At 39.6% G+C, this 72,089-nt stretch overlaps 2 protein-coding genes across 2 annotated transcripts in view; one reads left to right on the top strand and one right to left on the bottom strand.

Moving 5' to 3' along the window:
• SPTSSB (serine palmitoyltransferase small subunit B) overlaps window positions 1–10,158 on the bottom strand; it is a 12,596-nt gene extending 2,438 nt beyond the window's left edge. The window contains exon 1 of the mRNA XM_081956007.1: window positions 9,814–10,158. The gene's annotated coding sequence lies outside the window, so the exon portion shown is untranslated. The remainder of the gene's footprint in view (window positions 1–9,813) is intronic.
• Window positions 10,159–36,431: 26,273 nt separating this feature from the next.
• OTOL1 (otolin 1) lies at window positions 36,432–66,935 on the top strand (the record flags this gene model as incomplete). Its single annotated transcript, XM_081955296.1, is given in 6 exon segments — window positions 36,432–36,481; window positions 60,946–60,949; window positions 60,951–61,314; window positions 63,752–63,841; window positions 64,716–64,787; window positions 66,037–66,935. Coding segments are annotated over 6 exon segments (1,479 nt in total).
• Between the last annotated feature and the right edge of the window lie 5,154 nt (window positions 66,936–72,089).

The following is a 72,089-nucleotide window of genomic DNA, read 5'->3' as shown; positions in this document are numbered from 1 at the left end:
AATTCCACAGCCAGGCATGCTCAGTTCCAATTTAAAGCGACAGCATTTGTTTTTCTCCTTTGCTCCTTCTTTCTTTTTCTTTTTCTTCTCCTCCCCCTCCTTCCTCCCTCTCTCCCTTCCTCCCCCTCTCTCAAACACACACACACACACACACACACACACAAGTTGGATTGGACTATCTCTCCTACCCCTTCCCTCTCTCACTCACTCTCAAACAAACCCCCCCACACACAAAAGTTGGATTGGATATCTTTTCCAGTGGCTTGAAAGCAGCTCCTCTGCCATCCCCCCACCCCATTCCCCTGCTGCCTTTCCCAAACACCTCCACCATTGCAAATGCAGCCTGCTGTCTGGGTGGGAAATGCCTGGAACACAATAAAGCCCACCCACCACCTCCTGCTGGCAGGCTGGGGTGAGAGGAGAGGCAGAGAAGCCGGAGGGGAGCCGAGCCGAGCCTTCCAAAAGAAAGAGGCTGGGGGGAAGTGTGTGTACTACAGCAAGGCTCTTTGCCTGGCTTCCTGCCTCCTCCTGTGGTCTCCTCAGTGCTCGCTTGTGCTCTCCCTCCCCAAGTGTAGTTTGATTGCAGGTGGAGCCACGTTGCCTTTTCAAACTTGTAATCAGTGAAGCTGGGCTAGATTTTTATATAGTTTTATCCAGCTGTGTGTGTGTGAGAGAGAAATGAATGGGGGCCTGGGGAGGAAGTCACTACACTTGGGGAGGGAGAGCACCAGTGAGGTTAAGCAGAGTCATCCACGGTGAGGCAGCAACTAGCTCAGCTTTTTCCTTTTACTTTTTTTTTTCATGATGAGAGTGGTGAGGCTGTGCCTCACTTGCCTCACCTGACTGCACGTCACTGGTTCTCTCCTTGATTAGTTTTCATCCATTGCTTCTTGAACCTGCCATCAGTTGCTTTGGAGAATAGGTTGACTCCCTTTTGTTTGTGGCAACCCCTTAGATATTGGAACAAGACTATCATGTCAACCTTAGTCCCTTTTTTCATTAAACTAGCCATAATCAGTTCTTTCAACTGTTCCTCATATATTTTAGCCTTCAGTCCCCTGATCATCTTTGTTGCTCTTCTCTGCACTCTTTCTAGAGTCTCAACATTTTTTTTATCATGGTGACAAAATCTAGATGCATTATTTCAAGTGTGGTCTTACCAAGGCATTATAAAGTGGTACTAACACTTCACGTGATCTTAATTCTATCCCTCTGTCAATGCATTTCATTCTGTATTCGCTGAACTATGCTGTTAATAGTGAACAGTATTCACTATTCCATTCAGTATTCACTTTCATCTCAACTATTTCTGAATCAATCTTACTTCTATCATACACGTAAACTGGCAGGTTAGAAGAAAGAAGGCTGGGTTAGTTTTCCATGGGAATTCCATGGACCAAATTAAATATGGCTTCCCAATGTAGTATATGTTCTCAGAAGATGTGAATTACCTAACCTCTTGCATCAGACACATAACTGAATAATGGAGTAATTCTTCCATACAGTGATACCACCACAAGGGAATATTGTCAGGTACAAGAAACCAGAAATGATACAAGGAGCTAATCAGGATAGTATTTTATTTTATTCTTAGACCAGCAACCAGAACAAATAAAAGCACCCAGTATATATACACTTAAAACTTCTAGTATAAGATAAAATATAGCTACCAAAATTTATAATAAAATCCAGTGTCAATTATACATTGTCTGACTATAAGATAGTTGCAATCCCTAAACTGTGTGGCCCATTGTAGGTTCAATGCTAAAAGGGAAGTGACTAAGCAATGTAGGGTTTGCCAAAATTGTTACTGGCCACCTGTGCTGTAGTTATGGACTGTTCATCCTTAAGCAGCCACTGGAGATAGGTAGTGTCAGAATGGCCAGGATACCTATCAGTTATTGGCAGAATATGCCTTTTCCTAATCTCAGTATAAAGGGAACATCTAAGGAACATGTGATCCACAGTATGAACCTCTCCTGAGCCACAGGGACAGAGTCTTTCCGTGAATGGTGCCCTTTTATACTTGCCATACAGGACGGCCGATGGAAGTGCATGGCGCCGTATAAATGCAAATGCTTTCTGGTGGTTTGCTGACTCCAACTTGGCAGGGGCAACAGCACATCTAATGGCATCTGGAGCCAGAAAGCTTTCCCTAAGTCCTCCTGCCTCTCAATGTCCTCCAGATCAGGGTAGTATGTTTATTGTTACTTGCCTGTAGGCAAGAATCTTGCCAGACTAAAGTAATCACTATACAACTCCTAGATAAGCAGATTTTAGGAGGATTTCCTTCAGCCTCTTTCTTCCCATCAGTGATTCAAGGCTAGCCACTCTTCCCCTGAGCGCCAGACCACCACAAATGCCAAAGACCCACCTGATATTTATGCTATGAATATTATTTATTATCAGGCAAAAACACTTGTACTTACCCAATTATTTTAAACTATTGTGAAACAGAAAGAGCAATACAATCCCTCACCCCATTTCACTACCCCACTTCTAACATTTCTCAAAAATATTTTTCTTGGAGCAACACATAAGGGAAAACCTGAAAAACAGCTTCACCTTCTTCCATCAAAGACTGGTTTTTCTAGCTCATTTGATAGTTAGCATATCTAAGATTGGTTCATTCTGTAGAGATAAAGTCAGAGGACCTGTTCCCAATGAGGAAATAACTGTTATTTACAGAAAAGCAATATCTTAAATGTAGAAAACCTAGTTTATTTGCAGATGTTCTCTTTTTTTTAGCATCCCCAGCTATATCTCTGAAATATTCCTGCTAGTCAGTAGGAAACATATTGTTACATGGAACAATTATCGGCGGTATATGTGCATTTTTCTATTTATCCTTTTTCAATATTAAGAATATCCAAAGAGCAGACGGTTAAAAGAAAGACTTTGTTAGAAGTCAATATTCGATAGGGTTCAAAATGAATGTCAAATTAGATAACCTTGGGTAAAAGTGTAGATGTAACTCAAAGAAACGATTCTAATACTCTCAAGCAGCATGTGTGTTTAAAATCCAAACCAACATTATTTGTTTCTTATGGATGGAACAATGTAATAGTAAAACTATCATCTAATTAACATTATCTTAAGCTGTTCCCTACATACATTATCTGGTTGTAAGATCAATACAACCAGACAATGTACAGACAGAATTATGTCCAACATAATTCTTTCGGAATAGATATTATTGAATTTCTATACTGCCTTTCTTCCAAAAAGAAAGTGGACAGTTCTTTTTCCATCCTGTGTCTTTACTTGCTTAATACTCGTCCAGTCAATATTCTGAGTTGTTCTCTTAGAATTATTCATTAATCCATTTGCAGAGCAAACATATGCTCCAGTTGGAGCACTCCAACATACCTCGGATCTTGTTAGATGCAGCCTGGCAGGTCAAACAAACCTTTGCCTTCATGTTTTTCCAGCTTCTTTCTAAACATTTATTTCCATGCCTTCTATGTAACAAGTGGACAAGTCAAGATTTCACAACCCCATGAATGCCTTGGAGCAAGTAGAAAAGCAGGGACTGAACATTGCTAACCCAGAGGCCAAAATGGTTTAAATAAAAAAAAAAAGAGTCAACAATCTTGTATTGAGTGATACTCATATGTAACAGAGAGCAGGCACCACTGTAGATGCATTTTTACATATTTAACGCCTGCCTGCCTCTATCCATCTATCCATAAATACACCTGCTACCCACTGATAGAATAGAATGGAATAGAATAGAATTCTTTACTGGCCAGGTGTGATTGGACACACAAGGAATTTGTCTTTGGTGCATATGCTCTCATGTACATAAAAAGACAAGGTACATTAGTCAAGAATCATAAGGTACAACACTTAGTGATAGTCATAGGGTACAAATAAGCAATCAGGAAACAATCGATATCAATATAAATCGTAAGGATACAAGCAACAAAGTTACAGTCCTGCAGTCATAAGTGGGAAGAGATGGGTGATAGGAACGGTGAGAAGAGTAATAGTAATGCAGCCTTAGTGAATAGTTTGACAGTGGTGAGGGAATTATTTGTTTAACAGAGTGATGGCGTTTGTAAAAAAAACTGTTTTTGTGTCTAGTTGTCTTAGTGTGCAGTGCTCTATAATGTCTTTTGAGGATAGGAGTTGAAACAATTTATGTCCAGGATGCGAGGGGTGTGTAAATATTTTCACGGCCCTCTTTTTGACTCGTGCAATGTACAGGTTCTCAATGGAAGGCAGGTTGGTAGTAATGGTTTTTTCTGCAGTTCTAATTATCTCTGAAGTCTGTGTCTATCCCGTTGGGTTGCAGAACCAAAGCAGACAGTTATGGAGGTGCAGATGACAGACTCAATAATTCCTCTGTAGAACTGTATCAGCAGCTCCTTGGGCAGTTTGAACTTGCTGAGTTGGTGCAGAAAGAATATTCTTTGTTGTGCTTTTCGATGATGTTTTTGATGTTAAGTGTCCATTTTATGTCTTGAGATATGATAGAACCTAGAAATTTGAATATCTCTACTGTTGATACTGTGCTGTCTAGTATTGTAAGAGGTGGTAGTATGGGAGGGTTTCGCCTAACATCTACCACCATTTCTACGGTTTTGATTGTGTTCAGTTCCAGATTATTCCGGTCGCATCATGAGGTTAGTTGTTCAATCTCCTATGTATGCAGTTTCATCGTTGTCTCAAATGAGACCAATTTTTGTTTTGTACCAATTGATTGTATATTCTATCCCAATAATCTATAAATCAATAAAGTTCAACAAATGACCTCCATCCAATAGTTGATAAAAACATTTTAAACTGAATGTAGCAACCTTGAACAACGTATTAAAAAGTAATGATGAAAGTTTAAGTTAAAGAAACTTCTTTACAAGCTAAAGGTTTTGTTCAGTCTGCCATCTGCAAAATACTACAAGAATACAATATAAAGAGTTTATGCCTCTTCATACATATAAAATGCACGTTGAGATTACCAAAGTTGGGGATTGGAATTTCCATTGTTAAGTAGTGATTGTAAATCAAGTAATGTGGGACCAAATTATAGTCACATGATCGCAATGATGAGGCAATGGTCATAAGTGTGAATAACAGGTTGCAAGTCACTTTTAGCAAGACAATCATAACTTTGAACCGTCTTTAAGTGAATGGCCGTAAGATGAGGATGACTTGTAAAGGCACAACAGATCATTTGCCAGTTCAGAACAAACAATGCAATATAAATGTTTTTTTAAAGACTGTTTTCCAATAATTGAAATAACCATTCCATTCATGTCATAAACTGATCCAGTAGTTTGAACTCTGAATAAGAAGTTGACATCCAATATAAAGAGAAAAATGTAAGAAAAACTAAGGAAATAAAAATGACAAACCCAGAGAGCAAATGGAATAATTTCTTTTTCATGGACTCACAAAAGAGCTAAAATTGTTAAAGATATTCATAATAAGAATCAACAATCATCCAAACAGATTATAGAGTAACATTGTTCTGTACAAAAAAGGAACACAAAGTCAGTTTATTTGACCAGGATTAAAGTGGGATAGATTGTTACTTTGGGTGTTTCTCTTTGGATTCACTAATATGTCAAGTGATAAATATGGTATACTGAATTTGTTTACATTGATATAGTGTTTAAGTCCACTCCCCATTGTTATTTTATGTCATTTAATTTTATAAGATTTAAACTGGCTCTGTATCTAATTGATTTTGTTTTAATTAAAAGTTAAGCATGTTTGGTGAATTTGTCTTTTTAAAGGAGAATCTTTGTTAAAATAAAATAAGCAAGAAAATTATAAGAGAACAACTGAGTTCTGAAAAAGCTGGCAGATATTATCTCAGAACCATTGTACCATATCTTTAAAAAATCCTGGAGAACCAAAATTTCTCAGGAACTACCAGAGGATTGGAAAAGAGCTAATGTGGTTCCCATCTTCAAAAATGGGGAGGGGGGAGGATAGATCCAGAAAACTACAGACCAATCAGCCTAATATCAATACTTGGTAAGATACTGGAAAAAATAATTAAAAATCCAGATCTGTGAAGATCTAGAAACAAAGTTATAACTAGTAGACAGCACGGGTGTTAAAAACAAATCATGCCAAACCAATCTTATTTCATTCTTTGACAGAGTGATTAACTTAGTAGATCAGAGAAATGCTGTGAACATAGTGTATTTTGACTTCAGCAAGGCATTTAATGAAGAACACAACCTACTTCTTTGTAAACTAGAAAAATGTGGGATAGACAACATCACCATCAGATGGATTTATAATTGGCTGACAAACCGTACTTAATGAGTAGTTTTTAATGATACTACATCTACATAGAGGGAAGTAAGCACAATGGGAGACATGATAACATTGTTCCAATATCTCAGAGGTTGCCACAAAGAAGAGGCAGTCAAACTATTCTCCAAAGCACCTGAGGGTAGAACAAGAAGCAATGGGTGGAAACTAATCAAGGAGAGAAGCAACTTAGAACTGAGGAGAAACTTCCTGACAGTGAGAACAATTAATCAGTGGAACAGCTTGCCTCCAGAAGTTGTGAATGCCCCAACACTGGAAGTCTTTAAGAAGATGTTGGATAGCTATTTGTCTGAAACGGTATAGGGTTTCCTGCCTAGGCAGGGGGTTGGACTAGAAGACCTCCAAGGTCCCTTCCAACTCTACTATTGTATTGTATTAATGTACCACAATGTTCTGCCTTAGGCTCAGTAATCTTTAATATTTTCATAAATGACTTAGATGAGGGAATAGAAGGAGAACTCGGGGAGGAAGGGAATGTTGTGGGTCCCATCCCCTACAAAGATACACATGGTGGAATCCAGAAGAAGGGCCTTCTCTGTCACCACAGAGAATATCATCCCCACAGATATTAGACTCTAGCCCCGACTCTAGCACTCTTCCGGAAGGGGTTGAAAATCTAGTTCTGCCAGCGGGCCTGAGGAACCCAGAGTGGGATAGAACCCATTAAATGGCTCATGTGAGGTGCTGTCGCCGGGGCGGGGGGTGATTTTACTATATTAATTTATTACATAACTTTTATTAGATTTATTGTTTTTATGTGGGGTTTTGTATTCTGTAAACCACCTTAAGTCTCCATATGTGAATAGTGGCAAAATAATTTCCCTAAATATATAAATAAAATAAACTCATCAAATTTGCAGATGACACTGAACTTGCAGGAATAACCAACACTCCAGAAGACAAGCTCAGGATCCAAAAATATCTTGACAGACTTGAACAATGGGCTTTATCCGACATGGAATTTAATGTGGAGAAAAGCAAGGCTTCGCACCTAGGCAGGAAAAACCAAGGGTACAAGTACAGATTAGGCGAAACCTGGCTCAAAAACAGTAGCTAGGAGAGGGATCTTGGAGTCCTAGTAGACAATTACTTGAACATGACCCAGCAGTATATGGGAGCAGCCAAAAAAGCTAATACAATCCTTGGTTGTATAAACAGTGGCATATAATCAAAAATACGTGAAGTATTAGTACTGTCTGATAAAGCCTTAGTAAGATCGCACCTGGAATACTGCTTCCAGTCCCTTTGCAAAAAAGATGTTCAGGCTTTGGAAAAAGTGCAAAGAAAAGCAACTAAGACATGGATGTCAAACTTAATAGCATCATATAACACATTGTGACATTGTTTTGCCTTTGCGGAGCTGGGATGGGTGTGGTCTGCGTGTGAAACATTTAGCCCACAGATAACCAGTTTGACACCCCTGAACTAAGATGATTAGGTACCTGGAGACAAAAACATGAACAGTTGCAGGAATTGGGTATGGCCAGTCTAGAGAAAAGAAGGACTAGAGGTGACAAGATAGCAGTGTTTGAGAGGCTGCCATAAAGAGGAAGGGGTCAGTTTATTTTCCAAAGCGCCAGAAGGCACTATTCTGATTATTTTATATTCTAGTCTTAATAGCATCAAATAACATATTGTGACATTGTTTTGCCTAAAATGCTGGAATTACTTTATATTTGCAACATGTGGATTTGTTTATAGTTTACAGTTGAGATATGGAATGTTTATTTAAATGGGATGTGTTACTATTTGATGTGGGAGTTTTGGGAATTGTTGGTACTCTGTTTCCCGGAAAATAAGACCTCCCCTGATTAAGCCCAATTGGGCTTTTGAGTACATGTGCTAAAATAAGCCCTCCACCAAAAATAAGCCCCCCCCAATATTGCAACACAGCAGCAGCTATGAGGTAACCAAGCTTGCTGCCTCCTGCACCTCAAAAATAATAAGACCTCCCCGAAAATAAGGCCAAGTGCTTATTTCGGGGGTCAAAAGAAAATAAGACCCTGTCTTATTTCAGAGAAACACAGAGTTTGGAATGGGATAAAAGTTATGTTGGAGTTTGTCTTTTTTTTGAAAGTGAACTAAGTTTAGTTTGTTTACACTAGGATCGGACCATCTTATACCCTCTAAATCGAATTTTGCTTACAGCTAAAAGTTGAGATGTGAATGCTGAGTTTTATATTTGTTAATTAATCAATATTGTCAATATTTTAGAGCTCTTTAGACTTTTTGTCAATAATTGTATAAGGAAGAGGTGTTAGTTGATCGTCCTAGTATTAATAAATGCATTATTAGGTGAAGAATTTTATATTTGTTAATTAAAAGGAGGTGAAGAGATTATGAAGTTGCTTATGGTTGTGATGAAAATGTAATGCAAAGTCATTTTCTTAATGGGGAGGTCTTTTTAACAAGTAGTCTTTGAATTACAGGTTAATGACCATCTGAAGTTATGATGGATCACCCCCCCCCCCAAATATTTATGAGCCAGTTCCAAAGTTCTGGTGTTTGTGCCCCACCCCAATGGTCACGTGACTACATTTTGTGCATTGGTAACCAGCCCACATTTAAAGTTCTTTGTAGCACGCCTTGGTCACATGACCATGATTTACAACGTTTTTTCCTAGAAATTGGTGTTTATTTCTGGTTTCCAGAAAAAAAATCCCATTCCACAGCAAACACTGGATTTGCTTAACAACCATGGTGTTTACTTAATGTTTACTTTTTTGTTTTCTTTCACATTTTTCTATTACTTTCTTTTTTCCTTCGTATTTTATTTTATTGTTGTTTGCTAAGCTTTTAATTTTATTATTATTAAAAAAAGAACAAAGTTATTCCAATGAGAAAGTTTTTGCACTCAAAGTGTCTCCTTTTCTAATTTGGCATAGCTGTTTTGAAAACTTTTTAGGTCGTTTGAACAAAAGAGCGGTGAAGACAACTAAGCTGAAATTGCCTCCATCTTGCTCCTGAAAAGGCTCAATTTAATCTTACTACTGGTAGAATAAATCACAAGTATCGATATCTACCTGAAAAAGTTTCTGTAGGAATATTAGATCCTGCCTCTGTAGAACTGACCTTCTTTCCAGACTTTTTCTCAGTGGGATAAGTACCTCTTCACTATTTTAATTAGAATTCTAAGAAATAGAAATTACCTATTACCTATTACGGACCTACCTATCAGTCATCAAAAAGTTATCCTACTAACACCAATTAAATAGGCAAGAAGACGCCAACAAGCTTTTGAGTTCCACAAGGCTCTTTTATCTGGAGGTTGGAAAGAGGGGGGGGGGGGGAAGCTGACTTATTATTGCCGGGCAAAATTGGGCCTCGCATATATTCATACTTTAAAAAAAACCCTTTGTCTTTATTGATACAATTGATTTGATGTGACTTGGAAGAATTTGTATTGCAGACAACTTCACACACAGATATGCATCAGCAAGATTTTTAGGTCCAAGCAGCACCCGGAGGATCAGAGCCAAACATAAAAATTTCAAAGAGGTCCTGCATGAAAGAAGTACTCACCTTAAGTGTTTCCAAAGGGAAATAGATGGTGCTGGAAACTCCTTTGCTATCTGGCCTGGCTATTAAGAATGAGCGATTTGAGAACATCGCAGGGTTTCTCCATAGCAGGGTAGCTCCACCCTGCTATAGTAAACTTCCTTCTGCAGCCAGCCCAGTTCCATAGATTTGCTCATTGAGAGGGACGAAAATTCCCATGGCTCTGCTGCCTCCTTTTTTTTTTTTACAGGATCAAGAGCAAATACAAGTCTCAACTTGTATGTATCTAGATCTCAAGTCTGCTGGGTGCCCATCACCATCACCAATAGAAGCGCTGCTCAGGTGCGCTGCTGCTTAAACCCAGCCCGCGGGAAGACACCACTGTCACTTCTGCAGTGCCGCAGTGCCAGGGATGTTTTAAAGAAGGTCAGCCCGCCGGGGTGGGTTGGTGGGAGAGGAGGAGGATTATTCCCTCTCCCCCCCCTTTCCTATTTAGCGATTTCTTCCTCCTCAGACGTTCAGGTATATTGATCGCTTTTCCATTTGGGAAGCTGCGGAAAATATCTTCGCCGCCGTCAGCCCGCCCTCAACCTTCCAAACGATGCGGAGAAGCAGCCCCTCCACCTCCCGTCCGAAGAGGCTCACGCATTTATAAAAGCCGGGCTCGCCGTTAAGTTAAGCGAGGGAGATTCGTCTCCCGGCGCAAAACACTCGGGCGTTTTTACGCGCCTCTGAGCCTCGCCGGCATTTTTTTGGGGGGGCCTGTTCTTTTTTTAAGCCGAGCGAGGCGTGTAAAGGCGTGGGGGAGCAGAGCTGCATCGCTACGCAGGACCTGCAGCTGTTTTGTCATTCCTTGCCGGGCAGGCGAAGGAAAAAAAAGAGAAAGAGAGAAAAGAAACAACAAAGCAGGAAACAACCCACACCAGGATCTGCAGCCTGAAGGAAGGAAGCTTTCTCCCTTCTCAGGAATCGCCCGGGAGCCCGCTTAGCTTTCGATGCATTATTTAATAACCAAAAGAAGAAGAAGAAAGAGAGAGAGAGAGAAAGAGAGGCGGGGACGAGGGACGGTTGGAAGCAGCGGAGAGACGAAAGGCGCCGAGGCAACGCGCGCAGAAATCGGATGGAGAAATCGCCGACGCAGCGAAGACGCTGCGTGCGGCAGGAGGGGCGGGAAAGCCAGCCTTTCCCTTCCTCGCCAAGGATGCCCCACGCGGCCGCAAACCCTTGATTTACCGCTAGGAGTTTCCGCCCCACCCAGAGAGACGAATTTCTCGCCGTTCCCACCTTCCTCCCCTTCCCTCCCAGCCCTCGGGAACTTCTCGTTCGCGCTTTTTGAAGGAACGAATACATGAATGAAACTAACCGGGGACGCGCGCGCGCTCTCTCGTTGCAGCGCGTGGACCGCCGCTCAGTTTCTCCTGTCCCCCCGCCCTATCCCTCCCCCGTCAGATCCGCAGTGGGGTAGACTTGGGCAAGTTGTGCAAGGAGACGAGGGCGAGCTGTCGCTCAGCTTTTGGGGAAAAAATGAAATATTATCAACCCGCGAGGAATAAGTGAAATAAGCCTCGGTGAAAGGCTTCTGTTCGTGCCCTGATGAAACCGCGTGTGAGATTCTTCGCAGTACAACGAGGAATAGAATTCTTTATTGGCCAGGTGTGATTGGACACATAAGGAATTTGTCTTTGGTGCATATGCTCTCAGTGTACATAAAAATACAAGGTACATTCGTCAAGAATCATAGGTACAACACTTAATGATAGTCATAGAGTACAAATAAGCAATCAGGAAACAATGTCACTATAAATTGTAAGGATGCAAGCAACAAAGTTACAGTCTACAGCCGTAAGTGGGAGGAGATGGGTGATAGGAACGATGAGAAGACTAATAGTAATGCAGACTTAGTGAATAGTTTTACAGTGGTGAATTATTATTTGTTTGAATCGCGGGGAGGGGGAGGGGGCCTGTTTGCAGGGGGGTGGACACACAAAGGTCAATCCGCAGCCCCTCTTCTCCTTGGATGCAACCTATCATGCAAAACACGGACATCTCTTATAAATCTTTCCATTCCCCACTGTCCTGCCAGAGCTGAGGAAGCTTTTTCTTGGATGAGAAGCTAAATATCTTCAAGGGGAAAAATACCAAGAAAGTCCAGTTGCCTCCTGAAAAAGCACCTTTGGAAGAACACCTCTTCTAAGAGCAATTAAAATAGCTTAGATTGTGGATTGCTGGTCCCTTGATGTTGGAAGTCTGGCTTCCTTTATTACTGACCTACTTTACCAAAGGTGTTGATTGGGGCTTCTTTCCAATTGTGAAGCAGTTTACACTCACAACTCAACAAAACTATAAAAACAGCGGGCTGGAACAAAATCTTGCATCTGTTTATAAATTTTGCCTCTTAGACCTTGCATGAAATAGATTGGGACTCTGTCCACTGTTTCCCAAGGTTTGACTCTTCCCACCTGAATTTCACCTAGCCTAGAGAAAATATAAACTGTTAGCTGTTTCATGGTCATTAAATGGTACATGAGTGAATTCAGCTTTTCCAAATTTGTTTTACTCCAATATATAACAGTTTTAGCTGGCACACTTGTATTTTAACATTTAATTTGTATATTATATTTACATCCTACCTTTTGTCAAAGAGAGCAGAGACATGTTGCATCCATTTCCAAATTAATCCAATAACAATCCTGTGAAAAAATAAAATATTTGTATCTCATGGATGAACTGTTGGATCCTTGTTTCCTCTCTGAGGTTGGTTTTTAATTAAAAATTAATTTTTTAAAAATTAAATAAACATTAAAACATTGGGCATAGAGCAACTGTTCTAGCTTTGTCATTTCCATACATATGTTAACATAGCAACAAATACAGTTTCTACTTATCCTACATAGCTACTTCAATCTTATAAACATAGCCCTTGTCCTCCTTTGTATATTTATCTGTCTTATCCAGTTCCAATTTTACAAATCCTCAGTATATTCTGTTCCAATTCCTTTTCCTCATTTCCAATCATTGCTACACTTGTTCCAAATTTCATAATATTCTATCTCGTCTTTTTTTTTTATTTCTAGTGTTAGTCTGTCTATTTCTGCACAGACCAAAATTTTCTTTATTACCTCTTCTTCGGTGGGGGCATCTCTATTTTTCCAATTTTGTGCATACACCAATCTTGCTGTGGTTATAACATGCAGTATTAGATATATCAATCCTTTATTATGTTTTTTTTTGTAATTCCTAATAGGAATAGTTCTATTTTTAGGTCTATCTTTTGATCTATCATCTGTTCCAACTATGTCTTTATCTGACGCCAAAATTCCTTGGCTTTTGTACATAACCACCACATATAATTTAAAAAATCCTAATGCCAACTTTCATTTCCAACACTGTGGAAGTTGATTCTTATTCATTTTTGCTAACCTTGTAGAAGGGAGGTGCCACCTATAAAACATTTTGTATAAGTTTTTTTAATACTACGTGGTTAGTGTTAATTTCCTATTTCTCTCCCATAGATCTTGCCATTTATCCAGTTCAATGTTGTAACCAAAGTTCTTGGCCACGTTACCATAGTTCACTTGCTCTTCCACTATTCTATATTCCAATAGATATTGGTAAATTTTATTTATCACCTATTAGATTACATTATCAGCACTAAAAGGGAGTGAGATTTGCTCTTATTTTTATATGCTAGTGACTTGCCCTGTCAGTGCTAGCTGGCATGGCCTTGGTGGTTCTTTGATTAGGCTGTTGTTTACTGCTAGCTTACCAATGTGGACAACAAAAGCTAACAATAAGCAAAAGTCTAATCAAGGAATCACCAAGAACATTACACCAATATTGAAGGGCCAGCAAACCCCACACCATTCTAGTACTGCTGATGCTACCTCATTTGGTAATGAAATGTCTGCAAGAAAACCACTGAGCTCAGACGGCACCAACACCCCCAAAACAATCTTGTAAGGCAGTTTGGACTAAAAGAGTGTCAACCACTGAAGGTCAACCACTGAAGGAGTACTTGAAGCCAGATATTCCTAATCCTATATCTAGCAGTATAACAACACATATTGGCTCTCTCTTAACTTCCATCCTTGTTGTATATCGAACAACAGAAGAGGGAGAAAGTCTTCACTTTGCCAGCATGTACTGATTGGAAGGGCATGAGAAGTATTCCCAGGTCCCAATGGATAGCAGCCAATTTCTTTAATTTGATTGTATGCATGCGCTGAACTATTTAAGCACAATAGCAATAGCACTTCTAGCACTTAGACTTATAAACTGCTTCACAGTGCTCTCTAAGCAGTTTACAGAGTCAGCATATTGCCCCCTTTTCTTCCTCCAACAAGTACAAACTAAACAAATAAAGGAACTCACCTTCTGAAGAACAGATTTATCCGGCAAATTGCAAACCGTTTTTTACATTCCATGCTTAAGTGCAAATTTAAAGAATATTTTTTTTGCTGTTTAGGACGAGATACAAGACATCAGGTAATTTGTACCTGTATGATATGCTACTGCCCAGCTGTCAATTATTGTAGATGGTAATTCCAAGGTCTAGCTCTTTTTCTTTTGGTCCTTTATCCTTAGTTCTTATTTGAAGTGCATATCCTTTCAGAAAACTGTTCATTGCAATGTAGCAAATACGGTACTGTTGCACCTCTTGATAGATTTCTGGTCTTACATTTTTTTTTGGTCATAGGTTATTGTGAAATGTCAGGTGTGCAATACATTCAAAAGTCAATAAGCAGAAAAAGTGTCTGTACAGTATTTCTATAGTCCTAAAAAGTGGTTGAGCTTACTTCACATCCAATCCTGGAATCACTTGTACTGTTGTACTTATATGTAGGTTGCCTGGTTTTTTCTTATCAAACTACAATTATTTTCTTTTTTTTTAGAATATTTTTTATTTTTAAACAAACAAACATAAACAAACCCAGAACATAAAAACTATCCTCCAGTCACATACAGTATGTCGATTGGTCACAAAACTCCCGTGCCTCCTCCCCGTAGTATTCACTTACAATTTATATAGAATCTCATATTATCAATCTAATATATATGTATATAATTATTATAATTATTAAACATTTATTTGACTATAAATATTACTTCCTTTTATGTGAAATATTCTAAATTTAGAATAAATTTATATTATGGCATTTCATTACATCATCCTAAAACCATCCAGTAATATTACAATCTTTATATTGTATTCTATATGAAATTGTTTATCTTTGGTTACAAAAGTTTTGTGCATCCAAAAGGGGCATGCATAGCCTTTATGAGGTTTATAGAGTGCTCCTGGGGACTGCTCAAAATTGAGCAAAAAACGGCCCATTTTTCGTTCCGCTCTTCCCAGCCCCCAGGAGCACTCTGGAAGCTTCCTAAAGGCTTTGCACAGCCATTTTGGTGAAGGGTGGGGTTTTGGGAGGCCAAAAATGCTGTATTCAGTATATAAGATGCACCCAGATTTTCAGACTCTTTTTTGAGGGAAAAAGTGCGTCTTATACTCTGAAAAATATGGTATATACATATATAAATAATTTGTGTGTGTGTGTGTGTGTTGCATTTGTGCTGATAAATAAATAAAGGTAGACTAGTATAGATCTATTTCAAGCTATTTAGCTCTCATCAGCTAGACATACCCTTTACTGGGATTTTAACCTGGGCTGATTTTGCATGCTAGGCAGTTGTATTAGCCACTAAGCCACAAGCTCTCCTCCCTTATCAGCTGAGCCATGGAAATAAGTAAGTGTTATGTCAAAGCATCTGGTATGCGCAAATATGGGAGGGAGCATATTATTTATTTATCAGCACAAATGCAACACAAAAATGGAAGGCTCCCTGGGTGGAGCTGAAAGTCAAAAGGGAAGCAGTATCCTCCGTCCCATATTTGTGCATACCAGGTGCTTTGACATAACACACACACACACACACACACACACACACACACACACAAAATAGGTGTATATATAATAATATATACCTAGAGTTTCCTCATTACCTGCATCTTATTTTTATATTATTAGATGATAAAGCATTCCTTTCTCTTTTAATTTTAAGCTAGCTCAATGCGTTTTTCTTCTGTCTTAAGTGATTAAGTGATTTAAATATGTTTTACTGTATGTAGACAGCCCAAAATAAAATTAGGATTTTTTAAAGTTACAGCTTTTTAAGATATAATGTAATTTAATATAATTTAAGCTAGAAATGCAAAGAATAAGGCCAAGTGGAGATATGGATGGAAGAGTATTATTTTGTTTTCATTTTGAGGGTCTTGAAAATGATTAAGAAGCAAACATGATTACTTTGGACCTTTCAACATACAAATGAAAGCCCTCCATTATTATCTCAATATAAGTGGATAGTGGTGGACAAGGAAATAATTATTATAAATTCAGGACATGTGTCAAGGAGATTTCAACATGGGAAAATGACAACTTGGTGTTTTTTAAAATCGCAAGTCAGCTTTTTTTGATAGGAAATATATATATGCAATGATCTAACATTCTATCATATAAGTCAGTAACACGTATTAATAACTTTTACACGCTGGTACCTGTCCTGCAGGCTTCATCTTACAATATCATATCTAGCCATTTTTATTTTTAGAAATTACTCTTCTCTGTTCATTGGGTGTGGAATTATTATTTCACAAAAATATTGACTTAAGCTTTATTGTAGGAATAGAATTGTCAATGAACAGGTAAAATGGTTACACATTTGTTAAATCGGTTTGTTTATTTTACCCCACCTTCTTTTTTTAAATGTTACAGTTTTGTAAAAAAAAATCATTACAGTACAACACACACACACAAGTTTGATAAACTGATAAAAGATTAATATGGTCCCAAGCTGTTCCACCCACGAAAAGATAATGTATCAATTGAACCTTTTGAATGGCTAGAATTAGGAGAACAAGTTTTCAAATATTTACATGCGAAAGAATCTGAAATAACACAGAAGAAAAGGGAGTGGTAATAGTTATAGGCATACAAGAATGTGGAAATGTACCCTGTGTAAGATGAACAAACTGTATCAACATTCCCTGGGGGTTTTCATGGAAGGTTAAGAGTTCCCAGATTTTTTTTTCTTTATAACTGTGGGTCCCTTCACCCTTAACCTTTATTATCTAGCTGGCTAATACTCTTCTCACTGACAATAGTCTTGCATTCCTTTATGAGTGTTCAACCATTTGGCCTGCGCTGAGTGAAGAGGAATTGTCTCAGACCCCATATAAAATATGTAATATAGTTTTATAATATAAAACCACATAATGAAGTTTATGATCTTCTGGGACCATATTACTTTTATTTATTTATTAATTAGATTTCTAGACCGCCCCCTCTCCCCGGGGACGCATTGTGACCTGTCTGGGGACGCATTGTGACCTTCGGAGCACTGGTTGGCCATAGGGAGGTTGCTTTACCAACCTGCCTTCCATCGAGGACCTGTATACTGCAGGAATCAAAAAGAAGGCTGTGAAAATATTTACAGACCCCTCACATCCTGTACATAAATTGTTTCAGCTTCTACCCTCAAAACGACGCTATAGGGCACTGCACTCCAGAACAACTAGGCACAAGGACAGTTTTTTTCCTGAATGCCATCGCTCTGCTAAACAACTAATCCACACAACACTGTCAAATTTTCTACTAAGATCATATTACTATTATTCTCCTCTTCCTTCCTAGTACCTATCTCTTTCCTAGTACTTATCTCTTTCCACTTATGACTATAAACATGTTGCTTGTATCTTTAAAATTTATATTGTTTTATTTCTTTCCTAGTATAATTGATTGCTTATCAGTAACCTATGACTATCACTAAGTGTCGTATCTTATGATTCTTGATGAATGTATTCTATTTTATTTTTCTTTATGTACACTGAGAGCATTTGCACCAAAGACAAATTCCTTGTGTGTCCAATCACACTTGGCCAATAAAGAATTCTATTCTACTCTATTAACACAGCTTCATCTCGCAGGCTCATCTTTCATAGGGCTTCTGATTTCCCTTCAGCTACTTACAACCTTCTGTATCTCCTCTCCTGGCAATAGGGTAATTAATCCAATAGCATGTATGGCCATGGTAAATGGTAAAAGAGGGTACCTATCATTGAGGAAATAGCATTTAAAGGCCTTTGAAAGTGGGATAGATAAGGGAATATAAATTGAAACATAAAATAGTTCATAAAACACTCATTGGAGGAAGAAGCATTGAAGGGGAAAGGAGCATTCATTGGGGAAATAGCATTTAAGGAGTAGTAGTGACAGAGTAGTAGTGAACAATTCCTGGTAGCTAACAAAGAAACAGCAGACAAAATGTAGCTTTTAGTGGGGAAAAACCAGGCCCAATGCATATCTATATAAACTTGTGCAATAGAGAAGTGGAAAGAGAAAGAGGGAATAAACACTTTAATATTAGCGAGCAGGAGCGCCTTATGGTAGTTCCCCAAAAACGAGGGTGAAAGAAAAAGGAGGCCAAGAAGCTCAGCAAGCTTCTTGGCTTCCAGAACCAGAGGTGGTATTCAGCCGGTTCTCTCTGGTTTGGGCAAACCAGTAGCAGTAGCTACTGGAGGCTCCGCCCACCCTTCCCCGATGTAATGCGTAAGCACGCTCCCATTTGCGAACCGGTAGGGAAGTTAAGTGAATTCCTCTGCTCTCCAGAACTCATGGTGACTCATAATATGGGCTAATTATCTGATTTGGATCCAAATGCTGAGTGGAAGCCCTTCCACCCTGTGAAATCCCAAGTCATCAGGGTTGCTCCAGGGAAAGAAACGACTGGAGGGAAACTTAGCAATGGGCTGTAACTGGACTTAAATCTCAGAAGGCTCTGATTGCTTCATGGTCATTCTGGTTAGGTCCAAGTCCTAGGGATTTGAAAAGCTTCCCTGCAACAAACAAAGGGCTACATTTAAGAAACCAGAGCTAGTTCCACAGCTTCTGTTTTGAGTGTCTTTAGTTAGAGACGGACATCACATTATGAATTTTCTCCTCAGAAGATATAAACAGTTGTTGGGATGGACAATTCAAAGTTAGATGCCCAGTAAATGATGTCAGCTTCAAATGGAAGCAAAATAAAATAAAGACTTTTTCTTCTCTGACTCAATGATGCCAACAGCAGGATTTTACGATGTGTCTGATTAATGTGAGTAATTTATTTATCAATGGAATGCATAGCTGTGCCCTCCATCTCTTCAAATGGCAAAACTCAGCTAAGGGAACAATGTTTGGAACAATAACTACACATAAACCTTGCCCTGTAGTAACCCTGCATCTGCTTCCAAATTTGCTATGCTGTGAAGGTTCTTCTTCTACATCTACCTAAAATAATGCAACCATGTAACTCCATAAGAAAAATTTTTTTTCAGGAGTTGCTGAAGAAGAGACTCTTGATGATTATCAGAATAATGATGATGGATATTCATCCATGGTCCACCCTTGCTTTAGGAGGAAATTATCCTGATTCTGGTCTGAGGTTCTGCCAAACACACACACACACACACACACACACACACACTGGCCTAGAGGTGGAGTTCCAGCCTCACAATCAGGTGGCTGCGAGTTTGATCCTAGGTGGAGGCAGATTTTTCTCTCTCTGGGGACAATGATAACTATATCTGCTGAAAAAACCTTAGCATTGGCGACAGGAAGGACCAGTAAAGACTGTGCTCCATTCAGTTGTCCAGACTCCATCCCGCAAGGGATTATGGGTTCATTAAAAGAAGATCATGACACACAAACACACAGCGACAAAAGAAAAAAAAATTGATTTTTCTAGCTTGGCTGACCTCTTTGGCATGTCCTCAGCCATTTAATAGAAATCCAGCTAGAGGAAAAGAACCAAGTTTGGATTTGCCCTAAATTCATCTAGATTCCCATGTTTGCATAAGCTACCTGCTACATTAACCAATCTTGTGGGTTTGTGTAATGTCCTCGACTTATGACCGGCTGCAAGCCCTCGACATACGACTGATAGCCCGGCAACTAAAGGCTCGCGCCTATTGGCTAAGACGTGCCTGGCTGGAAGCGGGCTTTTTACTGTGTTACCATTGGCTGCTCTGCTTGACAGCTGTCACGCAGAGCAAGGTGCTGAACTGTTCTGTAGTTGCCTTGAGCATTGTTCTGTTGAAATAAAAGTTGTTCCGTTTACCTCAGCAAGATTGACGCCTCGTTTGTGGTTTCAGGCTTCAATAGTTTGCACAAAAGAATGAGCTATACATTAAGTAAATGGACTAGATTTGTACACATTGTACACCATGCACACATATACAAATATACAACACAAATCAAGATTCACACTAACCAATCTTGACAGATTGAGCAAATGCATATTTTGTATCTCTGACCTCACTAGGTGCACCATGGGAACGCAGCAGTTGTGAGTCAGGGTGTGTGTGTATGTGCATGTGTTTGCGTGGTGAAAATGTTCTGGGAACTCTCAGGAGTTGCTGAAGAAGAGACTGTTTTGATGATTATCAGAATAATGATGATGGATATGCATCATTCAAAGCAAATGTTAGAGTAACAATCACTTCAAAATCAGCTGCTGAAAGAGTTGCCCAATATGTTTTAAAAAAATATTTTGATATTAATATTTTGATGTTATTACTTTGATATTTTAATGGTGCACGGGAATGTTGCATAGATATAATTTTGAAAACATCGAACTGCAAAGTAGTTGCCATGTGTTTTCAAATATTTGCATACGCTGACGAAGTCAAGGGAAAAAAAAGGACATTTAATCACCTTTAATAGGATTACGAGCCTATATAAGGCTTTTCTGCCTGCATATGTTATTCATATTTTCTATTTCTTACAAGCACACAGTAGAGTTGCTGGTTTTTCATTGTGAAATAATATCTGCCAGTCTCATCTCCTACCTACAAATCACTTTTATGTTCAAAATTTACTACAGCATGGTAAACCGCAGCATTAAGCTGCAGGCAATAATTACCTTCTGTCAACACTGGTATTTGTGTGGGCTTAAAAATGATTAATTTGAGTTGCGAAACTCCTGTTTTTCTTGCTTTAAACAAGAATGAGAAGGAAGATTTTTGAAATGAGTCAGAAAATAAACTTCAAATGCATCAGATAAAGAATATAAAAATAATTAAAATAATTATAGTAAATGCAGGGATATATGTAATGGAATTTAGTATCTAGTTTGGTTAATGGCTTTTCTTCTGTGTATGAGTGAAAGGTAGAAAATGTGGATATTTATTTATTTAACCATTTAATTAAATTCAATAAGATGTCACCAGATATACACAATGCAAATATCCAATTCCTAAATCTGCTTTTAATTGAATTTGGAAAAAAAATGCTACTGAAACTCACTGGCCATGAATTTTAAAAAGACAAACAGCAGGTAAATAATAATAAAACAAATATTAAATTCTAAAATATTATTTTATTATCCATTAAATTAATAAAACATGCTGGTTTGAAAAGCTGCCACCAAACTCCTTTTGATTTTTGTCTACACAGACTAACATGGCTCTTCTACACAATCCATGCAAATAGGGTGGTTAAAAGGATGCTCAACCAGTTGTAGATTAGAAAGGTTGGATCCGTCTTCATGCAGAGTAAATGGGTCTATGGCCATGATAGTGAACCTATGGCACACGTGTCCAAGAGGTGGCATGCAGAGCCTTCTCTGTGGCTATGCGCACTATTGCCAGATGCTCTTCTGATTTCTGGTGTGTGCATGCGCTCTGGCCAGTTGGTCTTTGCATGCGCCTGAGTGCTGGAAACCCAAAGACCAGCATGCACACTGACCAGCTGGTCTTCAGGTTTTTGATTCTCCAGTGTACATGAAGACCAGCTGGCCAGAGTGCATGTGCGCACCGGAAACCCAAAGAACAGGTGGCTGATGCGCACATGTGCACCAGCCACCTGGTCTTTGGGTTTCCAGTTCTCCAGTGCGCGTGTGTGTGTTCAACTCTATTTGGGCACTGAGTACAGAAAAGGCTCACCATTACTGTCTATGGGGCAAAAAACACAATTTGCCTTCATTTCAATTGTTTCTTGTTGCTTACAATTGAGGTTGTTAGGTTTGGTGTAGTGGTTAGAAACAGTTTTATAGATCCACCTTAGGCACAAAGCCAACTGGATGACTTTGGGAGAGTCTACTTCCCTCTGCCCTGGCTAAAAGACAATGGCAAACCACTTTTGAAATCATGGATTTATCCAGGCATTTAATATGTGTTACCATTGACTTAAAGTCACTCTTACACAAGATAAGATGGTTCCTCTTATGTATATTCAAGCACTTTTCTTCTCTCTGATATATATGTACAATGAAGGCTTTACTAACCTTTTTGTCAGCTGTATAAAGGTAAAGGTTCCCCTTGTACATATGTGCTAGCCGTTCCCGACTAGCTGAAGAGCCAGTGCTGTCAGAAGACGTATCCGTGGTCTGCTAGGCCTCCAACTGCTAGGTTGGCAGAAGCTGGGACAAGTAACAGGAGCTCACTCCGTTATGCGGTGCTAGGGATTTGAACCACCGAACTGTCGACAAGCTCAGCATCTTAGCCACTGAGCCACTGCATCCCTGCTATATAGATGATGTTGTGAAGTTTCCAAAAGATGACCTAATTAATTTACGAGCCTCGAGACAAAGTTCAAAAGAAATCCAGTCATTTATTAGGATCAACATTTTGGCATGTTCTTCTGCGGAGTCGAAACTGATTTCTGGTTAATGTTCTTTGCACTTTATCCATGTCTCTCCCCTCCCCTCAGTCTGTGCCATAAATCATATCCATCAACGAGGTGCTGCAGCAGGCTGTGAACTTTGCACCCCACACACTGGCTGTAGAAATATGAGATCAGACTGTGGCCAAAGGTGTGCATGAAATTCCCCTCTCTTTTCTATGTCTATTTGATAATAGACATGGAAACACTTTACAAGTTGACATCTGGCTCCCCTCACTAGCCCCAAAAATGACCTGTGGGACACAAAAACAATTAGAGTACAGGTATATAATTTAGGGATGTGCTCCTCCCCCAGGCTTGCCTGGATTTTCTGCATGGTATTTTGCTATAAAGCGATCAGCCTGGGTATTCCTACTGGGTATTCCAACCCAAGTTGCCTCTGATAAGGGGTAGCCCTTCCACTTGATTAAGTATTGGAGTTGTCTCCTGTGCCACCTCGAATCAAGGACTCATTGAACCTCATAATGGGTTGGCCCCCTATGACCATAAGGCATGGGGGCTCCCAGGGTAGTGGTCTAAGATTGGATCTGATCACAGGTTTTAAGAGGCTACTATGAATGCTGGATGTATCTTCCCCAGCAACCAAGCAGTTTCAATTGCACTGTGACTGGGTTGATGGGGATTGGTCCCATAAACTTTTGCCCAGTTTCTTGCTAGGGACTTTTAGTCTCAAATATTTTGTGGAGAGGTAAACCTTCTCTCCCACCTGGAATGGCCCTTGCGAAGCCCGGTGTTTATATGCCTGTTTCTTATAGGTTTGTGCCGCTTTAGTGAGTGCTTTTTTGACATTTTCCCAGGTTGCTTTCAGCATCGACATCCAATCAGTCAAGCTCACTGAAGAGGGGGGATCCCTTGGATACTCAGGCATTGGGACGAAGTCCATGCCGCTCACTGCTTTGAACGGTGTGAATCCTGTGCTACTGTGAACAGCATTATTGTACGTGACCTCAGCAAAATATAAGAGGTCTGCCCAATTGGATTGCTGATAGTTCATGTAGCACCTCAGGTACTGCTCTACCATGGCATTCAGTCTCTCTGCTGCCCATTGGTGCTTGGATGAAAAGTTGAGCTAAGACCCTGGGATGACCCAATGGGCCGCAGGAACTCCCTCCATAACTTAGCCGTAAACTGGACCTCTCTGTCTGAGATAATTCTTCGAGGTACTCCATGCAGGTGGTAGATGTGCTTCACGAACAGTTTGGCCAGCTTCTGAGCCAAGGGTAGTCCATTGCAGGGTATGAAGTGTGCCTGTTTGGAGAATAGGTCTATTACAGTCCAAATCACTATATTTCCCCCACTTTTTGGCAACTCTAGTATAAAGTCCATTACAATCTCCTCCCATGGCTCTGCTACTGTTTGCAGAAGTCCGGGTGGTGGTGGTGGTGGTTCATGGTTGTTTCTTCATTGAGGCACAGATGGTGCAACTTTTCACATCACTATCCACATCTTTCTTTATGCCAGGCCACCAGAACTGCATCCGGACTAAGTGTAAAGTCTTTAGGAACCCAAAGTGGCCTGCTGGTTTGGCGTCATGGCTCCTCTGGAGAATTAGGGTATGTAGGGATTCTGGGACATAGAGTTTCGTCCTCTTCCATGTGAGGTCATCTCTTTTTGTCAAGATGTGTTGGTTGTTCCGGAACCAGGAGTCTGCTAGAAGTTCAGTTTTGAGTCTCATGGTTAGGTCGCTTGCAGGTTGGTCTTGCCAGTCACGGCATTGCCGCCTGGTAGTCATTTGGGGAGCTATTTGAGTAGAGGGAATGATGGCTGCTACCTGCTCCCATTCACATTTGTACTGGGGCATGTGGGAGAGGGCATCAGCTAGAAAGTTCCTCCCCCGTGGGATGTGCTTTAAAATTGTTGAAGTATTGAGCCCATCAGACTTGTTTGGGTGATAGTTTCTGCAGAATCCTGAGGGCCTCCAGATTTTTGTGGTCTGTCCACACTTCAAAGTCCAGGTTTCTGGCCCCCTTCCAACAAGTGTCTCCAGATTAGCAGTGCCCATCTCATACAAAAGCCTCCTTTTCCCATGTGGCCCATCGTCTCTCTGTGTCTTTGAGTTTGTGAGAGGTGTAGGCGCAGGGTTGTAAGTTTCTTTGGTTGTTCCTTTGGAGTAGCAGCACTCCCACTGCCATGTCACTGGTGTCTGCCTGGATCATGAAGGGTTGCTCAGGGTCAGGATGCTTCAGCACCGGCTTCTTTGCAAACATTTCTTCTCGTGTTTCGAACGCCTCTTGGCAAGTTAGGTCCCACTGTGGGGGTTGTCCCAGATGAGGTTTTGTTCCTAGGCTCCCTGTCTTTAAGATGTATGTCAGGGGTTTGACAATCTTCGCAAAGGAGGAGATGAATTGCCTGTAGAAGTTCGCGAACCCTAGGAAGCTTTGTAGCTGTCTGCGGGTGCGAGAGGGTTGCTAGCCTAGGACAGCTTGTACTTTGGCTGGGTCCATCTCTATTCCCTCATTTGACACTCGGTACCCAGGTACTCTAACCGTGCCCGGTGGAATTTGCATTTTGATACCTTGACATACAGGTTGGCTGCCAGGAGTTTTTCCAATACTTGGCGGACCAGGGCTATGTGGTTGTCCATGGTCTTAGTGTAAATGAGGATGTCATTCAGGTAGATGAGGATCCCCTTATAGAGGTGCTCATGCAGCACCTTGTTTATTAACTGCATGAATACTGCTGCCCCCCCTGCAGTCTGAAAGGCATCACTTTGAATTGAAAGCTCTCTAGGGGGCAGTTGAATGCTGTTTTCCACTCATCTCCCTCTCTGATACGTACTTGGTAGTATACTTCTCTGAGGTCTAGTTTGGTGAAGACTTTTCCCTTGGCCAGATGAGATAGCATGTCCTTCACGAGGGGAGAAGGTATAGGTTGTGTACACACACTGCATTTATTCCCTAAAAGTCCACACACAAGCTCATAGTTCCTTCTTTTTTTCTTTGAAGAGGACTGGTGGACATGGCTTGGCTGGGTCAATGAACCCCTTTGCTAGGTTTTTTTGGGAGAGGGGGCGGTATAAAAGTTTGAAATAAAGTAAAGTAAAGTTTTTGTCTATGTATTTGCATATCTCTTGCATTTCCTGGGGCATCATGGCGTACAGTTTGGGCTTGGGTAGTTTTGCCCCAGGGATGATTTCGATGGCGCAGTCTGCCTCATGGTGAGGAGGCAGAACATCGCACTTGGTCTTGCTGAATACTTCTGCGAGGTCCTGATATTTCCTTGGGATCTGTTTGGCTTCTGGGGTTTTGTTGGATGTGGTTGCCAGTTGTTCTGGTGGGCCCTTTTGGTGTGGGAGGGATTGAGGGGCCCTTGATATCCTAGGTCTGCAGGTACCCCCTTGTCACCAGATGGTCGGTCCCCACTTGTCTTGCCAGGAAAGTCCCAGTATGACTGTTATTTTGGGAGCTATTATGAATCAAATTACTTCTCAGTGATCTGCTAGCTCTAGCCTCACTGGTTCAGTCAGGTGGGTGGCATACAATCCTCCCATTAGGGACCCATCGACCTGTTACAACTGGATTGAGTGGGCCAGGCTTTTTGCTCTAATCCCAGTTTCAGGACTGTGGTTAGGTTGATCAAGCACCTAGTACAGCCTGAGTCTATTAGGGCTTGAAAATCCTACTAGTTTCCTGTTTTTGGGGTTGTGAGGTGTATTGGAAAGGGTGAATTGGTTCACTCACCATTGGGGTGTTTTCTCCCTCGTCCTCGCTCTCATAGGATTCAGGCGACTGGTTTTCATTACCTTGGGTTCCACCCCTTTCGCCCGAGGGGGAAGGGGCCTCTGCAGCCTGGAGGGCTGGGATGTGTTGATGGCCTGTTTGGGGCCTCGTTCTGGTCGTGCCCTGGGTGATAGGTCTGGCTCTGGTTTCAGGGCTGGGGTTGAGCACGCAGATGCCATGTGGCCTATCCCCCTGCATCTGTAGCATCTCAGATAGATGTCCCTATCCTCTCTTTTGGGCGGCATGATGGCCCCTCATCATGAAGGGTGGTCTGGTCAAAATCCTCCCTCTGTTACTCCTCCCCAGGGATTCTGTCTGGGGCTTTGGGAGCCTGGGTTGTGCCCTGTCCCACCTCCAGTTCACTCTTGCCTCTTGAGACCCTTCCTGATCTGGGAACTGGGGTAAGGGAACTCAACGTCATCTGATTTGGGGGCTAATTTCCACCAGTACTCATCCTTTCTTGCTTCTGCCGCTGGAAAGGCATCACAGCTTGGATGTCTGGAGCTTTGATGTCTGGAGCTAGCCACATACCTCCAACTGCAATCAGTCTCTCTCTTCAGCCATGGTTGCCTGATTTTCCCTCCAGGCACCCCAAATATTGACTCCCTGTACTTATTTGTGATTTTCAATTGGGCTATTTTTTTACTTGGGGATAGGGCTCTTTCAGAAGACTGCTCTATATCCAAAATATCCCAGTGGACAATGGATGCAGTGCAACTCTGTTGGGCAACTTGAGGGGTGATTAAATACATTGCTCTAAACTCTTGCCTGCACTTGCCAAAGAGGCATCCCACCTCATTTTAAAGCGAGTGATTAAAAAGGTAAAGGTAAAGCAGTGGTGGGTTATGACCGATATGCCTCGGTACGAGCGTACCGGTGCCAGCCGGTGCGTTCCAGTATGGTGCTCTGGAGGGCCCACCCACCTGCCCATGCTCCTTACTGGTATTTGAGCTCTTCAGGGCTTTCGCTGATGCGCACGGAGTGTATGCACGTGTGTGCGCACATGCTGCGCATGTTCATGTGGTGGACACCGGCCACGTTGCACCATACCGGTTGCACCGGGATCCGGAACCCACCACTGAGGTAAAGGTTCCCCTTGCACATACGTGCTAGTCATTCTCAACTCTGGGGGGCGGTGCTCATTTCCGTTTCAAAGCTAAAAAGCCAGCGCTGTCTGAAGATGTCTCTGTGGTCTTGTGGTCAGCATGACTAAACACCAAAGTTGCATGGAATGCTGTTACGTTGCCACCAAAGGTGGTCCCTATTTTTCTACTTGCATTTTTACATGCTTTTGAATTGCTAGGTTGGCAGAAGCTGGGACAAGTAACGGGAGCTCACTCCTGTTACATGGTGCTAGGGATTCGAACCGCTGAACTGCCGACCTTTTTGATCGACAAGCTCAGCGTCACAATGCTTGGTAGGAGGACAAATGAGGCTGGAGGAAGCCCTCAATCTTTTTCCTTCACCTATTATCCTAAAATAAAGGCAGCACGGTCCTTATTACTGTAGTGGAGAAGAGCTGACAAATCAGGGCAGCAAGTTTTCTATCCAGATCCTTTTCCGACAGCCGACAGAATTGTAGCGCTTTATATGTGACGCTCCAGTTGTGCCCAAAATCAATCTCATCAGTCTGTGAAATCAACCAGAAAGCTCTGGATACAGTGATTTCTTACCCTTGATTATTCCAGGAAAGAAAACCTTCAGCAGCAGACATTTCAATTCCCACAGAGCATCCCACATTGGTTCAAAGAGTTTAGCTAGTCTGGTAAGGACTAGTAGAAGATGATAGCCACAACTGCTCTCTTCTGTGTGGGATTTCTATACCTAAGCATAGAAATTTGTCAAGGTAAAGGTAGCAAGTGTGTGTTACATTTGTTTTACTGCTCTTTCAAACAATAGAATTCTATCCTGACTTACAACATTCATTTGAAGTTGCAAAAGCATTGAAAAAAGTGACGTGATCCTATTTCACACTTACGACCATTGAAGGGCTCCCATGTTCATTTGAAAAAAGTGACTTATGACCCTATTTCACACATACGACCATTGAAGGATTCCCATGGTCGTTTGATCAAAATTCAGGGGCTGGAGACTAAAACATATGAAGAACGGTTGCAAGAATTGGGTATGGCCAGTCTAGAGAAAAGAAGGACTACGGGTGGGGTCATGATAGCAGAATTCCAGTATTTGGGGGGACTGCCACAAAGCGGAGGGGGTCAACTTGTTTTCCAAAGCACCAAAATACAAGAAACAATGAATGGAAACTAATGAAGAAGAGAAGCAATCTAGAATTAAGGAGAAACTCCCTAACAGTGAAAATACAATACAATACAATACAATACAATACAATACAATACAATACAATACAATAGTAGAGTTGGAAGGGACCTTGGAGGTCTTCTAGTCCAACCCCTTGCCTAGGCAGGAAACCCTATACCATTTCAGACAAATAGCTATCCAACATCTTCTTAAAGACTTCCAGTGTTGGGGCATTCACAACTTCTGGAGGCAAGCTGTTCCATGATTAATTGTTCTAACTGTCAGGAAATTTCTCCTCAGTTCTAAGTTGCTTCTCTCCTTGATTAGTTTCCACCCATTGCTTCTTGTTCTACCCTCAGTTGCCTTGGAGAATAGTTTGACTCCCTCTTCTTTGTGGCAACCCCTGAGATATTGGAACAATGCTATCATGTCTCCCCTAGTCCTTCTTTCTCTTAAGCTAAACATACCCAGTTCCTGCAACCGTTCTTCATATGTTTTAGTCTCTAGTCCCCTAATCATCTTTGTTAATAAAACAATTAGCCAGTGGAACAGCTTGCCGTTAGAAGTTGTGAGTGCTTCTTCACTGGAGGTTTTTAAGAAGACACTGGAAAGTCACTTGTCTGAAATGGAATAGGGTCTCCTGCTTGAGCAGACGGCTGGACTAGAAGACTTCCAAGGTCCCTTTCAGCTTGATTCTGATTCTAGCACGTATTTATCACAGTTGCGCCAGAACTGGGCAGTGAATTGCATTCCCCTGTCAGAAATTATCCATTTGGGGATGCCATGGAGTCTATAGATATAGACAATAAATAGTATGGCCAGCTTCTTAGCAGATGGAAGGCTGGTACATGCTACAATGCTTGTTTGGAGAACAGATCTATTATCGTCTAAATGACCTTGTACCCTTGACTGTCCAGTAAATCCACGATGAAGTCCATGGCTATCTGTTCCCATGGACGAATTGGATCTGTAAAAAACCAGGAGGCCGGCCAATCAGTTACATGCATGGCTGGTTGTTCCCCCAATAATGCAGTACACAAAAGTACGGGGTTTACCCCATTCCACATGGCTACTGGGGGGAGGGGAGAGTTTGTCCCAATTCCGGAGTATCCCCAAGTGCACCCAGATGACATGACTTCGTAGGAGTGGATAGCCCAGATGCAAAAGTTTGGAAAGTGGTGAGAGATGCATTACATCAGTCTTTCATCATATATAAAAAGGACACTGATAAAAGGCAGAAGGCACAAAGACCTTACCACATGGGCCAGAGGGTATACCTCCCCACTAAATATCTCAGGCTGACTTTGCCATGTAAGAAACTTGTCCCCAAATTCATTGGGCCTTTCCCCATCGTGTGGGTTGTTAACCCCATTACAGTACAGCTAAGGCTCTCCCTCCCTATTGGGGAAAACACATTCAGTCTTCCACTGCAGTCCGATCTGATCAACACAGGCATCTGATATCAGAGGAGACGTGTTATGGCCTCCAGCCCTGGTCACTGTAGATGGGGAACAGCACTACGAAGTGCAAGATATACTAGACACCAGGTGGCACAGAAGGCGGTTACAGTACCTTGTTCTATGGAAAGGTTATCCCCTGTCAGAGGCATCATGGGTTGATAGTAAGGACTGTAGGGCGCCGCGCCTGGTAGAGAGATTCCACTGCAGACATCCTACAAAACCGAGGGGGAAGGGTCCTTGGGTTCCTAACTGACTTAGTGCTATGTTCATACAAGATAAAAACAAATGTGTCAGAAGCCGATAACTTTGAGTTGGTCACTCTCTCTCTAAGCCCAACTCACTTCACCGGGTTGTTGCTATAGGGCAGCGATGGCAGCGAACATTTTTTGGCTCGCGTGCTATAAGTGGGGGGAGCAAAGGGGGGGTCGTGTGCATGCGTGTCGCACCCATAATACAATGCGCGACCCACCAGTGCACTAAAGGCATGACCCCCCATTTTTTGCTTTTTTCGCCCTCCTCAGGCTCCAAAGGCTTTATAGGAGCCTGGGGAGGGCGAAAACAGCCTCCCCCATCCCGTGGAAGCCCTCTGGAGGCTTCAGGGACCTTCAAGAGGCTTCCCTGAAGCCTCCGGAGCAGTCAAAACGACCTCCAAGCAAACCGGAAGTCACTTCCGGTTTGCTTGGAAGGTCGTTTTGAGCGCTCCGAAGGACTCAGGGACCTTCAGGATGCTTCCCTTAAGCCTCCAGAGCAGTCAAAACGAACCTCCAAGCTTGGAGGGTCATTTTAAGAGCTCCAAAGGCTTCAGGGACCTTCAGGACGCTTTTCTGAAGCCTCCGGAGCAGTCAAAATGAACCTCCGAGCAAACCGGAAGTCCATTCCCGAACTTCCAGCCCTACAGGCAAATTGGAAGTTCGGGAATGGACTTCCGGTTTGCTCGAGGGTCATTTTGAGCACCCCGAAAGCTTCAGGGACCTTCAGGATGCTTCCCTGAAGCATCCGGAGCAGTCAAAACAAACCTCCAAGCAAACCGCAAGTCCATTCCCGAACTTCCAATTTGCCTGTAGGGCTGGTTTTTTGCGCTCCGGAGACTTCAGAGAAGCTCATGAAGCCTCCGGAGGGCCTCCGGGGGAGGAGGGAGGCTCTTTTCGCCCTCCCCAGGCTCCTATAAAGCCTCTGGAGCCTGGGGAGGGCAAAAAATGGCTTTAAAAAGGGTGCCCTTGTGTGCCCTGACAAATGGCTCCGCATGCCACCTGTGGCACCTGTGCCATAGGTTCGCCATCACTGCTATAGGGTAAAACATGAGTAGAAAGAGTATTGTGTGTCTTTACCACCTTGTGTTATTTATAAAAATAATAAAGATGGGATATAAATAAAGAAATAAAAATAAATAAACCAGTTTTTATGCCACCAGGCAAAATGAATGCTAAGGTATTCAGTTTTGCATTATATCTATGGAACGGTAAGCATGGAATAATGGCAATAAATTTTACTTTATTGTCGGGATAATTGCCTGCTGTACAACACAAATATTTCTGATAGTTTAAGGCTGCCCTCTGCTGGTAGTTCATTATTTATCATTGAATCTGTTGTCACAAGAAGAAAAAAGAAAAGAAGTACATTTTAAGGTGATGATAATCTTTGTGTTGGATTGAGAAATCTCAGTCAGTTTCTTAAGCAAGCAGAACTCCTGCCACTGAACTCTACGAGAGCTTCTAACCTAACTGCAATTCATCTGGATTTTGACTTCTTTTGATAGCTTGAAAATGTCTTCATTTCCCTTCAGAATACATATGGCAGATGGACATTAATAAATTATTTAAATTATATCCTAGAATGACTGCAAATCTTTAAGTGTAATAATGAAGTAGTAAAAGCAGAAAATATCTGAAATTTAGGATTGAAATATTGGCTTGTTGGTGTTTGCTGAGCAGTTTTCTTCTTGAAGATGTTGGCATCACTTTTGGGGAAAAAAACAACAACCTTGCCAACTAAACTGCAGAAATCAAGTCCAGACACTTGCTAGGAGTCACCACTGACTCGAAGGCACATACACACTACTGCCAAATGATGTGGGGAAAGGTTACAAGTTTAAATGATTTTAGAAGGCACCAATGACATTAATGGAAGATCAGGCATGCACAGGCTACTAGTCTTGGTCTCTGTGAACTACCTCCATAATTATGGGTGACATGCCTGGAATACCAATGGAGAGCAATGATCATGTTAAGCCATGGTGGCACGGTGGTTAGAATGCAGTATTGCAGGCTACTTCTGCTGATTGTCAGCACTTTGGCAGTATCAGCGCTTGTATCACTGGCTCAAGGCTAACTCTGTCTTCCACACTGGTAAAATGAGGACCCAGATTGTTGGGGGCAATATGCCAACTCTGTAAACTGCTTAGAGAGGGTAAAGCACTGTGAAGCAGTATACAACTCTAAGTGCTATTGCTATAGCTACTGGTATTCCTGTCTTTGAGGTCCCTGTACATTTGGCAGCTAGTTGGGTAACCAAGAAAGCTGGTGTTCTTTTTATTTTTAAAATAAAATTATCCAAGTCAGAGAAAAGTTGGGGATTAAATTAGCCCTTTTAAGTGTATCCTTAGTTGTTGTATTCATTAATTCCAGTGAGCTTCAGCACGTTCATTTTTAACACACTGTTCCATGCAAATAGAGTATACTCAAAGGGAGTTTAGAAGTTTCTTGCGTGTGAAACTAGTTTGCCTTTTTTTTTTTAACAAATGCAACGAATTATTTTAATCAATGATTGCATTCCCTTGCAAAGTGGATGAAGTTAATTGTTAGTAGTGATGAGTGCAGCATTGGAACACCTGAAAGCTCAGGTTGTTTGATTGATAAAAGTCAGCACCAAACTGATGATGCAAAATAGGAGGAGCACAATGAAAAAAAATCAGACTAAGGTTAAAATAGAAAGAAAACCAAAGTAATAACCAACAATATAGCTACAGCTTTCAATTGATAGTAAGGACATTGAAATGTGGATTACTTCTATCAATCAACAATAAAGGAATGAGTAGTCAAGAAATATTCCACAGACAACTACTCGATATGACACCAACAAAGGCCTGGAAAAGATATCCAAGATGCTATGACATGTAGCATTCAGAATCAAATTTGTTTTCCTTGTGATGAAAGTTGGTCTTTGAAGAAGCAGGACAGAAAGAGTATTGATGCTTTTGAAGTTTGGCATTAGTGATGATTCCTGAATACCAGGTCAATCAAGAAAACAAACAATTAGATCACAGAACAAAGCAATCCAGACTTCTCACTTGAGATACAAATGATCAAATGGTCTTATTTTGAATACATTATGTGAAGACACAACCACCTTGAGAAATCTACAATGCTGAGAAAGTAGATGGGAAAAAAAAGAAGAAAAGACAACCAGCAGCAAGATGAATGGGCATGACTACAGCAATGATGGGTTGTCTCATGGGGAGACTTCCTAGAGCAATATTGTGAAAAATTGTCTATGTGGTGAGTTAAGAATTGAAACCAACTTGACGGCACATATTCTAACTTGTAAACAATATAGCTGCAACATTCTGGATCATCTCCATCTTTATTTATTTATTTATTTTATTTTTCAGGATTTATAGACCGCCCCCTCTCCCCGAAGGGACTTGGGGCGGTGTACAGGCGTCTCATTAAAACAAATACAAAAGATAAATATCCTATACCCTTAAAAACGAATTAAACCTAATACAGCTGTACAGAAAAGTAAAAATTAAAAACAACTAAAAAGCATACCCCTAAAAAACTTAAAAATGCAGGCTTGAGGGACTAAAATTGGGAATTAGGCCAGGCCGGCTAAATTGAATAGGTGGGTTTTTAGCTTCTTACGGAAGGAGCGGAGGTCGGTGATAGTCCTGATATCCGGGGGGAGGTCATTCCAGAGGGTCGGGCCCATCACAGAGAAGGCCCTACTCCTGGGCGTCGGCCCGCTTGCATTGCCTAGTGGACGGCACCCGGAGGAGTCCCTCTCTGTGAGAGCGAATTGGCCGAAGGGATGTATGGGGCAGGATACGATCCCGCAGATAACTAGGTCTAATTAGGATCTAGTTATCTGCTGAGGCTTCATCTTCTGGGCCTTGCCAAAGGCTGTCCCATGTGGAACATATTACAGTAATCTAACTAAATGGTGATCAAAGCATAAGTTGCCACCATCATCAAGGCTTCCTATTTCTGTAGGATGATAACTGGCACACCAGCTAAAACTAATCAAGGACCACCATGGCTATAACTTCCACCTGCCATTTGAACAGCAGGTGCAAGTCCAGGAGAAGCTCTAGTTCACAAGTTCCATGTTCATCAGGAGCACAACTCCCTCTGTATAATGATTATGGTCAACATTTCCGAATGCTGATTGATGAAAAGCAATTTGTTTTTCATCCCATCCAGACTTAGGAGCTTCCAAGAACAAGTTTCAAGCTTTCCTTTATGTGATATATATGGGTGCACATTTGGAAATTATAATTTAAATAAAATGTAATACTTCACACCTGGGTGGAGAACTTTGTGACGATATTATCTCTCTCTCTCTCTCTCTCTCTCTCTCTCTCTCTCTCTCTCTCTCTCTGTGTGTGTGTGTGTGTGTGTGTGTGCTAAATGAGGCATCCAGGTGCTCAGTGTGATAGGCAATTTCAGAAGCTTTATTCTATCTTTTTATGGTTCATTATTCTTAAACAAACGTTAGTCTGTGCACTCTATCAAAAAGGATAAGACCCCAAATGGAGACAGTCTTCAGATAGCTCTTCATACAGAGTAGCTCTCCACTTCAAATTAGAATACATGGCTGCCCAATTTCCAGTTCATTCAAGGATATGTTATGTAAAGAAATAATATGTAAGAGGAAATAAGTTTGATTTAATGCTGACAAGTACTGTTTTGACCGTTGTGATAATCACAGACCTATCACTTGAATGTCATGATTGGGGGAAAAATGATTACTGTTATTGACTTTGGTTCCAAGGATTAATGAATACAGAGAAAATAATTTCACCCTAGTTTTCTAAAGCTTCTTGTTATCTGAACTCACGTATCCTTCCTATTTGTTTTCTCTGACTGTAGCCTTGTGGAATGGATAATGGTCTGAATAGTTTATTATCAGGTGATGTGGGCCAAGGAGGTAAATTAAATGTAGACTATGTGATCTTTCTTAGTATGGTTAATTACACTGAGATAGACTGGGTAGATGAAAAAGTAATCAATATGTCTACATTAAATAAAATAATTCTAGCATGGGAGACAATAGTATATTTGCTTTATAAAAAGTTCCTTAGAAACAGGCTTATTAAGAGATTATGTGGATTCATGAAATTTAGTTTGACATTAAACATATGTTTACCCTAATGGATATTTTTCTCTTTAAACAGAGGAGGAATTTAACATGACCACATCCATCCACCTCAATCACTTTGTGACCAATGTTGTATTCTTCTGAATCAACTTTATCAGTTTGGGGCATAGTGGTATATTGATGCTGTCTTATCTGCACACTCAATTTGAAAGGGAGGACTGAGGGATATTGATATTATCTCAAACATACCTTTAATTGAGTGGTCTTTTCCCATCAGAACTGGCACTGATGATGTTACCAAGTTTGAGTAATGAAACACCTGCAAGCTTAGAGAGTACCAAGGACCCCCCCATTTCTACCCTAATTTACAAATATTCTCCTTTTTTGAGATCTTTAATTTTGCAGCAGGAAGCTCACCCCATTGAGTTTCTGTGTTTTTATCCCTCTTTTTTATTTCCCTGGACTTGGAACATACTATACAACAAAGAATAATAAAGTTGGAGGGACCTTGGAAGACTCCTAGATATCTTGGATGACTAGAAGACCTTCAGGACTTGCGCAGATATGATGAGATGTCCATGTAGGTCCCATATCACCTTTTCCTATTTTGAATCCTGATTTCTGACTAGCTTTGAAACATATACAATGGGGTATATTTTTTATAATATTGATCCTTGAAGACAAAATAGGTGGATTTTATTAAACATTGTGAAGAAGTGAAGCTACTAAATATTCTGTGCTCAGTTCTCTTCTACTTTTTGTCAGCTCTTTTATTGATAGATGCCAATTGTTTGCAAACATATCATTTAAAATATATTTAATGATAGGGCAATTTGGCTGCTTCACATTTTGGAATGGAACCCTTTAAAAATTAAGTTCTTTCCCCCCCCCCCTAATAATACCCTCTATTATTCCAAATGACAGCAGTTTGGAATAATCACCAAGGTGAACATATCATTTCATATATAACAAGAGATTATTAAGAACAAGTTTTGTTTGTGAAGATACAACAAAGAACAAACTGAATGTCCTCTTCAACCTTTCTAAGAAATAATGATTTATACCAGACTGTCTAATTCCTCCTACTCACATTTCTGATTGTGCAAAATATGTGCTTTTGTTTTCACTCTTAAGTATTTGAGACAGCTCAGCTTTATTTTTTTAGTGTCATGGATGCACTGGAAAAGTCTTTCCTGTATTTGAAGACTTTTCTTCCCAGGTAAACCTTATTTCTGTATTTACTACTTATGGTTATTTCCCACTTTCATTGGAACTCAGCATTATGTTTCCATGGAAGAACATTGCAGAATTAAGTATGAATTGTCTTTCCATGTCTAGCTAGTTTCGAGAAAATAACCAAGAGACCAGAACACAATGTCATTTCCTGATGGTTTATTGATAATATCATATTCAGGTTTTTATACACTTTATAAAACCTTAGTAAGACCACTTGGAATATTGCATCCAGTTTTGGTTGTCACGTTACAGAAAACATGTTGAGATGTTAGAAAGAGTGCAGAGAAGAGCAAGAAAGATGATTGGAGGACTGGAGGCTAAAACATATGAAGAACAGTATCTAGTTTAATGAAACGAAGGACTAGGGATGATATGATAGTAGTGCTCCAATATCTAAAGGGCTGCCACAAAGAGGAGTGTCAACCTATCCTCCAAAGCAGAAAAAGAAGCAATGGATGGAAACTAATCAAGGATAGAACCAACTTGGAACTAAGGATAGTTAGAACAATTATAATTAATCAGTGGATCAACTCGTTCCCAAAAGTTGTTGGTGCTCCAACACTGCAAGGGTTTAAGGAGAGATTGGAAAAGGGTATTGAACTAGAAGACTTCCAAGGTTCCTTCCAACTCTGTTATTCTATCATTAAGATATTTAGAGTTATGGATGATATTCAGCACTATACCTTCTTTCTATCTGAGTTAGGAGAAGCTGAACAACTGCTTGGCAGTTTTCTGGAGGCTGTAATGAAATGGATGGCAATCAGTAAATTGAAACTAAATCCAGATAAGGTAGAAGTACTATGGATAGGGGGTTCTCTGATCGGGAAATTGGGAAAATAGATAAGGGATAAGGTAGCATTCCCATCAAAGAAGCAGAGGTATCACTGGTGGTTTATCCTTTAGTAAAGTCTATAACTTGAGGTACAAGTGATCTCAGTGATGAGAAGCCCCATATCCACATCTGCTTGTGTGTCAGTTATGACTCCGCATACTGATATCAATTAGTTTAAGTAATTCATGTCTAATAAACACTCCATTGAGTTCTTACAATGTACTTTAAATGGAGTTGTATTTTGGTTAAAAAGTGTGATTCTTGTTACCCTTCACAATAATTTTGCTGTATAAATTAACAGGGGTTCCAGAAGCCTCTTGGTCCCAAAGCAAATCTCTCAATTGCTTCATTCCCAATATTAGTCATCAAGAATTGATGGCTGTATTTGAGAGAGCAGACTTGTTCTGGTTTTGTATATGTACAAATGGTTCTTAGGGGCAGAAGGACAGCAGAAGAGCAGCCTAGGATGATCTCTGAATGGTGAAGCAGTAGTACTATAAAGCTACTGGCTTGCAAAACATGATGATCAATAGATATCTGGAAAGAGAGTTTCTTTGTATACCTAAGGGTCCATATTGCACACAAGTCTTCTGCCTGTGGTTCTGCCCTATTCCCATGCCATTCTGGCAATTGCCTAGGCTTCTCAATGGGAGCATGATTTCTTTGCAGCAAACCATGGCCAGAGTTGAGTTCTGAAGGCTTGGCTGGAGCCCCTGGCTGCCATCCCTCCCTTGACTGTGATCTTCATGGCTGGGGAAGACTGTGACGATTTCAGCTCTAAGCTTGACACATTCATATTTTTCTAGCATGAGTTTTGTTAGCCCAAGGCGACTGCTTCATGCACTTCTATGAATCAGCATTGCTCAAAATCCCTGGTTTTGTTCCTTTTGCAACTTAGTTAATTCACACATACAAACAACCTTCACTGCAGCTTTTCTATTTTTGCAATTTCAGGCATGCTGTCCTTCCTTCTGATTCAAATTTTGCTGTCTATCGTCTCTTGGGGTCCTGTGAGTATGACAGCCATCCTGAGCTTTTCTCCCTACCAGCTGTTCACAATGGAGTCACTCAGCAGCATGATTGAAACCGAAGCCCCTAAACAAGCCTTCACTGTTCCCTCTGGTCAGGACCCAGAGAGAAATGAAATCGAGCCAGTCACAGATGGTGGGAGTCAAGCAAGTTCCCAGATTGTCATAACAACACTGGCAACCTCTTCCTTTAACGGAGCGGATGGAGTGGTAAATAAGAACCTTCCAGAACCAGCAGCCACGACTGCTGGATCCAAACAACAGATGGCTTTCAAGCTGTTCACAGCTGCAAACCCAGGATAGGCCTTTCCTGGAAAAGGTGATTCTGGAGATGAGAACAGTGGTAGTAAACGTATGCCATTTGCTGGAACTAACAAAGGCATTGATGGCTACTTAGCTCTTGCTGTCTCAGATACACCAAAGGGAAATGGCAGTGACCCAGAGAAGCACTGCTTTTGTAAAATTCCCGGAGCAGAAGGACAAAAGAGAGATCAAGGTAACACATTTAAAAAGCAGGTAATCTTATCACTTAATGCCTTTGGGTTTTTGAAAACAACTTCTTTTTTTTAAATGAAGACCATTCATTTATTTCCCTAATTAAAAACAACCGGATCAGTATCATAATGAAAATCCTCCAGATCCAAATTCTCTGGGCAATGAAGTAAAAAGATATCCAGGAATGGTAAATGAACAAATTGTGTTCCTTGCTGTAGGCAAATCACCAGGGTTCAAAACTCAGAATCTGTGCTATACAATACAATACAATACAATAGTAGAGTTGGAAGGGACCTTGAAGGTCTTCTAGTCCAACCCCCTGCCTAGGCAGGAAACCCTATACCGTTTCAGACAAATGGCTATCCAACATCTTCTTAAAGACTTCCAGTGTTGGGGCATTCACAACTTCTGGAGGCAAGCTGTTCCACTGATTAATTGTTCTAACTGTCAGGAAGTTTCCCCTCAGTTCTAAGTTGCTTCTCTCCTTGATTAGTTTCCACCCATTGCTTCTTGTTCTACCCTCAGGTGCCTTGGAGAATAGTTTGACTCCCTCTTCTTTGTGGCAACCCCTGAGATATTGGAACACTGCTATCATGTCTCCCCTAATTCTTCTTTCTCTTAAGCTAAACATACCCAGTTCCTGCAACCGTTCTTCATATGTTTTGGTCTCCAGTTCCCTAATCATCTTTGTTGCTCTTCTCTGCACTCTTTCTAGAGTCTCCACATCTTTTTTACATCGTGGTGACCAGAACTGAATGCAGTATTCCAAGTGTGGCCTTACCAAGGCATTATAAAGTGGTATTAACACTTCACGTGCTCTTGATTCTATCCCTCTGTTGATGCAGCCTAAGACTGGGTTGGGTTTTTTGGCAGCTGCTGCACACTGCTGGCTCATATTTAAATGGTTGTCCACTAGGACTCCAAGATCCCTTTCACAGTTACTACTATTGAGCACAGTACCACCTATACTGTACCTGTGCATTCCATTTTTGTTGCCTAAATGTAGAACCTTACTCTTTTCACCATTGAATTTCATTTTATTAGATAGTGCCCAATGTTCAAGTTTGTCTGCTAATGTCTACTAATCTGTGGGTTGCCTTTATCCTCCTGTGTGCAGCTCTTTGATCACATGTCTGACCCACAGCACTGTGGGATAATTCTCATAATCCGCTAGTGCTTTGGTTATATATAGTTTGCAACAATATAAAAAATCCAAACATTCTGTTTACCCCAGGATCTATCTGCAAACACTGCTTGATTTGGCTTGAAGTAACTATAGACTGAGGCAATCAAAAGTAAATACATTTTGAATGTATTCTGGGAAGCCATGGGATTCCTTAGAAGTTTAGCAGGAATAAACTGAGAAGATAAGAAATTGTTCCCTAAAATGTTCAGAAGTTATAATGTTGGATATTTAGGACAATTATGAGATCTAAAAAAACTAGTCAGTTCTTTGAGTGAATTATTTATGTTCACAATGTCAAACATACCCTCAAATTCTCAGTATGGCTACACAAGAAATCCTGGACAGATAAAGCCAACAAAGTCTTAAAAACCTGACAGAAATAATATGATAAACAAAATGAAAACATCTCTACCATCTCCAGATTAAATCAAATTTGATTTTGAGAGGATCATCTACTGATTGCCGATTTACATACATTGCTCTTGAAATTCAAATAGTATTTAAAACTTTACAATGAAATAAGATGAGATGGCCTAAGTAAACTAGCTGGGCTGCATGTTTTCCCCTAAATTGATGCTTTTCAGATGTTATGGATTTCACACTCAAAATTTCCAGTGATTATGGCCAACAGCTGGTACAATTTATTGCACTGAATGGATTCTAAGAAAGAAGCGTTTTGATGTTTCCGTAGGTTCAGTGGTAAAAGCATTCAAAAAGACTAAAGTGAAGAATACAGAACCAAATAATCAATGCAACCCAAATGCATGGCTGACTTCCCATTATCCTCTTTTGACAATTTACCTTCCAGATTGCTAGCTGCTGTTGGCAGAAGATAGAGAAATACTGGAACATCATTAGAAAAATCTGCTGGGTACTGTGGAGTAATATTCCCTATTACCATAATCATTATTTTGTTTCCTTTTGGAGTAAGAAGTATCATGCACGGTGCAGAAAGAATGTAAAGAAAGGAAAGAAGATAAGGAAAAGGAAAGGAAGTATAATTAGTCTACTTTTGAGCCATACTTTTCATTATTTCCTCTTTACTTTTCTGTCCATTTTTGTTTCTACCACTTAATGATTTAGAGATTGTCTTTGTACTTTAGGTTTCTCACCTTTTCCTTTTAAAAATCTTATTTCATCAATTCCGCCCAACTGTGACATTTAAAAAAAATCTTTTTAATCCTGCCTTTATTATTTTTATAAATAATTCAAGGCAGTAAACTCCTGCCTCTACTTTCCCCACAATAATTATCCTGTGAGTTGAGGTGGTGAGGTGAGGGGAAGGGAGGGGAGGGAGAGGGTGGTGGTGGAAGAGACTGGCCCCAAATCATCCACCCTTTTTTAATGACTAAGGAAGGATTAGAAATCATCCTCTCTTGCTTTCAATGCAATACAATTCAATAGCAGAGTTGGAAGGGACCTTGGAGGTCTTCTAGTCAAACCCCCTGCCTAGGCAGGAAACCCTATACCCTTTCAGACAAATGGCTATCCAACATCTTCTTAAAGACTTCCAGGGTTGGGGCATTCACAACTTCTGGAGGCAAGTTGTTCCACTGATTAATTGTTCTAATTGTCAGGAAATTTCTCCTCAGTTCTAAGTTGCTTCTCTCCTTGATTAGTTTCCACCCATTGTTTCTTGTTCTACCCTCAGGTGCTTTGGAGAATAGTTTGACTCCCTCTTCTTTGTGGCAACCCCTGAGATATTGGAACACTGCTATCATGTCTCCCCTAGTCCTTCTTTCTATTAAGCTAAACATACCCAGTTCCTGCAACCGTTCTTCATATGTTTTAGTCTCCAGTCCCCTAATCATCTTTGTTGCTCTTCTCTGCACTCTTTCTAGAGTCTCCACATCTTTTTTACATCGTGGCGACCAGAACTGAATGCAGTATTCCAAGTGTGGCCTTACCAAGGCATTATAAAGTGGTATTAACACTTCATGTGATCTTGATTCTATCCCTCTGTTGATGCAGCCTAGAACTGTCTTGGCTTTTCTGGCAGCTGCTGCACACGGCTGGCTCATATTTAAATGGTTGTCCACTAGGACTCTCTTTCACAGTTATTACTGTGAGCAAGGTACCACCTATACTGTACCTGTGCATTTAGTTTTTGTTGCCTAAATGTAGAACCTTACTCTTTTCACTATTGAATTTCATTTTATTAGATAGTGACAAGTTTGTCAAGATCCTTCTGTATCTTAAGCCTGTCTTCTGGAGTGTTGTCTATTCCTGTCAGCTTGGTGTCATCTGCAAATTTGTTGAGTTCTTCATTTATTCCCTCATCCAAATCATTGATGAAGATGTTGAAGAGTACTGGGCCCAAAACAGAGCCTTAGGGTACTACACTGCATACCTCCCTCCATGTAGATGCAGTTCCATTGAGGACTACACGTTGAGTGCGGCTGGTCAGCCAGTTACCAATCCATCTGGTGGTGATGCTGTCTAACCCACATTTTTCTATTTTATCTAATAGTAGGTTATGGTCTACCTTATCAAATGCCTTACTGAAGTCCAAGTAGACTATATCAATGGCATTCCTCTGGTCCACTAATTTTGTCACTTTGTCAAAGAATGCAATAAGATTAGTCTGGCATGATCTGTTTTTGACAAACCCATGTTGGCTTTTGGCTATTACTTTGTTTGCTTCTAGGTGTTCGCTAATTCGTTGCTTGATTATCTTTTCCAGAATCATTCCTGGTATTGAGGTCAGGCTGATAGGTCTGTAGTTTTCTGGATCTGTTTTTCCCCTTTTTTGAAGATGGGAACCACATCAGCTCTTTTCCAGTCCTCTGGCAGTTCCCCGGTGCTCCAGGATCTCTGAAAGATATAGTTCAGTGGTTCTGAGATCTCATCTGCCAGTTCCTTCAGAACTTTGAGGTGTAATCCATCTGGTCCTGGTGATTTGAACTTGTCTAGGGTAGACAGGTGCTCACTTACTATTTTCTTCCCTATTTCAACTTGTGTTCCTAATCTGATTTTTGTTTTTGATAGGTTGGACTGTTTTATCCCTTTGTGTAAAGACAGATGCAAAACATGAGTTAAATAGTTCTGCTTTCTCCTTGTTGCTTGTCACTTTCTTGCCACTTTCTCCCAACAATGGACCAATTGTTTCCTTAACCTTTTTCTTGTTTTTAACATGTTGGAAGAAGATTTTTTTGTTATTTTCTACTTTTGTGGCAAGCCTTTCTTCATTGTGAGCCTTAGCTTTCCTCACTTCATCTTTACATGCTCGGGCTATTTGCTGATATTCTGCCTTAGTTATGTCCCCCCTTTCCACTTTTTATACTTATCTTTCTTGTCTTTCAATTTGTCAGAGAGTTCTTTATGCAGCCATGCTGGTTTCTTTTGGGAGCTGTTATTTTTCTTCTTCATTGGTATTGTGCTAGTCTGGGCTTTTGTAATCTCATTTTTCAAAATTTCTCAAGCTTCTTGAGTTGTTTTCCCTTGAGGATTCTCATCCATGGAATTTTTCCCAAGCTCTCTCTAAGTTTATTAAATTAGCTCTCTTAAAGTCCAAGACTCTAGTTTGACTTTGTTCTACTACTTGTGTTTGCATAATGTTGAATTCCAATATTGCATGGTCACTTGTCCCCAGGGTTCCTGTGGCTTCAACACCTTCTATCATTTCCTCTCTGTTAGTGAGAATTAAGTCCAATATGGCTGATCTCCTTGTTCCCTTCTCTACTTTTTGGGAAACAATGTTGTCTGCTAGGTTTGTTAGGAACCTGTTGGATCTTCCACGTGGTGCAGTGTTTGTTTCCCAGTTGATGTCAGGGTAGTTAAAATCCCCCACTACTATTGTGGTGTGCTTCCTACATACCTTAGTTAGCTGATTAGCAAAAAATTCATCTACTTCCTCTGCTTGGTTGGGTGGCCTGTAGTATAGGCCTATGGCAATGTCATCCCCCCCCAACCTTTAATATTGACCCAAATGCATTCAAGATAGTTCTCATCATTGTTGTGCTCTATTTCTTTCTAGCCTGTTGCTTTAACCACTAGTTAATTCTCAATATTCTTCTCTTTCCTCTAAGCTTATTCGTGTTTCCATCATGGTAGCATCAATTTTGCATCCCTTGCATACTTCAAGCCAATCATAATGGATAAACATGGAAAGATTTGACTAGAGAACTTGTTTGATCTTCCTAATACAGAATTCAGTAGACTTTTGAATATAAGTAAACCAACATTAGCCTTATTCTAGATTGTATTAGACTTTGGTGTTTCCTCACTGTTTGCCATTAAATTTCTCTTTATAAATCCCCGAAAATATTTTAGGAGTGTCACCATTTTCATTATGGTCAAAAGGTTGATAGCTAATATAGTCTCATAATTTCTGTGAAATTGAATAGATTTGCTCTTTGCTGCCATTATGCATATGGTAGGATTGGCCCTATCAACATTTCTAGATAATTACTTCTGAGAAATTATGCTATTCCTTTCTCTCCAAAGATGAAAGTGGTATATGCCATCCAGCCAGTACTATATATGTTAAAGTAGCCTGATGAACTCTCTCTGTTTGATTTTTCAATCCTTGAATAAGTTATTCATTTCAATGTCTTTGATAATGGATGAATGTGTTCTTCTCTTTGGTTCTAGATATGGCATGACTAGATAGAAGAAAAGGACAACTATGACATTTGACAGGTGTTGGACAAGAGCTAATGGCAGAAAGGGGAGATTCTAGTTCCAAATTACTTAATGGCCAGACAGAAGAACATGATTGGTCTAATAATTCTCCTTGTCAAAGAGGTGAGAAAGGTAAGCTTGGGAATCATGGCCCCAGAGGCTTTCAGGGGCTGAAAGGAGACAAAGGAGAAAATGGCGAATTGGGTTCAACAGGTGACCTTGGACTGAAAGGTAATCCTGGAGAGAAAAAAGAATGAGGTCTTATGGGTAGAAAAGGAGCAAAAGACATAGCAGGGTCACCGGGATCTCAAGGACCTCTTGGTTTCAAAGATGATCCAGGAAGACAAGGAAAAATAGGTTCATCTGGAATCCAAGGAATGCCCGGTCTTCGAGGCCAAAAAGGAGAAAAAGGGCAAAAAGGGAACTGCAAAGCAGTTGAACCCACTGCATTTTTAGCTGGTCTTCAGAAAAGGAGAAGTTTCCCACTGCCAGGATCTCCAGTGAGATTTGATAAGGTTTTTCTGAATGAAAACGATGGGTTTCATGCAAAATCTGGCAGATTTACAGCCACCACTGGAGGTACCTATTATTTTAATTATCATCTCAGCATTTCTAGCAAATCACTGAAGGCTGCACTTTTTCATAATGGCCAACAAATTCAGCAAGTGTCTGGTGGAAGACAGTCCCCACGTGACATTAGTCAGGTCTCTGGGTCAATGTTGGTTCAACTTTCTGAAGATGATGAAATTTGGCTTCAAATTTTGAATGCCTCTCAAAATGGCCTAGTGGCTGATAAAAGTTCTGATTCAGTATTTTCAGGGTTTTTGCTATACCCTGCTATACCCTGATTAATAAAAGAAAGGAAACATTAATATTAATGGAAATGCAATATCCATACTCAATAGATTTTAAATCAATAGACTTTGTGTCTCCAATTGCATTTATTCCTAATTCCGACACTGATGGTATTTTCTCATTTTCCTCTATTGCCCATTTTCAAATGCATTCCTAAAATTGATTGTGCTAGTAGCAAGTTCTTATAATTAACTTAATAATTTTTTACAAAAAAAAAAAATCAACTGACTTTGTGGACACCAGGAATAATTTCCCATATACGTCTCCAAACAATGCACAATTAGTTTGTCATTACTTTCCTTTGGTTTTTTTTAAAAAAATTGTTAGTTTAGTTTACATGGCTGGTAGTTCTATACAACTGCTAACCAGGCCCTTAATGATGCTTTCAAGTTCATACATGATTGGCCAGTGGCTACCACTAGAAACTCTAAAATAAAGGTATTGATACTGTATAGTATTGTACTAGATTTCTAGTTCTTCAATGTTCTAGTTCTTCGACTAAAGGATGAATCTTTTAGTTTTTAATTGACAACAGCTTTATAGACATTTTAATGATTTAATAGCCTATAGTTTTCTGATTAGCCCATAGTCTCTTATGCTTTGCAGAACAAGTAAAGAATCAATTAGTGGTCAGTAATTTAGACCAGAGCAAAACAACAACAACAACTCAAGGTTCAAATATCCAGTTTTCCATATTATTTACCAGGCATCCTCAGTCTTGTTTCCATCTCTTAGCCTACTGTTTCTCACAAAAATGTTGTCAAAATAAAAGGGAAGAGCTACCAGAGCTACTATGGAGAAATTGTTATAATGTATAAATAAAAAAATGAAGATATTGATTTGATTAAAGTTGAATATGATTAGTTGTGATTTTGTTTAAAAATTCTAGGAAACATTTTTTTCCTTTATTAAAAAAAATGACACTTGATTCTAATACCTTTCAAATTGTATGGGATCATGTACTCTAAGTTATCAAAATACTCATTAAATATAGTTATTAATAAATGTATAATGATATAATAATAAATGCAAAAAAAAACATAATGACATAAATGTGTTCCAATATATTAAATTTGCTGAATTTAAGATATTGTACTATCATTGCTACTTTTTAACTTGCAAATTCTTATTAAATAATTCTGGTAGACCAGATAAAGCATGAACTAGTTGTGTGTTCTAGTGGCTTAAAAGGCCAGTGCAATCCTGGGCTGTATGAACAGAGATAGAGTAACAAGACCACAGGAAATGACAGTGTCAGTTTATGGTGCATTGATCAGGTCCACTTTTCCTTGCTACAATACATAAAGAAGGATGAGGAACTGTGAGTGCAGAGAGGAACAAAAAATATGATGAGGGACTTGAAGGCTTAATATTAAGAAGATCAGTTAACTGTTCAGAGAAATATACATATTTATCCTAAAGATGAGAAGGTGAAGAGGATGATAACAGTCTTCTAATACTTGAAGAGCAGTCACAGAGGTGTAGATTATTCTTCACACTTCCTAAAGGTAGGACAAGAACCCATATTGGGTAGAAATTTTACACATAGAAAAATTATTTGTCTGGGATGGTCTGAAGACTCATATCCTAGGTGGGGGATTGGACTAGAAGACCCTTCAAACCCCATTCTTCTGTAAAAGAAGCCATTACAAAAAAACCCATTCCACAACCCTATGGTCTTATCTCTTTCTGCCTTCAAAACAAACGCTTCCTTAAATAAGATTGTACTTTTAGGGAAGTCCTTAAATGTACCGTGCTTTGATTTATTGTGATTTTTCTTTGAATGATAAAAGCCACACAAAGGATTTCTACAGATTGGGAAAAACCTGACTCAAAAACAGTAACTGTGAGAGAGACCTTGGAGTCCTAGTGCACAATGACTTAAATATGAGTTTTGCAGCAGCAGCCAAAAAAGGTACTACAATCTTTGGTTGTATAAACAGAGGCATAGAATAAAAATCATGTAAAGTATTAGTACCGCTTTATAAAGCCTTAGTAAGGCCACACCCGGAATACTGCATACAGTTTTGGTAATCACATTACAAAAAAGATGTGGAGACTTTGGAAGAAGAGCAACTAAGATGATTTGAGGGCCTCGAGACAAAAACATATGAAGAACGGTTGCAGGAATTGGTTATGTCCAGTCTAAAGAAAAGAAGGACTAAGGGTGACATGATAGCAGTATTCCGGTCAACTTATTTTCCAAAGGATGATGAGGCAGGACAAGAAACAGTGGATGGAAACTAATCAAGGAGAGAAGCAGCATGGAAGTAAGGAGAAACTTCCTAACAGTGAGAACAATTGCCTTCAGAAGTTGTGGGTGCTTCATCACTGGAGGTTTTAAAGAAGAGACTGGACAGTCACTTGTCTGAAATGGTCTGAGCAGGGGGTTGGACTAGAAGACATCAGTCCCTTCCATTTCTATTCTGATTGAACCATAATCTCCTACTCTGGCTTAAAAATATTTTCTTCTTCAAGCATCACAACCAATTTCATTTTTAAAAAGGAAACACTGTCTATTATACTTCTGTGCCAAACTTTTTATCATGGTAAATATGGTTAATATGATACTGGCATACTTTTCTGTAGTCCCAGTCATTGGAAGAATGGGCACAAATGGCTGTAGTCTTGCTATATAGACTATAGACTGTCAACTCGTGAAGCTTCCCTGACCTGCCCCCAAGTTGCCATAGGCAGGGGAATGGGAAATCGCGTCTTGCAGCTGCACCAAAGAATTTACTTCTCAGTCATAACAAGATAAATTCTGGCTGAGCAAGTCAAGGCCATCTCCGTGGATACCAGCAATACCTGGAAGGGAGTGACTTGTGCAATTATGAATGTGACCAGGTAACACACTTTGGGGAGGAGGGGGAAACAGGGTCACAGGCAAGGCATGAAGGGGGTGAAGTCAGAGTTAGCTTCACCTAGTTAATGCTGACATGGTGCTCCTAATAAAAGACTTGATTTTTTTTATTGCCAGATGGTTTGAGACTATTAATTGCATTAGGGCACTGGTTGGAACCCTGACAGAGTGGGTGGTAGGGTTGGGAAAGGGCTGTGTGCCCACTGCTTATATAAACCAAGGAAGGTTTTAATGCAACTGATGGAAAAACTGGTTCGAAATGGACTAAATGGATGAAATTCAGTTTCCTGATCATGTTAACTATATCTTTCTCTAGTACAGTTACTGTAGGTCACAGCAGATGCTGAATGAGGATTTGCTTCTGCCCAGGAGCTAGGAGACACAGTGAAGGAAAATCAAAGTCTCACAATGGTATAATCAGCTCCATTATCATTTTGATTTGAAATAAATTGCAAACATGGCAATTCAGCCCTCAAAACAATTCAGTGTCATGGTGATGGGTAAATCTGGAACTGATTCAGGAAAAGAGGAAAGAGTTTGTACTGAAGGACTACATATGAATGTGTTTGCTGATAAGAGAAAATAAATAAAGTATATTTCTAATTCTATTATTCTAGTTGTATTCATTATTCATTCTTATTCATTACTAAGAATTCTATTCTTATTCTATTCTTATCAAATGTACTGTAAGTGAAGAAAAATAATGAAAATTCTTTAGCCTGAATAGTGGTTGTAGCAAATATGCTGAAGTAGGTGACCTTTAAAATTGCACACAGGCCAAAACACAAATTCAGAGAACCAGGGGAGCAAAAATTAGACTAAGATAAAGATGACAACAAAACAGTTGGGTTATACCTATGCACAGTATTGGAAAAAAGAAAATACACCATCAGAGCTTGATAAAATCAGAAAAGTGTTGGCCTGTGCAGAAGCAGATAGGCTCACTCTTGAACTTAAAAATAAAGGGGAATCAGTATGGAACAGATTTTATGATTGGTATAAGACAAGATGACAAGACTGGAACAAATGTATATATTGTGATTGAACAGAAGGACAGACAATGTATTAAGTAGATTAATTGTTAATGGTTGAAACTAGCTGTACATAATGTGAATGTATGACCACTCCGACTCCACGGTATTGCATTGTTTTAAATGTAAAAATTATATATATATATATATATATATATATATATATATATATATATATATATATATATATATATATATATATATATATATATATATATATATATATATATATATATATATATATATATATATATATATATATATATATATATATATATATATATATATATATATATATATTCCAAGTAAGGCCACACTTGGAATACTGCATTCAGTTCTGGTCGCCACGATGTAAAAAAGATGTGGAGACTCTAGAAAGAGTGCAGAGAAGAGCAACAAAGATGATTAGGGGACTGGAGACTAAAACATATGAAGAACGGTTGCAGGAACTAGGTATGTCTAGCTTAAGAGAAAGAAGGACTAGGGGAGACATGATAGCAGTGTTCCAATATCTCAGGGGTTGCCACAAAGAAGAGGGAGTCAAGCTATTCTCCACGGCACCTGAGGACAGAACAAGAAGCAATGGGTGGAAACTAATCAAGGAGAGAAGCAACTTAGAACTGAGGAGAAACTTCCTGACAGTGAGAACAATTAATCAGTGGAACAGCTTGCCTCCAGAAGTTGTGAATGCCCCAACACTGGAAGTCTTTAAGAAGATGTTGGATAGCTATTTGTCTGGAACGGTATAGGGTTTCCTGCCTAGGCAGGGGGTTGGACTAGAAGACCTCCAAGGTCCCTTCCAACTCTACTATTGTATTGTATTGTATTGTATTGTTTTTTGATTGTTTTCCATCAAATAGTGTGAAAACAGATTGTCCCAAAGCTATGAGAGACAGTATGGTATAGTGATTGGAGAACTGGGTTATGATAATATGGGCATAGGTTTGACAACCAACATTTCCTGCCTTTCAGTTTAATTGAAATTAACATTTCTAAAAAGATTATATAATGAGAACAAAGGGATCACATATCTATCCCTAAGCTCTGCTGAGGAAACAAAGAATAGACATATTAAAATGAATTGTAGCAATTTATGGCAATGTACATAAAATGTTTAGAATTCCCAAAATTAATGCCGTTTCAGGTTCTAGGTGAGTAATGGATAACATATTTGAATGCTGCCCAGTAAAATAAAATTATGAAAATCTAAATAATGGGTCAAAATAATAGTTCCACTTCAACTTTTTTCTCCTTTAGATTTCTATTTGAAATAATTATCACTCCTGGTAACTTGTTTTCCCATGAATTTCTCCAGTTGTTCTTAAAACGGTCTAAGTTATTGACTATCACCACATCTGATGGCAATACATTCCATTTGATGTACTTTTGTCGGTTGTTTCGGTCACATTTTTTAGCATTAAAATGATTATTGCATTTTATGTGACAAAACATAAAATGAATTCATGCATGAATAGATTAATGAAGTTGAGATGACCCAATTCCTGTGAATTATTTACCTGCATTATGTACTTAAGCTGAATAAGTAGAAATATGCACATCTTCTCTAAGGTAAACAGGAAACGTCTGGATTCATCAACTTTCGTATTTAATGGGAAGAAATAAACGTTACTATACTAAATTCAAGCCAGATAACTGATCTTGTGAATGGTGGACAAATCATTAATTAAGATGGCAACACTTGGGTGGTATTGTTTGGAATTTGAAGTTAAGCCAAGCCTAGTTCATACTCATATGACAAGCTAGGAGGAAATCCAAGGGGTAAAAATATCCCAGAAAAAGGCAATGGAAAAATAACTATTTGCCAAGAAAACAGTAAGGATGTACTCATGAATTAACCAGGAACTGAATTCAAGTTGATGGATATTTTACTTTGTAAAATTTAGGATTACAAACATCAATATTCATGCAGTCATTGATTCTTGGAAGTTCACATAGTCATTTCTTTCTAATCAAACGTATGCTATAGTGTTGTCATAGAGATAAGCTTGTGAAGAAAGATGCTGTAGACCACATGAAGATTTTTGAGGAAAAGTCATATATAAATCTAACATGTTTTTTAAAGAATCACAATTGCTTATTTGAAATCCCCTAATCTCTCAAGTACCTGACCGAAGAAACCTATCAAATGACTCAGATCTGTGAAGGACACTGAATTTACATTTTCTCCAATTTCAGTGTCACACTGTTGACTTTCTGAAAAAGTCACCAATCCCAGTTCTTCTTTGTTTTCTACATTCCCTCATTGGCCATTACTAAAGTAATAAAAGAAAAAAAAATAACCCACTACCCACTGAAGATTAAGACTGGGTACTGCAATGTGCTCTACAGAGTGACGACTACTGCTAAGAATATTCCTAAGGTAAGAAATAATGACCTTTTTTTAAAAAAAATGATGCCTGTATTTAAAAAAATATTGGGTCTTCTAATGTTGCTGTCAACTGAAGCCAATTCACCAAAGCAACTATACCAAAAAAAAAAAAAAAAACATTTGAATGACTGCAAAAAGATAATTTTCCATTTTTTCTGGAAAAATTCAAGATGGAGGTTGTCAGAACGAAGTTAAAAATACACAACAATCTTGATAAATTTTGTGTTGAAGGCAAACAGAACAATGCGTTCTCCAATCCCCTTTAATATCCATATTAAACCAGAATGAAAAAGAAGATTCTGAAGCTAAACAAATATATAAGGGGAATATAATAACAGTTAGGCATTTTAATAAAATGCGTTTCTGAAGGATAGATACTTAATATTTTATTTAGAATATTTTGGGCCATTTTGTTCACTAAACACTTCAACTGCAATGCAGTAAAAGTAATGCAGTATTTTATACAGAATACATCAAGGGACTGAGAAAAATAAACGAGATGAAAAAATAGAAAGCGGATCACTCCAGATATTAATGAGTTAGGAAGATAGGAAGCTGTTTATATCACCACCAGATATCTAACTCACTATTCTTTGCATTAATTTGTAGCAGTTAAATATCAAACAAGAGACCTTCCAGGTCCTACTTGGACATGCAGAGGAGATGTCGCTAAGGAAAGGAAGTAAAGGGAATAAGAAGAAAGCAAGAATAATTTGTTCAATCTGAATGGAATGCATTCATTACAATTATATATCATTAATTTGAGCAGCTGTTCAATATGAAATCAAAGACTGAAATCCAGAATTTAGTTCCAGATATATAGATTCAGTCACACTTTTATTTTATGTTCAGCCCCTTGAATTATTTGTAAAAATAATAAGGGAGGGATATAAACAAATAAATAGTCTGTCTACGTGGTTTTAAATTAAAATGTGGTCAGAATCCCATATGATTTTGAAATGTGCCAATACCTATTTTTAGATGATAAAATAGACATTTCTGTTTGTTATGGAGTTTCCATGTTTAGTAAGAAATATGCATTCTAACTATCTGTAGATATTCATCTGGACAGATCTATTGCCATAAATATTCATTTCTAAGGTTTTAGAATTTCTTATTGGCCAAGTGTGATTGGACACAGGAGGAATTTGTCTTTGGTGCATATGCTCTTAGTGTACATATAAAAGACAATATACAGTCGCCAAGAATAATAAGATGCAACACTTAATGATAGTCATAGGGTACAAATAAGCAATAAGAAACAATCAATATCAATATAAATCATAAGGATACAAGCAACAAAGTAACAGTTCTGCAGTCATAAGTGGGAGGAGATGGGTGATAGGAACAATGAGAAGACTAATAGTAATAGTAATGCAGCCTGAGTGAATGGTTTGACGGGGATGAGGGAATTATTTGTTTAGCAAAGTGATGGCATTTGGGAAAAAAACTTGCGTCTAGTTGTCTGGTTGTTCTTGTGTCTAGTTGTCTTGGTGTGCAGTTCTCTATAGCGTCATTTTGAGGGTAGGAGTTAAAACAATTTATGTCCAGGATGTGAGGGGTCTTTAAATATTTTCACGGCCCTCTTTTTGACTCCTGCAGTGTACAGGTTCTCAATGGAAGGCAGGTTGGCAGTAATTGTTGGGTTGCAGAACCAAACTAGATAGTTATAGAGGTGCAGATGACAGACTCAATAATTCCTCTGTAGAACTGTATCAGCAGATCCTTGGGCAGTTTGAGCTTCCTGAGTTGGCCCAGAAATAACATCATTTTTGATGAAGTTTTTGATGTTAGGTGTTCATTTTAGGTCTTGAGATATGATAGAACCTAAACATTTGAAGGTTTCTACTGTTGATACTTTGTTGTCTAGTATTGTAAGAGGTGGTAGTGTTGGTAGATGGTAGGGTTTCTCTTAAAGTCTACCACCATTTCTACAGTTTTGAGTGTGTTCAGTTCCAAATTTTTCCGTTCACACCATGAGGCTAGTTGTTCAACCTCCCATCTGTATGCGGTTTCATTGTTGTCTCGAATGAGACCAACCACTGTTGTATCATCTGCAAACTTCAATAGTTTAACAGATGGATCGTTTGAGATGCAGTCATTGGTATAGAGAGAGAAGAGAAGTTGAGAGAGCACACAGCCCTGGCGGGCTCCTGTGCTAATTGTACAGGTATTTGATGTGATTTTTCATAGCTTTACCTGCTAGTTATGATATTATCCCATTCGTTTCAGAAAGTACATGTGGCAGGCCACCTTTGATAAAGGACATTCCAATATCTTCAGTTGAAAGAGCTCACATGATGGTACATAGACCAATATTTGGACTCAGAATAAGGTAGCTTCATATTTACAAAGTTTGGAATGGAAGCATTAAGGGTTACAATTTATTAAAGGCCACAAAATGCTGGAAGCTCAAGTAAATTCTGTAATTCTACAAAATCCAGGTAGAATTTGTAATTCTTCAGAATGGAGTTTTAAAGTAAAAGAATGTTACTTTGAGAGTAATAGAGAAATTTTCCTGGTATTGACACTCCCAAAAATTCCAATTAGCCAGTTTTGACAGAGATGCGTGTTGCACAACGCATCAGGAAGGTATCTTCTCTAGGATTGATACCATTGAATAGAGGATTCAATTTAAATATATAGTATACATTTGTTGTTAGTTGCAAAGTCATGTCCGACCCATCACGATCCCATGGACGATGCTCCTCCAGGCCTTAAAGTATACATATTGGTATATAAAGCAATCTATTTCATGAAGGAAATCAATGAAATTAATTGTAGATCTTCTCTGGAAAAGCTGTTCATTATGAATAGAGGAAGGTATCCTGTATCCCATCAGGCAGCTGATTATCTAATTACAAGTTCTAACTTTGACTGGCAATGGCTTTCCAAGCAAGTTCCTGTTTGTTGAATGAGCATTACTACTGAAAGTCTATGGCTGTGTGGGAGCTGTGGAAATTTCATCGATGCCCTCATTCAGCTAATAGTATAGATGTGTGCATGATTAAGAGCAATTTGTGTTTTTAATCATAAACACATATTGATCTTATATGAATGGGATAAATCATGCCTAGCCATCATGTAATAAACTACACAATTAAATACTGATGCTATAAAACAACAGCCAAGTAAGGATACAGAGATGCTCTTTCCCCAAAATATCATTTCATTTACAGCAAGGTTTATTATTTATTTATTTATTTATTTATTTATTTATTTATTTATTTATTTATTTATTTATTTATTTATTTATTATTTAGTCAAACATGTATGAGATAACAGGTATAAGTATGAGCATGGACATGAACACAGGAAATGGGTATATATAAATAAATGGGGACATAGGACAGGGATGGTAGGCACGCTGGTGCGCTTATGCATGCCCCCTTAGGAATGGGATGAGATCCACGCTAGACAGTTTAAGATTAAAGTTATGGGGGTTTGAGGATGTAACAACAGACTCAGCTAGAGCATTCCAGGCATTGACCACTTTGTTGCTGAAGTCATATTTTCTGCAATCGAGTTTGGAGCGGTTTACTTTGAGTTTGTATCTATTGTTTGCCTATTATTGTAGTGGCAGCTGAAATAGTCATTGACAGGTAGGACATTGTAGCAGACAATTTTGTGTACTACTCTTAGGTCAGACTGTAGGCGGCATAGTTCTAGGTTGTCCAAGCCCAACATTTCAAGCCTGGAGGCATAAGGTATTCTATTGTGAGCAGAGGAGTGGAGTACTCTTCTTGTGAAATACCTCTGGATTCCCTCAATTATAGTAATGTCCGATATACAGTGTGGATTCCAGGCAGACGAGCTGCATATATCTCAAACTATGAGGCATGTGTCCCTTGGGAAAGTGAAGAGCGAGGCCAGGAAAAGTGTGAAATGTTTTAATTTTTATATGTCTTTATTATAAACTTCTTTTCGTAAAGTACTGACAGTGCTTTAAGCCTCTCCTTTCCCACTGTTAATCATGTATTGCCACTCCTGCTGCTCAGTTCTGTTTACCAGAGGTTAGACTTTGAAAAACACAAGTCTATCCGAGGTTTCCTTCCTGAGTGTTTCTTTTGGTGTTCTGCTTCAGTAAAGCCCACAGGCCATTACCTTGCTAATTGTTTGAGTTATGGAACTCTTACAATGCAACAGATTGTCTACAGTGGTTTGGAGTAGAACATACCAGAGCAGACCTGAATAGGAGACTGACCACATAACCCTTCACATCTTGTTTGAACCCACTGACAGCGTCTTTGAAACAACAGCTCTCTTGTTTGTCTCTTGGCTGGCTTTAAGGCTGGGGATCCTGAGGTTGGTGTCTTATTATCAGGTGGTTGTTTGTTTGGCAACACAGATCTCTCACCCCGTTGGTGTATTCTCTGTGCTCTCTGCCGTGAACTAGTCATACCTCCGTCCCCCTCTGATGATAGCGAAGTAAAAATGACTGTTTGGCTCCTAAATTCAAATACATTAAAAATACGCGCACGCAAAGACATTCCCCCCTCAAGACAACAGCACTAGAAGAGAACAGAATTAGTGATATGCTATTTAGGCAAACCATGTAGCACTGGATCCAAATATAGTCAGGATACTATTGCCCTGCAGCAAAAGCTTCCTATTGCATTCAGTCATACTATATTTGAATGAAATGGAAATTCACTAATGTTATTCTGCAGTTTTATAAATGTGAGGAGATGGTCACTACTACTTGGACACTGAGCTTGACATACTGTGTAAACACGCAAGCAGAACTTTTATCTTTTTTTCCTTCTCTTTGCTTTTGTATAATTCTCCCTTTCCCCTCGGCTAATCTCTGTCTCGTTTTATACCCCCCCCCCATTCTCTTTCTTTTCAGCTCTTCTAATTTTTGTGACCCTCTTCTTGTGGTTATGTGAGAAAGATAACCACTTGTCTATGGGAGAAGCTGAGTATTATGCAGGATTTTTATATGTGCTTGTAATTTGTTTCTTAATTTTCCCTTTTGGGAAGATTGTCTTAAAAACTTTAAGTTCCTTCCTTCCTTCCTTCCTTCCTTCCTTCCTTCCTTCCTTCCTTCCTTCCTTCCTTCCTTCCTTCCTTCCTTCCTTCCTTCCTTCCTGTGTCCCAAGGTCATGTGATCACCGTTTGCAACCTTTTGACAAGCAAAATCAATGGGGAAGTCAGTTAACAACTATGTTACTAACTTATCAACTGCAATGATTCACTTAACAACTGTGGCAAGAAAGGTCATAAAATGAGGCTAAACTCACTTAATAAATGTTTCACTTAACAATAGACATTTGGGGATTAATTGTGGTCATAAGTCAAGAACCACATGTAGTACGAAGACATCACCTGTACATTGGATAGTATAAATATAAGACTCCATCTTTCTGACAAGAGGAGCAGTGGACAGCATCCAGTCCCATACGGTTCAAATTCCTTTTCACTGATAATGTGAGTGGCTTCAAATGGACATTTTGACTGCATTTGGAACATATAGCTAGGCTGCACAAGGCAGTTCAAGCAGGGGTGAAATCCACTTACCTTTGCTACCGGTTCGGTAGCAATGTGAGCGTGCATGTGAGCATGCATTTGTGCCACCTCCACACATGCGCAGGACTTCCCACGCATGCGCAGAGCATCAAAAATGGATGTGATGATTTTCGGGTGGATGGGCGAAGACTGCTACCGAGCGCCTGCAAAGGTAAGCGAACAGCAAGGGGGAGGGGAATCAGCCCTGCCACGCAATTTAGATTATAAATTGCGAGTGACGGCTGATCGTCGTAAAATTCATTTTCATTTCATTTTTTTTACTACCAGTTCAGGCAAACCAGTAGCATTTTTACTACCAGTTCAGGCCAACCGGTCTGAATTGGTAGCATTTCAGCCCTGAGCTCAAGGCAGAATGAATTTGGAAGCTTCGGAAAGAAAGATTTAAAACAAAGCATACATTTCTTCTCTAGATTGTTCCAGATGGAAATATACATTGCATTTCATTTGAATGAGGAGTCCCCAGTCACAGGTGCAGTGAAGCCAAATGAGTTTTACTAAATCTTTAAGTTGGAGGTGATTCCACATAAATGGGTTGTCTATTGGCTGTGCAAAACTACATTTTGATACTTTGTTTTAGTTAACGAAGGGAAAGACCTCTGGAAAGCTCATGAAGCAATATGCTAGTTATTTGATTTGATCTCACAACACCTATCTCGTAATAAGCAAATCTATATGAAATCTTATGAACATGCAGAATAAGTTATATAGCCCAAAGAAATGTCTTCCTATTGCATTGAGTTACAAGCATCTAAATTTGCTTTGTATTAAAACCTTTTAATGTGTGTAATTGAGCTTGACTTGATAGCCATTATGAAATAATCTTACAGTTATTTAGCTCTGTAGGGCTCTGAATGAACGACTTTGATTTTTTTTGGGGGGGGGGCTGTTAGAATGTTCCTCTTCACTCAGGCTTATATAGCAGAAGGACAAGCTGCCATTCATCCATAAAGTTTTAAAAAGTTGTTATTAGTAATATTAAACAACATTTTCATCTCCAGTAGATAATGGTTGGATTTTTCTATTTGATCTTACATAGGAGAAAAAATAGGAATCACCTTTGGTGGAAAGTAACAGTGTTTAGTCATGCCGGCCACATGACCAGGGAGACGTCTTCGGACAGTGCTGGCTCTTTGGCTTTGAAATGGAGATGAGCACCAACTCCTAGAGTCGAGAATGACAAACATACATGTGCGAGGGGAACCTTAACTTTTATGACTGTGTTGGTACAGGAATTGACATAGGAATTCTTGTCACCAAAGAGGATCATCTAGGAGGATACATTTTGAAGGGTAGTGAGTATTATTGCATCCACATCCCCAAATAGAATGGGATTTGAAGTCTTCCAACCTTCTCAAGCCATCCTTGCTTTTTTCCCCTTAGAGGTTCTATGTTATCTTTTAGTGCTGAGGTCTCCAAACCTGACAACTTTAAGGCTTGTGGACTTCAATTCCTAGAATTCCCCAGCCAGGACATGGAGAAGTCCACAAGACTTAAAGTTGTCAAGTTTGGAGACCCTTTAAAGTTTGGTTTTATGTAAGAATATACAGTCATGTTACTCAAGACTACAACTGGTCTTTTCTGTGGCATGGACAACTCACATAAATTTAGGTTTGCCTTATTATCCTGGGCATATTCTATACTAGTGTGATACAGATACAGACAAATCTATTAATGTCTACCCCCAAACCAATTTTCTCTTTTGGTCATTTTGCACTTTTCTCAGCCTGATTATGCTTCCTTACAATAATGATTTTCTATGCAATTATGGAGCTTGTGAAATAGATGTTTTGATTACATGGAGAGTCCAATCATATCTCAATGTATGAACACCACCATTCCATCGAATAGATAAAGGCCAGAGGTAAGAGTTGGTGACTGTTGATTGATACCCAAAAATACAAGATTACACATCTTCAAGAGTAATCTCAGTTTTATTCATTTCACCATTTGCTGTACTGGTTCCATATTTTCTTTCCATACAGAGGTGGTTCTCAACTTACAGCAGTTTATTCAGTGACTGTTTGAAGTGAAAAAATGACCTATGACCATTTTTCACATTTACAATTACAATACAATACAATACAATAGTAGAGTTGGAAGGGACCTTAGAGGTCTTCTAGTCCAACCCCCTGCCTAGGCAGGAAACCCTATACCGTTCCAGACAAATGGCTATCCAACATCTTCTTAAAGACTTCCAGTGTTGGGGCATTCACAACTTCTGGAGGCAAGCTGTTCCACTGATTAATTGTTCTAACTGTCAGGAAATTTCTCCTCAGTTCTAAGTTGCTTCTCTCCTTGATTAGTTTCCACCCATTGCTTCTTGTTCTACCCTCAGGTGCCTTGGAAAATAGTTTGACTCCCTCTTCTTTGTGGCAACCTCTGAGATATTAGAACACTGCTATCATGTCTCCCCTAGTCCTTCTTTCTCTTAAGCTAAACATACCCAGTTCCTGCAACCGTTCTTCATATGTTGTTGCAGTATCCCTCTGGTCACATTATCAGAATTTAGATGCTTGGCAACTGGCATTTTTTTTTATGACAGTTGTAGTGTCCCCGGGTCATGTGATTATCTTGTGTGACCTTCTGACAAGCAAAGTCAATGGGAAAGCCAGATTCATTTAACAATCGTGTTACTAACTTAACAACTGCAGTGATTCACTTAACAACTGCAGTGAGAAAGGTCATAAAATCAGGTAAAATGTAACAACTATTGCATTTAGCAACAGAAAGAGCAACATAAATTTTGGAAGGATTAACACTTCTCTATTTCTTTCTGTTCAATAGTGAACATAAGTTTGACATGTAATATGGGTGTCAAAGGCAGTCCTGGATTTATTGCTCTGAGTGTGTCAAAAAGTTGTTAGGATTTTGATTCTTTGTTTTGAGGAAGACAGGTCCAATTGACCAAATGCCGCAGTAACAGCTGAAACAGCTGGTGGTCCATAGATTGGGATTCTTATCGGAATAAAAATGGACCAGGTTAAAAATAATGCTGAAAATGAAGTCAACATACTTGGTAGTTAGTGATTATGCTATTCATCACCTTATGGAAGAGTAATTCCATAACAGCATGAAAAGAAAGATGAGTAATCAAGTGAGATGTATTGTTTTAACTGTTTTTAGCCATCTGCTTAAGTATGTGACATTATTAGAGATGTATGAAGCATGTACCTAAAGAAGAGAACAGGTACAGTTTTAATTAGCTGGAATGGCTTGGCATACATCATTGGTGTAATATGAGTCCCTCCTAAACTTCATTCTAAGTTGGAAATTGGATACACGGCATGTGTATCTTAACTGGTTATTTCATCAAAAGATGTAAAAAATAAAGAATTTGAAAGACAGTGCACACTAAAACGCAAATTAAAGACAAGAAAATTGGGGATTTGCCCCCAGGCACAAAATCATTTTTATTGGAAATACACTTTCAGATTTAAATGAGATATTTTACCATAGCTTAGCTCAATTTTGCAGACCAAGAATGCTGACCTGTGTATTGTAACAAAAAAAATCACCCTCATTGCTCTTATTGTCCTTTCTTTTTACATTTTTCTTAACAACTTAAGAAGTAAATATAAATATTTACATTATACTGTTGCATTACTTGTTCCTACAGCTGCAAAAATGTGGTGTCTGATTTGGTCCTGCACCTTCCTATTAATGACAATTGCTGATCTTACTATTGAGGGAAAAAGCACCCCATTTCCAAAGTTTACTAAGATAAAAGCTATTGAGATGGAAACCACCAAGAAGCCAGATGCTTCTGATGAGGCCCCTACGGAAGACAACCTCCTCACCGAAATACCTGAAAAGAACGACGTCACAACAGAATTGTCTACACCACCCTATGCCTTCAGGACAGCCACGACGCTCTTCCCATTTGAAAACTTTACTCTGGACTCTTCGGACTTCTTTTTTAACTGCTGTGATTGTTGTGCTTTATCTCCAGGGGAGAAAGGGGAACCTGGAGAAACAGGATTGCCAGGTAGAGAAAAGCAACCCAACCCAACCCAACCCAAACCTTTGCTACAGTCCTAAACCAGCATAAAAAGCAACTGTTTACTTGTGGAATTGCTCACTTTCAAGTTTAAAGATGTCCCTTTCAAATGTAGTAATGACTTAATCATTTAGATATGGTAAATTGGATAAGAGAAGCAGATTGTCAGTAGCTGCTAGCCTTAACGGGTGCACTAAAAGCATATTGCCTTAAATATCAGCTGATAGGAAGCAATGGTAGAAGTGGATGCTCAACTTGTGATTCATTGATGAACTTTCTTTCCGAATGCATCCTGATTGATTACATTATCATCTAGAATGCTTGACTACATTGGCCACTGGTCTGATATAAAAATATGCTATATTCAGGCCAAGCAAAGGTGTTTCATATCCAGCATAGAAGTCTTATTGCATGACTGTTTCTTAAAGCTGCTATGACTTTTTCTGAGCTTGCATGTAAGTCATGCATGCTCAGGACAATAGCAATAGCACATAGACTTATATACTGCTTCACAGTGCTTTTGCAGCCCTCTCTAAGCATCAGCATATTGCCCCTCAACAATCTGGGTCTTCATTTTACCCACTCTGGAAGGATGGAAGGCTGAGTCAACCTTGAGCCTGGTGAGATTCGGTCTGCCAAATTGCAGGCAGCCAGAAGTCAGCAGAAGTAGCCTGCAGTACTGCACTTTAAGCACTGTGTTAACCACTGCAGCTCTTTTCAATACAATACAATAGCAGAGTTGGAAGGGACCTTGGAGGTCTTCTAGTCCAACACCCTGCCTAGGCAGGAAACCCTATACCGTTTCAGACAAATGGCTATCCAACATCTTCTTAAAGACTTTTCAATACTAGTTTGAGTTTAAGGAGGGGTTGTAGAAGAGGGAAAAGATGCAGCCCACTGCTCTGTTACCACTCCTTAACTCAAACATATATTTCTTGAGCTACCATGGAAGTCCAAATAAAAGACTATTCTTTTGGGAAGCTGCCAGAGAGACAGCCAAGATGTCCATGCAGAATCAGAAGGCCCTAAAGCAGGGGTGTCCAAACTTGGGAACTTTAAGACTTGTGGACTTCAACTCCCAGAATTCCCCAGCCAGCCTGGGAGTTGAAGTCCACAAGTCTTAAAGTTCCCAAGTTTGGACACCCCTGCCCTAAACTAATATAAAATAAATCTTTATTTAGATTGGAAAAGCAATCTGTTGTTAGGTTCTTTTCAAGGAAAATCTAAACCAACATGAATATGAAATACAATAATACATCCACAGGATTAGTAAGATATGGATCAACTATCTTCTTTGGTAGCAGGTGTAGGTATGAATCTGTTTTAGACCTCTGTGTAGGTTCTAGGATGGATGGGGGGGGGGGGAGGAGGAGAGAAGCAGCATAACCAGAAGTGGTATTCAGCCAGTTCTGACAGGTTCTGGAGAACCGGTAGCGGAAATTTTGAGTAGTTCAGAGAACCAGCAAATAGGCTGGCCCCGCCTCTGCTGCCTCCCAGCCTTCCAGCTGATCTTCTTTTGTTGCCCTGAACAGGAGAACGGAGCTAGAAAGCAAGTTAGTGGGGTAGGGAGGGAATGGGATTTTGCAGTAACCTTTCCCTGTCGCACCCACCAAGCCACGCCCACCAAACCACGCCATGCCCACCAAGCCATGGTCACAGAACCAGTAGTAAAAATTTTTTTGGAATCCCACCACTGAGCATAACAGCGGATAAAGTGGGGGACTATTCAAAAACATAACAAAACTCACTTTGCAACTCTTTAATTTGAGCAGTTTAATCTATTTTTCGTGGTGAAAAGCCTGTCAGCTTTGAAAGTTTGTTGTTGATTTTCAACAACAGCAGCACATAATAATTACTTTCAAAGGCAGCCTTCCTATTCTATAGGTAGCAAATAACAGTAGTAGTAGAGGTAGTCCTCGACTTACAATCACAATAGAGCTCCAAATTTCTATTGCTAAGCCAAACAGTTGTTAAGTGAATTTTGCCCCATTCGGAGACCTTTCTAGCCACCGCTGTTAAGTGAATAACTGTATTTGTCCAGCTAGTAACATGGCTGTTAAGTGAATCTGGATTCCCCCTTGATTTTGCTTATCAGTAGTTCACAAAAGGCGATCCCATGACCCTGGGACAATGCAACAGTCCTAAATATGAGCCAGTGGCCAAATGTCTGAAGTTTGATCACGTGGGGCCATGGGGATGCTGCAATGGTCCTAAGTGTGAAAAAGGGTGATGTAATTTTCTTCCAGTGCTGTTGTAACTTCAGATGGTCGCTAAATGAATGGCTGTAAGTCAAGGACTATCCATAGTAATAACAATATAGAAAAAGAATGCCAAGACTTAGGGTAGCAAAACTAAATAACAGTTACTAAAGACATTGTGACATATGAATATTTTCAAATAATGTACTTTCCTTTAAAAAAAAAAGGACTTAAAGGAGAAGTAGGAGAAAAAGGCCGTCCCGGTGTACCAGGAACTCCTGGTATACAAGGATCAAAAGGATTCAAAGGAAACAAAGGTAAGAACAATATTAAAAATTTTAAAACAACCACCTGTTGTGGCCCACCAACGGCCAGTGGAGCTAGCAGCAGAGTCAGACAATGTGGAGGTTGGGGAGGAACATGGCCAATCTTGGGGGTTGAGGAAAGCTCAGATGAGGGCTCTGCAGAGAGGGAGTTAGACAGCAGTGAGGCAGAAGAACAGAGTGGGATTTGGGGGTTCTTTGAACTGCACAGCTAGAGTTTCTCCTGAATGCCTGCAAACACCCAGCAGCCCACCCCTGGCGTAGCCATATCTTCAAGGCCTTTTGGAAGGCCAAAAAGGATTTGATCATAGGAAGAGCGGGTAGATAGTCTAAAGGGCAGGAACCATGGCAGAAAATGTTCTATTTGTGGACCTTACCAGCTGAAATTCCTTGGCTGATGGGTTCCATAGCATGCCCCTTAGGGCCTGTGCAGGTGGAGCAGGCCAATCCTATTGGGGTGATCCAGTTTATCACCTAACTTGGACCCATGCCATGAAAAGCTTGTGATAACCAACAGGTGATAACCAACCAAAAGGTGATAACCAACACCTTGAATTGGATTCGGAAGCAAATTGGCAGCCATTATTTCTTGATTATTTTTCAAGAGCGGAAAGTTAAAATGAACGTATATTTCCAAAATGCCCCATCTCTGCAAAACAAAGAGCTATATAAGCTTTCTTGTAGTACCTCCTAGATGAGGATGAGGATGATAAGGAGGAGGAGGAAGAGGTAGCATTGAGGGGGCCCATTCAGAAGAACTGAACTTTTGTTTTGGGTTTGACTTTGAGAAATTATTTTTAAAAATGTCAACACTGAGATGGTGAATGTGCATTAACAGTTAATATATTATCTTGGAACAACGTCATAGGAGATAAAGGAGAACATGGTGATCAAGGAGCAAATGGCATCCCAGGATATCCAGGCAGACCCGGAGACCCAGGTATGTTGCATAAAATCTGAGCAAAAGCAAGGAAGTAAAGCAGTGGTGGGTTCCGGATTCCATTGCAACGGGTATGGTGCAATGGGACCCGGCATGCATCACATGAACATGTGTAGCATGCACGCACATGTGCACAGCGCATGCATGCGTACTTACCATATGTGACGCTCCACAATATCTCGTGACGCTCCAGCTGCTCGGAGGAGAGTCGCGCAGGCGCTGTATGCTCTGTGCATGTGCGTGGAAGCCCTGAAGAGCTCAAATACAGGTAAAGATGGCGGGTGGGTGGGCGGGCCCTCCAGGGCACTGTACTAGAATGGTACCGGGTGCTCTCAGGAGGCACCGGTATGCCAGTACGGGGGTGTACCAATCGTAACCCACCACTGAAATAAAGTATCTATGAGGTATGAGGTTCGCTTTGTGGCCCTAGGTTGGTCAATCTCTCTCTCTCTCTCTCTCTCTCTCTCTCTCTCTCTCTCTCTCTCTCTCTCTCTCTCTCTCTCTCTCTCTCCCTCCCTCCCTCCCTCCCTCCCTCCCTCCCTCTCTCCCTGTAAAATGGATTATCATAGCCATTTCCACATAAAGTGACTTATAACAGCTTCTAGTGTCTCTCAGAAATTTTTGAGACAGCATATTCTGATCAGAGTTATTTCAGCATAATGATGGCTGGCTGAGAGCCACTGAAAAGAAACCTACTTTTATTATCTTCAACTCTAAATGGCTTCGGAATATTTTAATGAAGTACCATTATTATGAGATTATCCATTATCACTCTTATTATTGTTATCAACACGATGGGTGGATAGTATTTTTCTCATAGGGCTGGGTATGCATTAATTACTTTAAAAAGGCCTTTTCTGTGTTCTGGTGCTTGCCTGACAGATGCATTTTAAATTTGCACAGAAATATGTCATATTTAAATGTACTCCAGGCAATTATTAAGACATTGGGCTCCTTCCCATAGTGGAGGACTACCTGACTCCAACACCTATTCCAACCAATAATTTCTTCACAGATATACTTGTATACTTGCATGCCTCATGACCATATCTACATAGTATTCTTCTTCTACATGCTTTGTGAAAGGGACGGACTCTAGAAACCAAGTCATTATGGTGATGGTGATGGGCAAATGCCATTTCTATAAGAATAAGGGACCTGGCAATTTAGAGTTGATGCATGAACTGGAGCCCAATGTTACTTGATGTTTTTCCTTCTAACCTTTTACTTCTGTCTTTAATACTTCTAGGAGAAGTTGGATTTAAAGGAGATAAAGGAAACCATGGCCTTCCTGGAGTCAAAGGACAAAAGGGCTCCAAGGGGGAAAATTGTGAGAATGGCACCAAAGGAGAGAAAGGAGACATGGGGGAACTGGGGTTACCAGGGGTTGATGGGGAAAATGGGGAAAAAGGAGAAAAGGGGGACATCGGCGAAAAGGGCTATTTGGGGGATCCAGGGGAAAAAGGAGAAAGAGGAGAGAAGGGTGACGTTGGGCCAAAAGGAGAAAAGGGCGTTAAAGGAGACATAGGAGTGGAAGGTGGGCACGGGGAGGATGGGCAAAAGGGAGAAAAAGGGGGACCTGGAATTAGGGGTGACAAAGGAGACCAAGGTCCAATTGGTTTGATGGGGCCTCCAGGGGTGAAAGGAAGTCTCGGTTTCAAAGGAACCAGAGGAGCTCCTGGTAAAAAAGGTGCAAGAGGCCCCAAAGGTCCAAAAGGTGAGACTCCAATCCTCCCAAGATCAGCATTTAGTGTTGGCCTATCCAAACCTTTCCCACCCCCAAACCTGCCGATTAAGTTTGACAAGATACTGTACAACGACCAGGAACATTATAATCCATTGACAGGGAAATTTAATTGCACCATTGCTGGGGCTTATGTCTTCTCCTATCATATGACGATACGAGGACGTCCTGCCCGCATTAGTATTGTCTGTCAGAACAAGAAGATGATCAGAAGTCGGGAGACACTCTATGGCCAAGAGATAGACCAGGCTTCCTTCCTTACCATTCTGAAGTTAAATGTAGGGGACCAAGTATGGCTAGAAGTCACAAGGGATTGGAATGGGATTTATGTTAGTGCTGAAGATGACAGCATATTTTCCGGCTTCCTCTTATATCCTGAGGAAATATTTGACACTCTGCTATAAGAAAAGCAGGTAGATATGAACCAAGTGCCAAGAAAGATCTCCCTTCTGTCTTGTTTATCATAAAGAAACATATTTCACTATCCAACTCATGGTCTCAAGACATTAACTAATGGAAATGAATTAAAGCAAGGGACATTTAATCTGAGCTAATTTGAACTGCTTTGTGGGAAACTGTTATAGAATTGCACTTGGGCAATGGACAGGAAAACATCTTCAGAAAGATTTCATACTTCTATGGTCATTAGCTGATTAAAATTACACCATGGTATGCATATAGTTTTGATAAAGATGATATTATTATAAAATAGCAATAATACTCTTTTATCCAGAAGCACCTGCATTTAATAGCTAAAATGTTATTAAAATATTTATTTCTATCAGTCACTTCAGTGAAATTAAGATTGTCAATACAAGACTTAATGGTAGCGTAATGGAATGAACATTTGCAGTAGAAATTGAATCAGTTTATTAATAGAAAGAATATATCTACTTTTCAAACTCTGTTTGCGTTTAAATAAATTGTATCCTGAGGGGTGGTATATAATAAAGTAAAACGACTGCTTGTACTTTTTCTTGTGTTAGTCATAGATATGATTCAAACCAATTGGGAAACAGTGATTTGAAAAATAAATGTGCGGACAAGTCTGTAAAGATTTGGGAGGCCTGAATTATTTTTTCTTTATGTAAAATACATTGTAATAAGTGTTGATAAAGCTTTAGCCACACCTGTTACGTATAGTTTTGTCAAATTATTCTACTTCCTGGTTCATGTGGAATATTTTTTTCCATGTCTATAAACTTTGAGTTGAAATAATAGCCAGCATTTTTTTGGTTATTATGATTTTTCCTAATTGTATAACTTCTTCTGAAACCTCAGTGGTTTAATAAATATTGCTGCCCTATGTAGCTATGTACTTTGTCCCAAAGACAAAGTAAGTAAGATGATAACTTACACATGATCGCTTGCTTACATATGATTGATTATCATACCAACAGCTTTCTCCAATGCTGTATCACTTACATTTGCTTGACAATAAATTCCATCATTCTCAGAAAGCAGATGTCGGGCATACTGGAATTGTTCCTTTTCCAAGCACAATTCTGACTAAGTGTCTTTAGCAAGAGGCACTAAAATGAAAAAGGATGGAATTCCAAGAAGCCCAGCAATTGAACAGTTTCCTGCGTACAGCAATAGATCACCAACATATTGTAAGAATCTGTCCTTATTTTCTTTTTTATTGTCTTGTGTAAACTATCAGGTAATTCTGGTGGTCTGTTCACTGATAAGGATGAACCTTGCTGATGGCTGCCTGTAAAACTGTCCCCTAAATCCTTATCAATGTGGGAACTAAGTTTACATCAGCAATAAATGGACAAAGAAAGTCTACTCGATTTAAATCCCTGATAAGAGCAAAATGCTCTTGGTGGTCAGCACCAAGCACTTTTTATTTTTGTTAAGGACAGAGGGATTGAACTTACTATTACATATATAGTAAGCTAAGGCCATACTTGGAATATTGCATCTAGTTTTGGTTGCCATGACCTAAAAAATGATGTTGAGACTCTAAAACAGGGGTGTCAAACTCAAGGTCCATGGACTGGATCTGGCCTACAGGGTGCTCAGATCTGGCCTGGAAACAGTGACGAATTGGCCTGCGGTGCCTCTGCCAGTGAAAACAGAGCTTGGAGGCCCATTTTTGCTGGCAAAGGGTTGCGGGAGGCCATCGCAGTCAAAAATGGAGGGCGTGACCCTTCCAAGCTCCATTTTTGCTGGCAGAGTGCTCAGGCCACCACAGGCACCCCTGACACCAGTGACATTGAGCTGGCCATGCCCACCTGCCCATGCCCACCCCGGCTCCCCAGAGGCCAAAGACAACCCTGATGCAGCCCTCAATGAAATCGAGTTTGGCACCCCTGCTCTAGAAAGAGAGCAGAGAAGTGCAACAAAGATGATTAGGGACCAGAACTTTTCTTATTGGGACTTATGGATAGAAAATACTATCCATAAGAAAGGCAGATTTTATATATGGTAAGTGCATTTTTCTACAATTATAATATGTGCAAAAATGGAAAAAAATTGAAATACCTATATTGGAAGACTAGTTGTGAAGATGGCATTGTTAGCAGAGTTGGCAAAACTTTTTTTAAATAGATGTTTTGCTGAAAATGGAAAAAAGTGAAATAGTAATTTCTAATTTTGATGCTGGCATTAAATAAGAGGATGAAGGAATTATTAGGAGGAAGAAAGGTAATTACTTTATTTGCTCTAAAGAAAGGCAGAAGTCACTTCTTTAATTATTAACAAGTGGATTGTTTTCTGCATTTTTCTTTTTTCTTATTATTTTCTTTCTTCCTTTTCTTTATATATTTTTGTTTTTGTCTTTTATGTAGACAAAATTATTATTTGACATCTCCCTTTCACAAAATTCTCATTTGACATCTTGTTTCTCGTTATTTAAGGCAGGGGACCTTCCACACTGTGACATCTCCCACTAAAATGACAAATGGATTTGTGTATCTCCATGAACAAAATTAATCATTAAATTGAGCCCAAGTTTCACCTATTTTAAGTATAATTTTAAGTATAATTACAATGGTGCATACTGGTAGATGAAAATTCAAATATTAATTATATACAGGGTAACTTTTAATTATGCCAAATTTAAAGAAAACTAATAATTATAATTGAATTGGTACTTCTCAGGGATTCTCAAAGTTGTCAATACCCTCAACTGTGCAATACAATACAGGTTTTAACAAGCAAAGAAGCGTGGAGGAAAACTAAGCCCACTTTGCCTGTACAAGTTAGATCCATTAAAAAAAAAGTAATCCCCATCATTTATGGATGATTTTAATTCCCAGCCTGAGGTTATTCCCTTTGACGATCTCCTCTCCTTTCATCAAAACCTTTCTACTGACAAGTCCTTTCTACTGAGATGCAAACATTGAATAATGGTTGACCTTAATAAGTGTCTATTTTGGCAACTCTACTGGCAGGTGGGAAAACAGAATTTTGTTTCAGGGAGTGTAAAAGTATAAAAGGAGTGTTTTTATTTTGGTTAGGAAGTGAAATAAACAAATAATATTCTTTTTTTTTAATGGAATCCTTTGAGTATTGGTGTGACATGTTGGGAGGTCTATATAAACTTCCATGGTTCAATAATAGTTTATTACATTTCAGAGTCTCCATAAATGTGCAATATCTAATCAATCAATCAACCAACAGGGTGTTAAACCCATGGCCCGAATGCATCACACATTGACCGTGCCCATGACCAGTTTAGCGAAGGGGAAAAAAGTCACAATATGTTATGTGATGCTGCTGTGGTGACGCGAGTTTTACACCCTCACAGCTGATCTGTGCGATTTCCCTGCTGGTTCGGGTAAAAAGGGAGAAAAAAAATTGCTTTAAAAAGTGAAAAAAGAAAGCTTCTGACGATCGCATGGATCAGCTGTGAGCCAGAAGCTATTTTTTTCACTTTAAAAAACATTTTTAAAAATTTTTTCAAACAAACACAAACACACAACACATATAACATAAAAGCCTCTTCAGCTACACACAGTGTGTCGATTGATTACAAGGTCTTTCTGCGTCCTTTCCATAGCCATCACTTGAATTCTATCAAAATTCACACATCGTCAATCAAGATATCTTTGTATACATTGTTATTATGCTTCCTTTGTTTGGTTATCACTATTGTTTCTCCATTTTAGACAAGGTATTCTAAATATATAACCAGTAATATTATAATGATTCATTATATCATCTTCAATATATCCAATACTAAAGAGTTATTTCTTATCCTATTCTAAGTCATTCTATTATTTTAGCATTGATAACATTCTCTAATAATTTTCAATTCCATGTTTTCCCCTCATTATTAGTATCATCACTCTAATATACATGTATACAAATTGTTATAATTATTAAACATCCATTAAGCCCAGCTATTATTACATCCTTTCAACATAAGGCATATTACATTTGAAGTAAATTTATATTATGGCATTTCATTACATCGTCCTGAAATCATCCAATGATATTTACATTTTTATATTCTATTCTATATAGAATTGTTTATCTTTTATAAAAAGGCTTTTCAACATTATCTCCATAATCCTCACTTGCAGTTTGTATAAAATTTAATATTATCAATCTAGCATATATAAATGCTTTATCATTATTAATCATTTATTTGACTATAGCTATTATTACGTTGTATATAGCACTCAAAAGCGAAGCAGCAGGAAGAAAATGCTTTAAAAAATGGGAAAAAAAGTTTCAACGGTTGCGAGGATCTACTGTGAGCTGCCCCACCAAGCCACACCCACAGAACCAGTGGGCAAAAAATTTAGATTTCACCACTAGTCCACCCCTGAAACAATGGTGCTACACTACTACACTGTACCTGAAAGTGTTGGCTTTATAAAATAGCTGACTTCACATACCATCCTAAGTAAATGAAATCAAACTATATGAGATAGTCCAAACTGGTTAGCCTCTCATAGATAGTTTTATAAATACATGTTTGTCACAGCATTTACAAATTTCTCCTCAAGTGTTCATCCTGGCTCTACAAACTGTACTTGAAAAAAAAAACCCACAATAAAGTTAAACTTTGAATAGAAGTGACCCACCATTAGCTGCAGCTCTGGGCAAGCAATGTTTGTGACCCTTCCCCATCAAAAGGCTTCATTCTCTTCCCAACCAAAAGGCCATTCCTTTTTAAGTGACACATGCCTGATTTTACAGTCTTTTTGTCATGATTGTTAAATGAATCACTGCAGTTATTAAGTGAGTCATATGGTTGTTAAGTGAATCAAGCTTTCCTCGTTGACTTTAGTTGTCAGAAGGAAAGTTGCAAATGGCCATCACATGACCCTGGGATGCTGCAACCATTGTAAATACATGCTTGTTGCCAAGCACCGAAATTTTGATCACATGATTAAGGGAATGCGGCAACAGTCATTTGTGCAAAACCAGTTGTATGCCACCTTTTTCAGTGTGTTGTAAATTCAAATAGTCACTAAATGAAGGTTGTATGTCAAGGATTACTTGTATATTACAACTCTATACAGATATAGCCATAATAATTTTTATAAAATAAAAAAGATTGCGGTGTGTTGATTGGCCACAGTTTCATTCTCCACCCC

This window comes from Natrix helvetica, assembly GCF_964273705.1.
Source record: "Natrix helvetica genome assembly, chromosome: 5".
Taxonomy (NCBI): Eukaryota; Metazoa; Chordata; class Lepidosauria; order Squamata; family Natricidae; genus Natrix; species Natrix helvetica.
The sequence above is the reverse complement of the archived record's forward strand: the minus strand, read 5'-3'. Positions and strand labels throughout refer to the sequence as shown.